The following is a 72,089-nucleotide window of genomic DNA, read 5'->3' as shown; positions in this document are numbered from 1 at the left end:
ATCGTATCTTTGTGGGATACTGAAGGTTGAACAATGCCATTTCAAGAGTGCAATTCTCAATCTTCTTTTCTTCATTATTTCTAACATGCTGCCAAGTCGTAACTGTGACCTTCTTGCAGTAGGTGTTCTGTAAACATTTGCACAGTTCTCTCCCAAAGAACTTGTAATTTAACACAAGTCAAGGCAAGATTAAAGGAAAAACTCACAAGCAAATCATTTGGATGGAATTGGTATACATTATGTTATATGGTACCAGCTATTTTCTGAGGTGTTCTCAGTTCCTTTTCTAAATCAAAGTTCTTCCTGCTACCATTTCAATGGTTAAACACACAACATATATTCATGTCTCATATATATTCTTGTATTTTTCTGTTATTCACCCCCACAAAAAACATTGACAGAAGTTTGTGGCTACCACTAACTTCACCCTGAGACAGATAGCATGGATAACTTCTTGTAAAGGGGGTTCCAAATGACATCTTGTCAGGAGGTTCGTTCCGTTGCATCGGCACATATTATCAGGATAGTCATTACTGACTTTACCGGCATCYAACCTACAAACATTTCTTGTCATATGACAAAACACTTATTCTATCCAAACCTGTGTTMTTCCTGTTCGTCTCCAACAGAACACGACAGATTCCCAGCCAGTCAAGTGAGATGTTTACCATGATGCAGAGGTAAGTGACACAAGTAGTTTTTTAGCCTTTCTCAAAGATGATACTATGGGATTTGAGATGAAGAGAAAGCAGAAGCTGATTGGGTATGTAGAAAGCAACCTGGTGGTATTAAAGTTATATCTTTATACTTTAATACCTGCTGGTTGCAGATCTCAAATATGGGAAACAGTCCCTCGATTTCTTCCTCCTGCTTTCTGGTTCTCAGCTTCGCTCTTTCCTAGCCCTTAGCTTGGAAGAAGAGGTGGATAAATATATTTATTTATATTGATTATTATGATTATGACAGTCATGAGAGCTTTGCAGTATATATTTGAAAATATGTCAGATATAGGAAAGATACATTTTGACTTCTCATATTTGAGAAAAAAGACTTGGGCTGTTTCCTTTTCCTGCACTCTTAGGACAAGAGAATCTCTAATGGTTTTGCTCTATCACCTCATAAGCATTAACTCATTCTCCAGAAATGTGATAGAAAAAATTCAAACCCAGTCCAGTGAGRGTGATAAATAAAGTTTTCAATCAAGCCACGGCTATTCTGATCCAAATAAGACTGAATAGAGAAGCAAATAGACGGATAGATGATAATTTAAGAGTGACACATTCACCAGTACTCCTAGAAATACAAGACAAATAACATGCTATAAGTGTACTGTTAAAAATGCAGAAAGTTCTGCTCATTTCTTGACACCATATGTCTGTTTCTTTTATTAAAGGGTTCGGAAACGTTGTTTATGGACATTGCATGACCATGAATGCCAAATATAATAATCCTATTAAACTTAGTCCAAATAGCATGTAATGAGATTCAAAATGATATGTTAAATACACATTCTAATAATGAAACTCAAATTGCTTTACAAATAGCATCGGGAGAACATTAGCCTATTTTGATTCTAATAATTACYTGCATCCTGTGTTCTAAATCTATTCAATATGCTTTTTGTAAGAACAAATATTTGTTCTGCTAATTGTTCTGCTATTCTCCTGGTTATTTTTAAAAGGCTAAAGGGCTACACAAGACCAGCAGTTGTCTGTTAGAATAAGATCTGATTGTTTTTTTACTTTAATCATCTTACAGTATTTGAAGAAATTAGGTTCTCTAATACCTCTGTCTTTTGTCCAGATTTCAGTTGTCTGTGTTTTGTATACTATCATTAAACCACTTTTCAAGTGAATCTTTGCCAAATTAAACATAATCTTTCTTCATAGGACGTTCTATCCAAACCCCATGCAACCACCGTAGGCCCTTTCTGGATTGTCCTAAGATGTGGATTCCTGCTTTTCAGGCTAGGTATGATTCCTAGTTTATATATTAATTCCTATCCATCAGCTAATAAGAAGCTATCGATACATTTTTGACTGCAAAAAATGTAAACTGTCTATGGAGAAACCATATGGTTTAAATGTTTTAAAATAGTGTTTTTAAATAGAGACATAAAGAATTAGGAAAGGCGCTCGGCTTTGGCTTACTTCTGGCTTTACATTGAAACAGCCAGGGATCTCGGTGGGTATTAAAAATAGACCAGAATTGTCTAAATGCCACTTTATCCATCCCTTGAAATATTTATTCAGGTTTCTCTCCTTAAGCCTTCTACAGATGTGAAGTCAATTAGTCTTCAGTCTTTCTGCCACAATCTCAAAGCCCCAGTGTGTGGCCTCCAACACATGGAAAGATGACCAATGTGTAAGATGCACAGGGGACTTTTCAGATCTGAAGCCAATAGTCTGAAAAATAAAGTACCTGGAGTAWAAGTTTCTTCTTTCCACTGACAGTGAAATCAGGTTCAAGAAGTTAAACATGTGAGTCAGATAACTAGACAAAAGCTAGGCAGCCTGAACCTCATTATCTTCGTTTTCCACTACATGATATTTGTATTTCAGTTTTTTAAAAAGTATATTCATTTCACTTTGGCCCACACAAATAGAGTTTTTCTGAAGATCAGCATAAATGGGCATAACTTTTTAATAACTCCATCCCTTTCTAATTTCCTTACATCCTGCTTAAAAGAAGGAGGRGAGAAAAAGTTAGATGGCAAAAATGCCTATAGCAATATCCTGGCCTTAAAAATATCTTATGTTTGAATGCTGATTCCTTTTTTTCTTAGCTGAACTGTGTGTAATTCTTTTCACATATATGGAATAGTCCTGGGTATCCAGTACAGCTGGGATTTCTGAATACAAATACAACCTGACTGCATACCACTGAGAGAGAACTCAGTTGCTTAGAGAGTCTATTGGCGAATTCCTTAAGTCTCATTAATCACTTACGTGGTGACACTGGAGGGGGCTCTTTACTTTTTTATTTCTCATTTGTCTGTGATATTCCCTGTTTATTACAAAATCCCTTCCTTTGCTGGAGTTATAATGTAGCTATTTTCCAATACAGTTGTATCTTTTCACTCCCAAGTGGAGCCACCCATGTGTGAGAGCTGGGAACCCAGAGCTTTTTTATGAATATCCTCATTGGGCACAGAGCAAAGAGACCATGACAAACCTCGGAGGTGCTTGATGGCACGACCCACCAGAGGGATGACAATTACAGATGGACCTTGCTCATGATGCTCGCACAAACTGATGCCAGTTCCACTACAGCGGGATGTGTCTGTTCCTCTTCTCTTCTTCTCTAAGAAATTCATCATTCCTCATCAGATATATGCATAAATATAATTGGGAAATTTATGAATTCATCAGTTGGTCTCTGGACCACAGAGCACAGGTTCTGTCATCCTGTGTTGACACCTAGATTAAAATTTGCAGAGATTTGTAGGCACTTAAGCATGTTTGAGGGTTAGGGTCCTCCCATACTATGGTCACTATAGTTGAAATTTCTGTAACTGCTATGACCAGTGATGCTTAGCATGCGTATGCCCTGATGCTGKGCACTTTTTCTGATTGTGCTAAATTCTTGTGATTTTCAAGTACCAGCTATTGCTCTGAACCTTTTTATCCCTGCCTGTGTGGAACTTTGTTACCTTTACTGAGCTGCTGTACTGGCATCTTAGCATGTAGTAATCCAGGCAGATTTTGCTCAAAGTGATGTACAAGGTATGTGGGATCTGTTGAAGGATTTTACCATGCATTTGTACTGTGGTAGTTGATGCTGCTTCATAGTTCTGCAGTTTGTGCATATTGGCACTGTGCACYTAAAATACTGATAATCCATTTGATTAGATAAGCAGGGGACAAATTTTGACATGTATGTGAAAATACCTCATTCTTTTGGGGGTCTCTGAAGTCCATATTTCATTTGCCCGTAGAGATGAGGGCTGAATTTGAAAACGTCATATATATTGGAAGGCCCTTAAGGTTCCTTCGCTAAGCACATAGCAAATACACCCTACTTGGAAAAATATCTAATTTCAGAAGAAAAACTGTGGGGGATGTAGGTACCAAGTCAAACTTGCAGATACACAAAAACATATCTCATCTTGGAAAAAAAAGAAAGACTACACAAATGGGTAAGTTCTATTTTAAAACATGCACTGATATATATAGAGCATATATAGTGCCAGAGTATAAAATGTATGCATTTGCAGTGCCCGATATAAAATCAACAGCACTAATACATTTGTAATGGAATTTGTGGAGACTGACACTTTTTTTTCTCATTCCAGATGATGCTTAGACGGTGTTTCTCTTCTTCATTTGATGTAACTAATTCCCTGTTAGGTTTCTTGGTAGGAATTTGGCATAAAAYAGAGTGTCACTGCTGTGATTCCTACTAATTATCATGTTAAGTAACTTGACACTAAGAGCTAGCATAGGTGTTAACAAAAAATTGCTTCCAGAACATAAATATGTGTTGCCAGCAGAATTTAACCTCAGGCTGTAATAGTAATGCTGAGACATGATGAGGTTGAAGTGGAGTTCTGCCAAATTTTCCTGAGCAGATTCTGCAGGTGTTTCCCTAAAAAGGAAGAGTCGCTAATAGATATGATGGCAATTTTGTTGCTCCAAAAGATAGTATGAACAAGTAGACTTTTGGCATGAGTTTTTGATCAGGAAACAATTTGTGATATCCTTAGTATTATTTAAATACAGCCCTATAGGAAGCATAAGGATGTAAATGTTAAAATATAGCATGTGTCAAAAACTCTGTATTTGATAAATGAAAAATGTTGGTGGCTATTCCCATAATGCTTTTTGAATTAAAAACATGAGGAGAAATCAAGAAAATGGAAAAAAAGAAGTACTTTGAAAGGAAAACACTTGAAATAYAGACGTTTTCATTTTTTTTAATCAGCTCTACTCGGCAATTTCACGATTTTGCAAAAAACCTAACCTGCTGACTCGGCAGTCTTGGAAGGGAGATTATATTCCACCTTCTTAGTATCAGTATCCCCAGTATCAGTCCAAATAGCTAAAGATTAGTCCCACTGTGTCCTTAGTTACAGCAGTTTCATCTGCAAAGACATCAACTGGAGTCACACCTTGGTATACCAGAACAGAATTATATCCCTCAGGGTGGCTTCTCCTCTCACTTGTAATGGTATAAATCAGTTGAAGTTAATGGAGTTATGTGAGTTTGAGATGGGAATAAATGAGAGAAAGAAGGGTCTTTTGTCTGTAAATCTTCTGGGCGTTATGTGCAGTCGCTTAAATCAGGACTAATTCCACTGTCTTTAACAGTGTTACACTAGTGGAAGTGCCAAGCRAAATCTATGGACCAGAAAGTGTCTAACTTCTGTTCAACCTTTGGCATTTCATTTGCAATGGCTAACCTCTATGTATCAGAYGTGGAGTGAACTGCTATGCTGTATGAAGTCACAGATTTATTTCTGTAGGAACATGGCTGTGAAGTGCCTGCCAGTCTTTTTTGGTTTTGGGCTGACTCAGGCTCTGAGTGAATAAAGAAATATCTGCTGTGATAATCACTATCATTTCCCCTTATCTCCCAAAGATTTTGGATTGACTGTAGTACTTCAGATCTGAGCAGGAATACACAGCAAGAAGTCTAGCTGGCTAAAGAATAGAAGATATTAAGTAAAAAAAAAAGGGGGGGGGATAAATATTGACAGGTGGGGACTGTGCTATTCTGGCATAAATCCTGACAGAGTGTGTGTGTGTGTGTGTGTGTGTGTGTGTGTGTGTGTGTGTGTGTGTGTATGTTTAGGTTAGGTATTTCTTCTTTTGGCCAGAATTTGGCACAGGTTGTCTTATGGGAATCCTCACTAAACCACAGACACAAGCCCCATGTAATAGTGAATAAAAATATATAGCAGTTCATCCACAAAGGGGAAATTAAACAGGTAAGTTTATTGGAGAGAAAGAAAAAAATGAGAGAGAGAAGGGAAATATTTTCATATAGGAGTGATTAATCCTTTCGCTTCACCCAAAGTACATATCCACCATTTAAGTCCTTTTGTTAGGTAGAAAGGATTACTATTATCAGCTCCGTAGCTGATCTTCTCCCCCAGTCCCTTCCTACCATCACATCCACACCCTGTTGTCACTGTCAGGCCTCCGTGCTGGCCTCCAGGCAAGGGAGCTTCTCCTGGGGCCACCACTCACTCCGCTCTGGTGGGCAGCCGCTGGAAGCTGCCAACCTCATCCTCCCCGCCGGGCCCTGAACCTCCCTCTGTCTGTGGATAGCGTATTCTCCCTTGCTGCATCACGGTCAGTTCTTGCTCCTGCATAGCAAAAAAGATATGCGAAAAACTGAATGGGTTTCAGAAATGGGTAATGAATATTTAAGTTAAAGTATCAGAATGAAAGAGACTGAAAAGTCTGAAAATTTGCAGTTTGGGGGATAAAAAAAATGGCAGGATATTATACTGCTATGCAAAATAGTGAACAATAAGTGAAAGRAAGGCATGGGTACCTTTTAATGCTGGCAATATAAAACTTACTATATCTTCACYGAGGGAAGGAAAYGTTTAGAAGATTATTTACACAACTCATAATTAGCCTGTGAAACTCATTGTTCTAAGGGACAAAAGCTAATGAACTTTAACAGGAAAAAAGTGAAAATTTCTCTAGTTCTGGCAGTATGCTCTGGGGATAACTCCTTCTTGAATATGAATCTCATAGTTAATGAAACCATACAGGAAAACATACTTTACCAGGCATAAACTTAAAAGAAATCATCTTACCTCTAAGATTAACTTGAGGAATGGATTTGTATGCCCCTTACTGTGTTAGGGGGTTACAGAGAGAGGGTTAGTGGCCTGCTCTTCAGTGATTTGAGACTCTCACCAAGCATGTCAGGGTGGAAGYGGCCCCTGTAGCACCTGCTGTAAGGAGAAGCAGGCGGCTGCCTGGCCCTCCACCACCCACTGCTCCAAGCTGCCTCACAAGATGAGGCTCATCCCCCAGGTCACACACGTTTGAGCACAGCTAATTTACCCAGATTTAGCCCCCTCCCTCCACTCCCCAAAATATAACTGGCTGGTTTTTCTTACATCACAAGTATTGTCCAAAATGCACCATAATTTAACCCTCTGAAAAGTGGCAATTCCCTCTTCCATCCTTGCCCCTTTCTCTCCCCTAGATGCCCATGCAGCTCTTCTTTCTGCTGTTTAGCAAAGCTGAAATCAAGCCTAGTCTCTTCTTATATCTCATTGAATGGGAGGTGAGTAAATAGCAGTCTTGGAAGGTGAAAGCAAGTCCCTGAATTTTTAGTTCTTTCTCTTTTCTCTTTACATAAAATTAGATCAATCAGTATCTCAACAAATAAGTCGTCTGTTGAAATTAACTCAGAAGATAAGTCCTGTGAACAAGTCACAAATCAGATTGGATTCTTTTTTTTCTCCTTCACTGCTCTTTCATTCCCTTTTATTATTATTATTATTTCTAATGGTAAGTCCAAGCAGCAGAGTATTGCCAAGGTGCTTATGATAAAAATGATAGACAATTCATCTGTAGAAAGGAAAAAATGAAAAAAAAAAAAAAAAAAACAAGCTAATAATTAAGTCTCCAATGGCCTAGTATAATAAGATTGAAAAGCAGGAGAGTCCTGCTGGCTGGAAATGAACATGCAGAATGCAGGAGCAGTCAAATATGAGGTCTGAGATACATTTGGTAAAAGTCTTCTATCCAGAGACTACTCTGAGATCTGAACTCTGTAGTTGAAACATGCTGTAACAGAGGTAACAGAGGCAGGGTTTGCAGAGAGCTAATACTTGGTATTAATCCCAGAGAAACAGTAGAAAAAACACCAAACCCCTGAGCTCCCCAAATCTGCAGTTCGCTATTGGTTGTCTTTTGGAATAGCATCCTTGAACTCATTAAGAATGTATATTATTCATGGTGCTCATCATGACAGAGCCAGACAACTCAAAGCTGTCAAATCAGTTGCTGAAGATTTCAGCAAAACGAGCACGTAGTACTTTGCTTCAACAACTCGAGCATGGAGAGGCAAAGCAATAGGGTGATATCTGAGAGCAGGACAAGGTGTCAAGGCTGATAGCTGCATGACCCATGTAAGCCTGGAAATTGTCCTGACTGAAGTTAAATCCCATTCCGTGTCCACCCTCCCAGCCACTTCACTGTGGGCAGCCATGGTAGACACAGCAGACATCTGCATCCACTCAAGTCAAGCTGTTGTTAATGAAGAAAGCAGAATGTAGTTCAAAACCTGCTGAAATCAGTCAGGAGGGTCCCATATATTTGCTTGATATAAGATTTGGAATAGAGAAAAGATCTGCTYTGGGAGATGTCATTATTGCATGAATGCATCCTGGAGTGAACCAGCTTGGGGAAAACAGTCTCACAGCTGTGAAGACTGAGTGGCATCTTCCTCTTCACATGCCCAACCTTTCCCCACCCTCTTTATGTACTGTAACTCAGAATTGGAATCAGTGTGGAAAGCTTAGAAATACTGTGAGAAACATTATTCTTGGAAGTGCACATGTGTGTTGAAGGATGAGAGGGAACGTGTGCCAGTGCGAGGTAGTTAAGGGGGCTTCAACCACGTTTAGACTGAGGCCAGATTTAGGCTCAGTCCTCCAACTTGGATGTATATTTGCTTCCTCTTTTCCAAAGCTGTAATCTAAAGCTGAGGACACCTGACTGAGAAAAGGGGAAGAAGCAGGCTTACCATGACAATCTATGGGGAGTGTGAGTGAAACAGGTTAAAAAATGGTGAGGCTTTATTAGGAAAAATATACTTTGAATAGTTCCCAATATTTGCTATAAATGCAATGACAGTTTCATAGAATTCAGTAAAACCTTTCCACATCATCTGGCATGTACCCATTTCACTGAAAAACTGCTTTAGGCATATGTTAAGGAGAAGATTTAAAATTTTGCTTATAAAACTAGCATGCCTTTCTTCTATATAAAATCTGAGAAAGAGAAGAAGAGTAACTGGTAAGTAGAGCTGTAAATTCTTTCCCCTATTCTTGAATTCAAATTTTAGTTTTAATAAAGCACTTTTTCTAATTTCTTTCCTTAAAATATAAAAGAAATTCTATGAATTTAAGATGACTTTTTCACTGAAAAATGGAAAACAAGGATAAAAAGTTTTAATAATATTATTCATAATTGACATTATTTTTAGAAAGGTAAAATAAATGTCTTAAAAAGCCCAAAAGGATTTTTGAACAATGTCATTTTTAAATGGCAAATATTTTTAATGTGGAAATGTGGGTCAACTCTAATAATGCAATTTTTGAAAAAGTACTTTTTAGCGAAAACAGTGCCAATAGAGATAATAAAGCAATCGCTAATACTCCAGGCAGCTTCATGGCTTCCAGTAAGGTGGCATAAGGAAGCGGACTATTAAAATTCAATTGATATTCTAGAACTGTTCCTGTGTCTAATCTCCAAGTGCTGTAKAAAAGGAGAGCTTTTTTACTGTTAAGACACATTTGGTTGGAACAGAATCAAGTTAGGTACCTGGAGGAACTAAAAAACAAATCTCTTGAGCTCTGCTGAAATAATTTTTCTCCATTTTCCTCCACAAAAGAAAGAACAAAATATTGTGGAGTCGAGAATTTTAGACATGCACAAGTTCAGTGAAAAGATACTTTTCAGCTATACGAACCAGCTTGTTGCCAATTTCCGTCAAAATAATTCCTCAGGTTAAATCCTGGTGCTATTGAAGTCATTGTCCAAATGCTCATTGGCTGTGAGGGGAGACCAGGATTTGTCCCGTTCAATTCATTAGTGATGGTATGAACCCCAAGTAGTATTATGCTTCCTTTAAAGAAAGAGAAGCTCCTACTTACTGTTTATATACTAACGTTATTTCTCACACGTTTATTGTGTTACTCTCCTTAATTTGGTGCCATGCTGGGTCCCTGTGGGATGCCACTCAAACATTATGTCAATGATCTCAAAATTGAACTCCAGCGCTTTATTTTACAAATGGCTTCTAGCAGATGTGTGGCACACTTTATTAACTTAAGTACCCATTAGTTGAAAATTTCATTAGTTTGGGGGAAAGGGATCAGTTTCGTCAATAGATCTGGTATGGGTGGACCCTTTGTGTCAACCTGACCCATATCAAAATGGATTATTGTTGTAAGTGAGACAAGTGACCTAATGTTCTGCCTATTATGCACACATGATCTATAACCTTTTAAAATACTAGTGTGGGAAAAGAGCACACTTCACTGCATCCCCAAACCATGGATTCTTAACAGGTGGCAGTCTCTCTCTTAGCAACATTTGTTATAGGCTGTCTGTGCGAGTGTATGAATTATCAGGGGGTACAGTTTCCAACCAGGTAACCAGGGGAAAGTCAGGATTGAGAATGAAACCAGAATAATGAACGGCCTAATAGACATTTTAATGAGCGCAGAACAGTGCTGGTGGAGCTGTGTCTGTAGTGCCATCATCTGACTGACCAGCGCATTTCAGCCAAGATGTTTTACATGCTGTCTAGATCTTTTGCACTAGTAAAGCTGCAGAGGTAAAGCTGGATATGGTTATGGCAGTAACATATGGTACATTTATTCCACAGTTTTAATGTTTTGATGCTGTTCACTCCCTGAATGATGGCAGAAGTAGTTTCCAAAATATTAATTTGTCCTTATTTTGGAAACCATTTTAGGGCCAACATGAATGCTTCATGCAAAGATATTTGGTGGTACCACCCACTAAAAGGTGCAGTATATAACTTGCCCTCTGGTTAGTTTGTACAGCAGCTCTCACACCTGYGCTAAACTCCTTCACCTTTTGAAGAGGGAAAAGTAAACCTGTAGAAGTTAYGAATCATTTTACACAGTAAAGAACAATCCTCATTATCAAGTTATTACTTTATGTTTCTCTTCACCTTGTATTCAGCACTATAATGCTGGGATGTGAGCAATGATATTGCAGTTAGTGGCACCTTATTTCCAGAGAGAAATTGATGGCAAATGCAGGCCCTTCAGAAAGCTACAAAAAACTGTGATGCATCCCGCAGCCTACGCCTCAAGTTGTGTGCTGCATGCACAGTGGGATGAGAACACAAAACAGATTTCAGATAGTCTGATAAGTAGAGAGATATAAAATGGTGTTGAAACTACAGAGGCTAATGGCTAATGCTCCAGACTGCAAAAGCACTTCCATGCTGTAGGGCACTGGTGCCTAAAGCTCTTGTTCTGGTGGCTCCACTGACTCCACTGGAAGTACTTAGAGATGACCCACTTCCATCTCTTTGTCATCATGCAGCTACAGATATGTTCACATGTGCAATGAAGCTGAAGTTGATTTGAGTTTGTGTAGTTAACCCAGTCTAACTGGGATATATTGACTACATATGAACTGTGTATGTAGTATCATACAGGTGTATGAAGTATAATGCACACACCTTCCTACTAGGTAAAAGTATGCCAGTGCCTAGGAAATCCCTGAAAACAGGATGTTGTTGCAAGGAAAATCCAGACAGCTCACCTGCTCTGAGCTCTATGCATGGGTAGGAAGCAGAGTGTAGGCAGGGTGAATTGCTCTGGCTGGGGCAGCTCACTTCAGTTGCCATATTTATGGGGGCTTATTAGCCCTTCGCCTGCCCTGTGTTGGATACCAGCATTTCAGTGCTGTGCTATGAGGTATGAGATAGGAGGAAGATACCAGGTGGGAGTGGATGGATAGCACCAGAGCCATTGACCTGGTTAGCAGCCAGTTCCTTGCAAAATGTTTGAGAAGCACAAAGGAAAAAGGGAGGCTGGGAGCAGTCCATGGGCAACACCAGTCAAATAAGATGAGCATAGCCTAAGGTCATAGCTTGGACATTACTGGAACATAGCCTCTCTAACATAAAAGTAAAAATTGAGTAAAGGCAAAAACAAGTAAATATAATAGTCGGAATGCTCCCTAGATGTTCCAGGAATGCTCCTGGAGCTACTGGAGAGAGTCCAGCGTAGGGCTACAAAGATGATCAGAGGGCTGGAGCACCTGCCTTGTGAGGAACAGCTGCGAGAGCTGGGCCTCTTCAGCCTGGGGAAGAGAAGCCTGAGGGGGGATCTGATCAGTGTGTACAAGTACCTGAAGGGAGGGTGTCAAGGGGATGGGGACAAACTCTTTTCAGTTGCYCCCTGTGACAGGACAAGAGGCAATGGGCAGAAATTGAAGCACAGGAAGTTCTGCTTGACCGTGAGGGGGAATTTCTTCCCTGTGAGAGTGAGGGAGCCCTGGCACAGGTTGCCCAGAGAGGTTGTGGAGTTTCCTTGTCTGGAGATCTTCAAGGCCCGTGTGGATGCAACCCTGTCTGACATGCTCTAGGTGACACTGCTTGAGCAGGGAGGTTGGACTAGCTGATCTCCAGAGGTACCTTCCAACCTCAGCCATTCTGTGATTCTGTGATTCTGTGAAGATAAAATTAGCTTTTGACAAGTAGAAATCAGTTAGTAAGACAGCATGGTTTGGACTGGATTGTTCATTGGCTTGTTCACAGTATGGTGAGCCTGCAGGATTTTGATATAATTGGTAATCAYGTGGTTTTCCTAGTTATGTCTATACTGACAAATTAAATGGAGCCAGAGCAAAAATACGGGCACTGGAACTCAATCTTCTCTAACGTTAMATTTTTAGAATATTCTCTGGCATGTTTTTAGCTTCAGTTAGTGAGCACTCTCCCAGACAATTTCTGGGTACAGTTCTAAAGTCGATGTAGACCAAGGACCATTCCCAATAAGCACTTTAGGGCTGTGACTATCTTATTTTGGAGTTCAAGAGAATCTGATAACATTAATGTAGACAGATGATATCAGCTGCAGGTTAGTCATTTAGCCCTCGCTAAAGTTCCCTAGTTGAGGTGTAACAGCTAAGAAAAGATTGTCTCACGAGGTAGTAGAGAGTTCTGCCTCTAAGCAGCAGCACTGAGCTCAAGTGAGTAAAAACTTTCCATAGTATTGTAGCACCGTGCAAGTTTTCCTTTAAGGAGAAACACTTTGTTGTGATATGTCACTTTTTTTGCAACTGCATATTATTGAATTTGAGACCATCTCTGACCTAGCCATGTCCCTGATTTTAGAAAAAAAGTTTGAGTATGATGTGATGCAAAGAGGTCTGTAGGTGCTTATTGATGGAAAAAATACTATTTTTTTCAGTGTCAGGAGATAAGGAGGGAATGGGAAGGTTGGATTTGCTCAGTATTTGCAGAGAGAGTATCATTTGTGGAGAGATATCACCATCTCTAGTAATAAAGATATGTTTTCCTAGAAGAACATACGTCTCTCTGCCATTAGGAAAGTAAAGGCAAAGCACAGAATCAGTAGGCTCCAAAATGAAACAAGTCAAGAAGGATAAACTGCATTTCCCAGTTTTTTAGTCATGGGGCTTTCTTTCCCTCCTTTCCATCAGCTTTTTCTGTCTCTCATGGAGATAGCCTGATTTTTGAGATAATTGAACCAAGAGAGTCCACCTAGTTTCTAGGAGCTAACAACAATACTATGATTTCCCTGAGAGATGCATTTRAGTGTTGAAAAATGGGCTCAGGAAACTGAAAGTAAAAGTATGTGCCTTGGACCACATACTCCCAGTTGAGTTTCTCAGCTTCTGAGTAGTTCTGGGTCACTTAATTCATTTTCATCTGTTCATATCTGAGTTTTCTACCTCTAAATTTAAACTCTATATGTCTCCTTCATAAAGTGTCTTGAGATGGATGGAAGAAAACATTATGTGTCATTTCTTATTAGAGGGTGTCACATCATCAGAAATAGTGTCATCAAGTTAGTCTGTGTTAGTATCTGATACCATCCTTAATCTTCTGTCTAGCACTGAATATCCAAAGAATTTATGAAGATTCAATTCTAGCCTTTGCTGATGCTGAGAAGCTAAGGACCTCCCTTTCCTAAACTGGTAGGGAAACATAGACTCCTGTTGCTTTTTCAGCTCAGGTTCATTGCAGCAGTTTCAGTATATTTTGTWGGAAAGTGCTTTCGCACAGCCAGCTGTCCCATGATACCACTATGGATTGTATACTATATTCTTCCCTGCTTCCTAGATCTTAATATATCCTTTGCAGCACTTTCGGCTCTAAATAAAGTGTATGACCTAAAGTCTATAGAATAACATGAATCACTGGACAATATTTATAAGGTCACCTCATAATGACTATTGAGTATAACATAACCCTGTTTCTTGGAAAGTAGGTAGGAAGAAAGTTGTATTTAAAAACTTTCTTGTTCATCCAAGCCAACATTGTTCTGAAGAGATTTAATGAAAACACATTAAAAATCATCATTGTCAAAACGAGTGGGAAGAAAATTTTTGAAAATGGTAGAATCTTTCTGCTCCTGGAGCTTGTATACAGGAARGTTGGGGAGCCATTGCTCACTTGTGGCTTTTCTATAAAAGGTGATTTATTTTCATATATAAAGAACTGAGATCTGTTCAGGGATCTGTAAATAAGAATGAACTGGACAGATGATAACAAAACACGTTGTATGTTGAAGTTCCATAAAAACATGTTGTATTTGGAAAGAAAGCAGGTTAAAGAAAAGAAGAAGCCAACAATATAAAGGGAGAAAGTTATGCTTTGGGCCTGTTCTGTAGATTCTCAGGTTTCCACAATTATTGCCCTTAAGTTAGAAGCCCGTTGCCCTTCTTGAACCATAGAATCAGCAGTGTTGTAAAAGCGGTGGTCAGACCASTGCTGGTTTTGTTAGTAAATGTAAAAATCTTTCAGCAAAACATTTCTTTTTGTATTATTTTGATTATTTGGCAAACTTTAAGGATTTGAGGATGATTTTTTTTTTTTTTTTGTGATCATACGTAACTTTCAGATCCGCCAAGATCTCTGTGGAGCCCTGAAAAGACCTAATCCTAGTATTTGTTCCATCAGTACTCCTGGTGTTCAGGCTGGGAAGGAGGAATTTTGGTAATTTTTCCAGAGCTCAGGAGCCTCTACAGCATGCAATCCAAACTGTCCCCCTCCCACCCTACATCCAGCTCAAAGCTCCTAGTTCTGTTAATTGCTGGTAAAGAGGAACATGGACATGCCACTGGCTGGGGCAGGGAGCGTAAGAAACATGCTGGGCGTGGGAGAAGATGTGAGCACCTCTTGCCATTTTTGCCTGGGCCACAGCTGCAGTTACAGTAGGGGCTGYGGTGACTCTGACTCTGCTATTAGAGCACTACAGCAGCAGGCTGAAATGTCTGACTGGTGTTTGAGTAGGACTGTGCAACCTACTCGGGGAACACATTTTAGGAGATCTCTAAGAATGACTCTGCATGCAGGCCAGCTGAAGAAAAGACCTCACTTTTACAGGAGAGGTGCGGTTCAAGTCTGTCTTTGGCATGTGTTTGTGGGAGCAGAACTACAGATATCATCACTGAATTCTACTAAGAATTGATGAGTTAAAAGCACCAAGATATTACTTCACATCAGAGTAGCAACCACAGTGGAATGTCAACTGAACAAAATCAAAGCCTAGGCAACAATTATAGTAAGTCTCGTGCTTCAGAAGCCCAATTCGTTGCTCTTCTTGTATTCAGGCTTTCCTTACACCATTGCACATTCCAGATGTACATTCCAGACTACTCAATTTCTAAAAGTATGCTTGGCTTGACCAAAGACGGGGAGTTTTATTCCAAGTAGAGATGTACTCATTTGCATTCATCAAAAAATGTATATTTATGGAGGAAAGCTTGGGTGCAACATGCCAACATACTGACTAGGAGTGCACATACTGAAGAGGTACTGTCAGGCTACATATGTTTTACATATCTAAATTGAGAGACCCAAATATGTAGGGACACAGATTAGCAGCACATTCAGAAAATTATGGGTACATCTATCCTAGTAAATTAAACAGTGTCAAGGCATGGGCACAGGCACTGGAACTTATTCGTCCACAGTACTCAATTGTTAGAACAGTTCTTGGAGTGGTTTTGGCTCAAATCAACTAGTAATCTCCCAAACAATTCCTAGGTATCATTTGTGAGTTAGTACAGGCCAGGGATCATTGCCAGTAGGCAACATGCAGGCGATTTCCCTGTTGTAGAGGTTAAGAGAGTTTAATATTATGGATGTGATCAGATTGTTCCAGATGGTTTGATGGCCCTAACACTGTTTAGTTTACTAATATACATGTAACCTTTACAGTTTTTTATACTCATCCACTTGGACCTGTGACTCGCACACGCCAAACAAGCAGCTGCAGTGATTTAAGATGTTATTGCACCTGAGCTCTTTGTTACTGGCTCTTGCTGGAGGTTGCTGACCCCACTGTAGAGCTGCCAAACGCAATGTACTTCAARTATTTTAGACCAGTGAAGGTCAAGCCATGATGTGAGGTCTGTGCATTTCCTGAATGTGGGGAAAAGATAGGTTTAAGAAACTGCTTCCTTCTTCCATTCCATTCATACATTCATAAGGCCTTAGCTAAGGCTAGAGCATTCACTGGAGTCATAGCTATCTCTTTCTTTGGCACAAAATGCCTTTGATGGTGAGCGACTTTTTGAATAATGCTCCTTTCTCAAAGCTACTATTTGGCTTTCATGGGCTAGATTGACTTTTCTTTATCTGTGCTTTTATGACTATCTGTATTCCATAAGAATTTTGCACTCTAAAATCTATAAAATGCTGATAATTTCTCCAGCTGCAGTCACAGTGGCTTTCAGACACAAGACAGCTTTAAACAGTTCAATGTCTTTCACTTATGCCAGGCAGATTTATTGCTTAAATAGCCTTAAATATATAAGACAATTCTATAGCTCTTTAGTTGCCTAAGTGCCAAATTTAACTATCATAGAGACTTTTTTAAAAAAATTAAAAACTTCTGCTCAAATGTTGTTTAATGATAGAAGGCATGAAGTCTTAGCAGTATGTCAGATTCTACTGATAGCTTGCCAACATGCCTAATTTTAAGTTCTTATTCATATTATCTATGAACTTAGACCATCTATGAATCTAAATTTCACCAGGTTTCAGTAGATTTCTAAGTCACTCCTGACCGGTCTGAATATTTTAGCCAATTTGGGATATTTATTTTAAAACTATCTTTTTTGTCCAAAACTTTTTGCTGTAGAAACCTACTAGGAACATTGAAGATGTTAAAAAAGTAACTTCTTTTTCTTAACAGCCAAAAGTTGGATATGCAGACTAAAGTTTGTTCCAGCTGATAAAGCAAAGTAGACTGCCTCTCTGTTTGTAGCTCTCCCATTGACCATTGTGCAAAACAGAAGTTATTTCCTCAATCTCTTTCTCTTCCTGTCTCATTGTCATCCCCAGGTAAAGTTTTGGTGCAGGGTTCACGGTCAGGCTCCAGTACAGAATGAGCTATTCTTTCTAAACGTTGAGTTGTGTGCACCCCTTATAGTGGACCTTTCTAGTGATAGAAAACCTGTCAAGTGTCATACATAATGTATGAAATGTGCATTTTTTTAACCTGCACCTAATGCCCTCTCTCCCTCGCTTGGGAGCTTTGTGCAATAGGTACAGCCAGCTGGTATCTTTGCAGGGGGGTTTATGGGTCTGGGAGGGAGACTGCTGAGAAAGAAGTACGCTTAGAAACACTATGGAAACAACTTAGTGTCAAAAGCCTTCTTCTCAGTGGGATAAACCTCCACTTTGAGGTGCCTAATTTTTGAAGTTGACTGACAATAGCTGTGATATGACAAGGGCTGATAGTTTATGAAAGGAGGATGTAAGACACAGAGATTGTCTAGCATTAGGGATATATGGTGGAACTCTAGAAACAAAGTGGAACAAAGGACATTGTTTTATACATATATATGTGTGTGTGTGTGTGTATGTGTGCGTGTATATATACATATATATATATATATATATATATGACCTCTGATAAGAAGGAATGAGAAAAGAAGTCTTAAAAAGAGGAGCTTGCCATAATATCAGCCTATAAAATCAAACATGCATCTCCTAATTGCATCCAACCCAGAGTCACCTAGCAGGGCAGCAAAGTTACATGCCAGAAAGAAGAGATGAGACCTGTGAAAACAAAAACAAAAGAAAAAAAACCCACAGCATTTAGAAGAACACACTTCGAGCAAGTATTTAATAAACAAATGCTTGGTTGGACAATCACTCACTGCACCTTTTGGCAGCCAGATCAGTGGCTTAGAGGCAAAGGGTAGAAGATGGCAAAGCTCCCGCTGGCTTTGTAACAGAGACTTCAAGGGCAGCGTCAGGAGGACTGTGAAAAGGACACAGCCAGATTCAAATGCAAAAGATTCCCAAGCAGTGGTATGCATATTGCAGCAGAGGTGCATAGTGCAGTGCTACAGACACTCCTTGAAAAAAGTGCAGAAATRCATGAATGCCCTCTTACTATGTTTTTTTTTTTCTCTTTTTTTCTCCAAAGGGCACTATCCAAAGCAAACTTTCTTTCATACCTTGGTCTTAGAAGACAAGCTTACAGATGAAATTAATTGGACCATTTATCTTGCTCAGAGTTTCTTTGCTTTCTTACAGTGCCTGTTTGCTTGGAGAAACGCAGAGCAGTAAATGTAATTTCAAAGGCATCCTCAACATTTCCAGCCTCCTTAGCATCACAGCACATGCCATTCTTGTCCTTCAATATATGTGGGGAAAGTGTGGTCATCACAGACAGAGCAAAGACAGCTGCTGGTTAATGGTTCTGCTAATGACAAGTACATTCTAACAACAAACAAATTCTACTACTTCTTATTTTACGCCAAGTTTATGTGTTTATTTTAAGAACAAAGGCTCAATTGCATAAAGTATCAGTGTTACTCTAGCCAAAAATATGTAGACATCCCACCCCTCCCTCCTCCAAAAGAGAAAAAGATGCCTTATCTGGTTGACTGCAAGAGCAACATTCTTAGATTAATCTCAAAAAGCCRTTTAATGAGTAAGAGGAATGCATTACGTCAAAACAAAAGATCACAGTTATTGGCCTATCTTTTCCTGAAAACAGTTTTTACATGTGTTGAAGATAAACGACAGCAGCAAAGCAGCAGTCTATGACCATGAAATGTCATGTAAGATCATTTTCTGGAACTTCCAAGGTGAGTGGGAACACACTAGCTTCCTCCACTTATGCTGTGCTAAATAGTTTTAGGTGCACAGACAGTAATGAAGGTAGGTTACATACAGATTTGTGTTGCATGGTCGATTACAAGTTCCRCTAGAAGATTTTTACGTATCTGGGGCATTCATATGCTTTCCTTTGGGGAATTTCTTGCATTAAGTAAGTGTGAACTCAGAGCATTTCACTTTTTTGAGGGGTGGTTACTGGGTCTAGGTCTTATCACAGAATCAAGAAATTTAGGGAGGAAGGACCTCTGGACATCATCTGGTCCAGCCATGTACTCAAAGTAGGGTTGACTTTGAAATCAAATTCTGCTCTGAAGTTAGATCAGGTTCCTCAGGCCTTGTCTGCTTGGGTTCAGAATATCTCCAAGGAGGGACATTCTACAAGCTCTCTGGGCTCCCATCCCAGTGTTTGACCACCCACATGGTGATTTTTTTTCGTAATACTGAATTTCTACAACTTTTATCTTATACTTCTTGTCTTTTCACCAGCAACCTCTGAGAAGAGTTTGTCTCTGTCATCTCTCTAACYGCTGAGTTTGTAGCGGATGAGAGCAATAATATCTCCCATTAGTCTTCCCTTCTTGAGATTGAACAGACGCATTTCCTTCTTGTTCGTACACCCTCTTCTCCAGCCCCCTCAGCAGCTTGGTGGCCTCTGCTATGCTCACTCCAGTATGTCCAAACCTCTCTTGTGTCTGAGAGACCCAACCTGGATGCAATAAGCAAGATGTGGTCTCATAAATGCCAAATAGAGGGAAAGGGTCGCTTTGACCTCTAGCCACGACTACTAACACAGCTTCATGTGCAGTTGGTCTTGGGCAAAAGAGGGCACTGCTGACTCATGTTCAACTTCTTGTCTGTCAGAACAACAGAGATAGGTAGATATATAAAAAATATATATTATATTTTGCATACTACATATTGTATGCATGTATAGCCATACTTTCATCTTCCCCAATGGAAAAAGTATTTTTGAAAAAGATCTGATGCAATTTTATACGCAACGCGACAAATGGTGCTATCTGCTAACTACATTATGCAGACATCAGTAATCACTATGGGAGTACTTGACTTCAGAAATACAGACTAGCTGCACACCACATACAAAGCCAAGGTGGAGACAGAGGTGAAGAAGCAGCTGAGCTTAGCATCAGACTTTCCAGTATATAATGATTTTTTGGWTGTCAATCATTGTAGGTTATGCTTTTCCACTTTAAACCTTTCCTGTTGCAAGCATTTTGTTTTTTAATGGAGAAAAGTAATGTAATTTTATTAAATAAATCATCTTCTCCCTGTAATATCTACTAGTTTGCATGCCTTGCTAAATATTAAACCAGATGAAATGGGACTTGGTTACACACAGTTAAGTGGCATGCTTTWTGTGAACTGTAAATGAGATAACTATTTGTTATTTTTAAAACAAATATTCACCCATAAAAAGAAACATCTCTATTAGACAGAAAAGTGACTTCACAAAGGTGCATTATGTGGCAGCCAAAAACTGAAACGGGTGGCAGATTATTTCCAAAGTTAAAAGTTTATGGAGAAACCACGATATAAATTAACTGCTAGCAGCCGTTGAGTCCATTCCTCGGATCATTTATCTGTATGAGAGTGTTATATGTTTGATGCGTAGTATRTATGATGGTTTTGGGGTGGACTAGAGTGTTTCTGAGTGATTTAGCACGTAAAATCTACTCCAAGTTTCTAAAACAATAAACATAATGATGGGAGAAAGAAATCAATACATGTTTCTTGATTTCTTGTTGCCTTTAAAATGGGTCTACCTACTTCATGACCTTCAGCACCACTAGAGTTACTAGATTATCTCCAAGTCATGAATTCATTTTATCCTGACAACTCCATTGAAAAGTAGAGAAGTATAATTCCTGTTTTACTGTTGGGAAACTAACATATGAGAAGTGAAATGACGTGACCAAATCATGCAGTGGATCCAAAGCTGGCCTGAGAACTGAAACCCAGTCCAGAATGTTGGCTAATGAAACTAGATTCTGTCTTGGGTAATATGTTGTAAGGGTAGTCAGAGATGGAGTATGCATTAAGAAGATTTGCAGAAACCAGAAAGATGGTGACATTCAATGGAACCTTAAGAGGAAGGACACAGAGATCCAGATGATACATATACGCATGACCACAAAGAAGTCTCTGGCTCCTGAGATCATTCCCTGCCAGTAAAATATCAATGCTCATTTTAAAACAAAAGTATGTGTCTAAGAGGGTTGGAAACCTTTCATTTCAAATCTTTTGGAGGAGGAACTGGCAAATGTTGAATCAGATCCACCATGCCATTTCAAAAAAACTGTTCATCAAATTCATCAGGTTGTTTGAGCTAAAAGAGGAGAAAAAATAAACTGGTTCACTGTAACATTTTTTAAATGAAATCTTTTTTTTTTTGTTTAAACAAAAATTGAAGTTGACAATCTTGGTGGAACATCATTGATGAAGCTACTGAACTAATGGGAACAGAGTGGGAAGAGTTGTCTGACCTGTCTATCGACAGTCATGTTTGGAAGTCCTGGCTGGTTGAAAGTGCTGAAATGAAGGGGATGACCTAAGAATTAAGGTTTACCTTTAGGCTTTTAACTTGACATTAATGTACACTGCACGCGAGTGTGTGTGTTTGCATGGATGTATACACATACAGACAGATGTGCCTGAGAGAAACACAAGGTGGGGTTTGTACTGCTGTAAAACATTTGATTGCACAGCTCTGTGTAGATGGACTTTGTGTGAGGGATGTGTGTTCTTTCAGATTTGGCTGGTTTTCTGTTCTGCAACCTTAAAACGAAATATTTTTGCATAACTTTCCATACTGTTGGTAAGTAGTCATAAGCCAGTCATTACCATACAGCAAAACAAAAGCTTATTAGAGAAATAAATATAATTAAAACAGAGAAAAATCATTTTGGACAGACAAACAGCCTGTTAACAGTRTGAAATGTCTGAAGTGTCACAGAACACAAACGCGGTAGCTGCTTGTGAGATGATTTTTTTTTAATCTCTTTGCGAACATACAAAGGTAGTGATCCTGAAGTAAATCAGATGCAAGAAAACATATTGACACCCATATTCAGCCTCAGAGACACAGATACCAAGTCACCACTTTTCTTCTTTTTTTATAATGAGAGTGTGAAGTGCAGGGAGCAGTGAGCAYGCATACGAGGAGTAGGAATTTTGGTGGTAAATGGAAAAGCTTGATTCAGTTATCTAAACATAAGGGCCTAATAGCCTCTTGTTACTGGCTTTGGGTTTTAACTGCCTTCCAGGCTGGCTGCCAGCTGAAAAATTAAGAGTATTAAAGGCTTCAGAAGCCTTTAATCAGCCCTCTGATCATCTTCATAGCCCTACRCTGGACTCTCTCCAGTAGCTCCATGTCTCTCTTGKMCTGGGGAGCCCAGAACTGSACACAGKACTYGAGATGAGGCCTCCCCAGGGCTGAGGAGAGGGGCAGGATCACCTCCCTYSACCTGCTGGCAACACTCTTCCCAATGCACCCCAGGAGACCATTGGCCTTCTTGGCCACAAGGGCACATTGCTGGCTCATGGACAACTTGTCATCCACCAGCACTCCCAGGTCCTTCTCTGCAGAGCTGCTCTCCAGAAGGTCAGACCCCAGCTTGTACTGGTGCCTAGGCTTATTTCTCCCCAGGTGCAGGACTCTGCACTTGCCCTTGTTGAACCTCARGAGGTTCCTCTCCGCCCAAATCTCCAGCCTGTCCAGGTCTCTCTGAATGGCAGCACAGCCCTCAGGTRTRTCAGCCACTCCTCCCAGCTTGGGATCATCAGCAAACTTGCTGAGGAGGCGCTCTGTCCCCTCAKCCAGGTCATTGATGAAGAAGTCGAACAGGATGGGACCCAGGACTGAGCCCTGGGGGATGCCACTAGCCACAGGCCTCCAACTGGACTCCACAGCACTGATGACGACACWCTGAGCTCTGCCTTTCAGCCAGTTCTCAATCYACCTCACTGTCCACTCGCCTAMCCCACACTTCCWGAGCTTMTCTASGAGGATGTTATGGGAGACAGGGTCAAAAGCCTTGTTGAACTCAAGGTACACCACATCCACTGCTCTGCCCTCATCTACCCAGCTAGTCATTCCATCACAGAAGGCTATCAGATTGGTTAAGCAGGATTTCCSCTTGGTGAATCCATGCTGGCTACTCCTGATCACCTTCTTCTCCTCCATATGCCTGGAGATGGCATCCAGAATGAGCTGTTCCATCCCCTTTTGAGGGATGGAGGTGAGGCTGACCAGCTTATAGTTGCCTGGGTCCTCCTTCTTGCCCTTCTTGAAGACTGGAGTGACACTGGCTTTCTTCCAGTCCTCAGGCACCTCTCCAGTTCTCCAGGACCKTTCAAAGATGATGGAGAGCAGTCTGGCAACAACATCCACCAGCTCCCTCAGTACCCGTGGGCTCATCCCATTTGGGCCCATGGATTTGTGGATGTCTGGCCTACCCAGAAGGTCTCTAATCCTTTCCTCCTCAACCAAAGGAAAGTYTTCCCTTCTCCAGACTTTCTCCCTCACATCCAGGCTACAGGATTCCTKRSGGCTGCCCTTAGCAGWGAAGACTGAAGCAAAGGCGACATTCAGTAATTCTGTCTTCGTTGTATCCCTTGTCACCAGGACCTCCGCCCCATTCAGGAGCRGGCCCTCATTTTCCCTATTCCTCCTCTTGCTGCTGATGTATTTGAAGAAGYCCTTCYTGTTGTCCTTAGCATCCCTTGCCAGACTCAGTTTCAGCTGGGCCTTAGACTTCCTCACAGCATCTCTACATACTCTKRCTGCATTCCTATAATTCTCCCAAGTAGCCYGTCCCCTCGGCCACATTCTGTGTACTTTCTTCTTCTCTCTGAATTTGGCCAAGAGCTCCTTGCTCACCCATGCAGGTCTCCTGCCCCTTTTGCTGCACTTCTTACTCATAGGGATGCAGCACTCTTGAGCCTGGAGGAAGTGATGTTTGAATACTAGCCAGCTCTCCTGGACCCCCCTTCCCTCCAGGGCCTTAACCAATGAGATTCCTCCAGTTAGGTCTCTGTAGAGCCCAGAGTCTGCTCTCCTGAAGACCAGGGTTGCAGTCCTGCTTGTTGCCTTACTTCTTTCCTGCAGGATCCTGAACCAGTAGAAGCATGGTGGCAGATCCATTAGAACGGTTTACTAYGAATTGAAAAACAGAAGTTCAAGTATTCCTGAAAACCTGAGCTGAAAGTCACCTGCACTTAGTTTAGCCAAGACTGGGTAACAGGTTGTTTGAACTGGAGAAATAAGGAGGAATGGATATGGACTTGTGTGCCTTAATCAWACTCTTCCAATAATCTAGTATTGAAATATGCCTTAATCATACTAGTTCAATAGTCTTCAGAAGTTCAGTTGATTGCTGAATGGGAGCTATAAAGTTATTATCAGCAATACATTCTGAGGTGTATGTGCTGGATGAGGGCAARCAGTGGTATGGAGGTGATGATAGAAAATACTCAGATTGGTGGTAGCATCTGAATGTGGTATTGGGTCCTATGCCTCGCAGTTGCAGTTAGAATGACAATGTCTTTACATACACTGATACGTTACAAATTCTTTCTTTTTTAACTATATACTAGAATCATGCTGAAATCAGTTTTCATAACTCATTTACCAAAGGATGAGTATAGTGTTAAGTTTGGTGCCCCAAAGCCATGCCACTTTACTCACAGAGAATCACAGAGTAATTCAGGTTGGAAGGGACCTCATGCAGTCTCCTGTTCTACTTCCTGCCCAAAGCAGTAGCAACCTCCAACTCAGACCAGGTTGCTCAAGGCTTTGCCCAGTCAGGTCTTGCAAACCTCTAACATACTTACACAGGCTCTTGTTCTACAAAATCCCAGCTTAATTCAGTGCCTTGGATGGATAGTGAAATGAGGGAGAGATGGCGAGAAGAATAAGAATGTTTCTATATTAGAGGCTCATGTCTCAAAACTGGAAAACAAATCTACAAAGCATAAAGTAAGATTCTTCGCTCTGACGCACTTTGTGATACTAGGTAAACTGCATAACAACATGTATGTATATAAAGAGGATCCAGTTACCTTCATGAGGCAACCTTCTTCTGGTACTTCTTAAATTTGTTAGAGATTATTTTTCCAGTCTGTGTTACTTTTTATAACAATATACCTTTCTGCCCTACAGGATCCCAAAGTGCTTCTCAAGTTATACACATAACTGGCCAAAGCCTACTCCTATTGAGGCCAATAGACATTTTGCCACTGATTTCATCCGGGCTATGATTCGTCTGTGTAGAATACAAGCAATTCTGTACGTCCATAGGTCTTTAATGAATTCTGGTTCCCACCTGAGCAATAAATCTGCCAGCAGAGTACAAACTTTGGTGTCACTTACTGAACAACTAAAAGTTTCAATTTAAACTTTATAAGATATCAGTAGGCATAGTGACAGTTGCTTACAAATATCAACAGCATAATTTAGGGTTGGAGATTGATCACGCACTATATGGTGTGTGTGGGTGTGAATGTGCATGTATAATTCAGCTACATACAGCAAATGTATACATACATTTTTAAATCACTTAACAGAAGGTCAGCACTAGTTAGTTGCATAATCTGAAATTCTGGAACATTTTTGCTGTCCTGCATCTGCAAAAGTTTAGGAACACACACGTTTCTTGTCAATGTTATTTCTACAATCACTTAGCTGAGAGCAGGGCATATTGTTCTCTGAATTTCTTGTTAAAATGTTTCATTTAATTAAACTTTTACAACCAGTTCTGCTCTATGTTTGATACTTGTTGTAAATTATAAAGAAAAGCCCCTCTGGCATTTATGAGAATTCAGATGATGAAGAATATAGGAAAAAAAAAATGAAGCAATGTCACTGAGTTCCAGATAGCTCATTCCCTGTTATCTCCCACACAATTCAATTTAATGAAATATATTACTTCTTATTATATAAACTAGACTGAAAAAGAGGCCAAACTTGAACTACCAATATTTTAAATGATTATGTTGCTAAAGTTTCGTAAGTGGAGTGAATTGTACCATAATTTGAATAATTGTGGTTTAGTCTACATTTCTGTAACACATTACATGGACAAAGACGGTTAAAATTTGATGAAATCTTAAAGAAAAATCAGCAAAAAACCACAGAATTTAAAGTTACWCTTAGTTGTACACTCTTGTGGCACACATGTATGGTACATATGCAAAGCACACCCGTTCCTATGTARAAACATTAAAAGAGTTTCTAAAGGGTGCTTGAGATGACATCTTTGTCGTGGAAATTTAACAGCAGTTAAGTTATGGCGAATTTAGTTTTTTGAGAGCAATGTTGTGCTTCCAGGCACTCCCAAACCCAACGTGGAATGACTGCAAAATGGCTGTCACATCGATTACCTAATTGCGAGCTTTAATCCAACTGGCGGCAAAGCTGCTCTGCAGCTTGGAAATCTCCAACCTCAAACYACAGTTCAGCATGTGAACTATTGTGTTCGCTCTTGAGCAGCTTCACTTTCGCCAGGAGGAACCAGTATTTATGCTATTTGGCATATTTATTATTCAGTTAACCCATTTCTTATAGATCCTTTTCAGAATTTATAACYCTCCCAAGAGCTAAGGATGATGGACAGAAATAAATAGCCGTAAGGGGGAAAACAAAAGAAAATAAAACTTTAAATCTCTCTCTCTCTCTCTTCTCCCATATTTTTTTCAATTGTCCTCAGGACTATTTGTCGTGATGGGGAGAAGCAAGAGCTGGACTGTGTCTGAGAAATCTCATTATACTTAAACATTTGTGAAACTCATGGAAAAGAATTGTGCAATCTGACATCAAATAAAGATCAGACGACCCAAAGGTCTGAATCTCCTTGTGAACGAAGGTGAAAGGGCTCTGCAGCCAATATCTTTACTTAGATATTCAGTAGAACATGTAAAAAGGGATTTTTAYATCTCTGGTTTCTGGGCAGGATGACACATGCAGATTAGTTCTATTCAGAATGATCCCCCCCCCCCCTTTTTTTTACAGTTCACAGGGGACTAATCCATCTCTTTATCTGAGAACTATTGCTTTACTGAAAGCCCTGACAACTCTGGATCTAAAGAGATGACTGATGCTACCATACTTCCTGCGAGAYGCCCACTCCCTCCTGACAGCTAGACAGGTGTGGGAATATTACTGTGCTTGACTGGGTTTTAAGGTTAATTTAGCTCATCAGAAAAAAAATCATTCATGGTGGACTTTCTCCAGTAATAATACTATCTGACACTAGGCATGTCAAAGTTGTATAGTCCATCTTGCACCAAGATCTTGCTAGAATCATGCAAGGTAGCTCAGGAATGGCGAGCACTATTGCTACATAAGCTTAAGGCAGCATTGGGGTCTCCTGTTTCCAGGAGCTGAGTTAGCGTCTTTGCATGGTGCTTGAACAGGTATCTGCTCTGTGCTTGAACAGGTATCTGCTCCCACAAAGCTTACTCAGGTATTTGTAAAATGATGCTCCATTGATTCAAGTACTTAGCTAATCATACCATGAGACGAAACCAGACTCTGAAAGATCATGGTTGCACATAAACAGATGAGATAATCATTGTTTTCCTAYTAATGAAAAAGTAAAATCATATTGCAGAGTGAACTGATTGTATCAAAATAAACAAGTACACAAAATTTCTTGTGTTGTTTGTTAAACAGTTTATTGTAAAAGAGGCAACATTATTTCAGCCTCACCAGGCTTTTTTCAAGGAATATCTATATCCAGCAGCTGAAAATAAATGTGAACAGCTCCCCACATTTTCCACTCAAAAGAAGTATTATGTGAGTGAGTTCTGAAACAGTGTTTTAAATTAAGCTTTAAATTTGAGAATTCATTTAAATGAGGTCTAGGCCGTAGTCTAGGGGACTGAAGGGAAAACTCTTTTTGACTCCCATCATATTCAATGATGTTAGTGAAACTTTGACAATTAATAAAACCTATGATAATTAAAAGTTAGACAATTTGATGTGAAACCAGAAATATCACTGGAAGACAGTTGAGAAAATCCTGTATTTCAGAATCATAAATTAGCCAGGAGGAAACAAAGAGTCCATCTGAAGTTCTTGGCACAGTATTCTGAAAACAGATACATACACAGATTCATCTATTTTTAACAGAATAATGTTATTATCTTTAATTTTCCAGGAGTTGGATTTCCATATAGTGATATTCTTTTTCMCTTTTTGATATTATTTCCATAATTCTTTCTTTTTTCTTCCTTATTTTGCATGTTATTCTCCTCTTTTTCTCCCAAACTTATCTATGAACGTACTTCTATCCCAGGAAATAGCTGTGTTTTCAAGTTGTTCTTCACCTGGCTTATGAATATGACCTTTATCTTATAATCTGTTTATACTGTGTATTCCATAGCTTTTGTGACTATTTACAATATGTATTGCACGTTATTCACTTGATCCAACACACAGTGAAATCAATGCAAAGACTTCCATTGACCTTAACAATTGTTGGATTAAGCTGTATGGTCCAAGTAAAACTACCTGGAATAAATGACACAAAAATGTAATAAAGAATTCATTTATTGGCTTATTAAGCTTATTAAAATAACCTACTGTAGATTATTCAGTTTCCATTTACAAATTCAGATTCAACAGTATCTACCTGAAGTTCCAACATGTTGATTGCTGTTGTCTTTAAATATACTGTGGTACAAATTCCTTATTTTTCTTTTTTTGTATGTCCATTCAGGTCTTCAGGTGCTTCTGTATTTTTTCCACAATCTGCTGAACACTCAGCTGCTCAGTGGCAAGTTGTTCATCAATAAATCTTTGCATTTCTTCCCATTTCCTGGAGCCTTGCTCAATGCCTTGCTGAATCAGTGTGCGTGTTAGTTCCAYTTTTTTTCTGAGTTCCTCTTTGCTTTTTTGGGGCAGTTGGTAAATGGACTCCAAATCAAATGGTTTGGGCACATCTATTCTAAGCTCTCCTTGACGAACAGCTATATATGGTTTTATGCTGTTGGCTGTTATTTGCTCAAGCCAGCGAAGAAGCTCTGAAATATATTGCAGGAATGCAGAGTAATTTTCTATAGTTAGATCAATTAATTTTTTAGCCTCACTAATTAGCTTTTCTTGGGTATGACTAAGCTGCTCATAGATCTCCTCAAGTTTTGCTTTGACTTGCCTATTATATTCATCAATTTTCTTTTTAGCAGCAGTAGACCAGTATCGAATTTTTTCCTGGGCAGCAGATGAGAGCTCCATGACCTTCTGTTTTCCTTTTCCTTCAACATCAGAAATAAAGTCATAATATTCCTGACTGTAGTTTTCTACTACTTCTCTTACTTGTTCTGTCAGGCGTGTAAYGGAATCAGCAAGATCTCCAACATACTTCTTGTGCCAATCCACCAGTCTATCTATTAGATTCTTCAGCCATCCTAGTACTTTGTCTTCCACTTCATAATATTTAACTGACCATCCAAGTGTAGTTGGATCAAAATATTCCTCCCGCAATGCCTTTACGTAGAGGAGCAGCTGGTGCAACTTTTCTGAAAGCTCCTGGAATGTCTTCTGGCTAAAAACTTTCAACTGAGAAATGTATTTTTTAACATCTTCGGTCAGTGATCTCAGTTTTTGTGCATAGTCTGAAGCCATTGCRTCTTTGTACAGCTGTTGCGTTTGGACTTTGATGTCTTCAAAATTTTTGGATTGCAAGCTTCTAATCATTTCTTCTGCCTTCTGGAAAATTTGTTGCACTCTTTGCTCCAGTTGCTTAAGCTTTCCTGCAAAGTCAGCTTCCTGGAGAGTAGCAAATGTCTGTCTGATTTTTTCCTGCAGATGTTTCAGCATTTTTTTGATTTGATCAAGTACATTACGGCCTTTGAAAATTGTTTCAGAAGAAGGAACTTTGACTTCCAGCTCATTGATAGCTGCAATCAAAGCATCAAAGTACTCCTGAAGTTTTGAAAGGCATAAATCAGCAGTTTTTGCCACCTTCTCTGTAGTCATAAGATACAATTCTTCACCAGTATACTYTTCAGACAGCCCAGGGACCTGGAATTTTGTGATCTTCAGGAATTCAATGGCTGAGTCTATCAGGTGTTTTATCCTTTTGTGGTATTCTTCTATTATGTCAATTATAGCATCCAAAAGCTTTGTTTTTATTCTTTGATAGTCAAACTGCTCAGCTTGATCTGCTGCTGTTTGATATAACTGTTTAGCTTTGACTTTCATCTCTTGGTATTTGTCAGAGGCCTCATTGGCAGCTGTGCGAAGCTGAGCATCTATTGCATCTATTTGTTTTACAGCAAATTTGTATGCTTTGTCAGCGTTGTTCTGCATGATATCCTTCATCTTTAAGGTGGCAGCACTGATTTCCAGTCCCATATGCTCCTTATGATACCGATTAACACAGCTATACACTGCATTTGTCATTCTAGGTATCTTTTCTTTTAGACCCAAGAGCAAGTCTTTGGCAGCATCCTCTTTCCAGTTGAATTTCATTTGAATCAGGTCTGGTTTCTTGAAGGATATCTCACTTTTTAATATGTCAATATCCTTTTGAGGGGCAGACTGAAAATACAAAATGGGATAATCAAATTCAGCGTTATCTATAATGAATGTATTTCAATATTTGTATTTTGCATCCCTTTAATTTTATTATACCCTCAGACACATATTCTATGAATCATTTTTGTCTACTGTAGATTTGCTCCCATACTGAAATGTTATTTTGGAACAAATGTTATTCTGCCAAGCTGCTTTATGCCTCTCTGAACAGCAGGATCAGTACATAACTTAGTCTGCTCTTTTTTTAKTTGAATGCAAAGATTTTTCTTTCTTTGCCTTAAAGGCCTGTCTAAAAGACAGGCATGTAACGGATGTCTAATAAAGCATGTGAACTACTTGTGAAAATGATCCTTCTCCTTTCATTTTTGAAATTATTTAATGTGAATTTAATTCACATTATTCACATTTCTTAATATAAAAACATTAGAAGATTTCACTTAGCAATCATTTAAATCAGTGAGAATTTAGTGTGAGAGTTACAGTAATTAAGGTTCTTCAAATTAGCATCTATTAACATAAATGAATTTTCAAGTTTTCCGTTGTATACAGTGGATTATGAGTTATTTGTCATACCTAAATTAGTATAGCATCTTGGAAGCTAAGCTTTTAATTTGGAAATTATTGTACTAYGTTATATTAATGGGTCCAAAAAAAGGCACTCTACAGATGGTTTGACCTCTTCCAGTGGCTCGATTCCTATAACGGCCAGTTTTAGAGTAAATGCAATTATTCTGATGGGTGTATACTGGCTTATCTAAAACTAATTTTGTACTGTTGGTTCACTTACAGTGTGTGTGTTTTCTTTATCTTTAGGAGGGGGCAAAATTAATTCTGTGGAGAAGACGAAATAGYCTCTTCACAGAGATGCTTCTTTTAGTACTGGCAAGACCAGTTTAGGAAATAAAACCTGCAATTACTCATCATATATTTTTCCTTTAGACAACAGATGCTTAAATTATTTCATAAGACAAACATACACACATTTTAAAAGGGAAACTATCCTCTGCCCACTCCGAATCTTTTTGYTTTTTATTGCTCATATCAAGCTCACCTGAGTTCGGTAGTAAAATTTCGCCTTCAGAATGTCAGTGTCCATTTCAATGAGGTAGCCCAAGGTCCCAGCAGAGGGTGAAGATACTGAGAAGGATAGTCTGTTGTCAGTGCCTTTACAACGCACGTGAACATCAGTAAATGTTGGGCTGTTGATGTCTAGTGATGCACTGTTTTCCAGAATTCTAAAGTAACAGCAAATAAACAGTTATTAAGGAATGCACAAGGATGGCAAAAGTCCTAAAGAAGTACACAATGAAATATGCACAAATATAACAAAATTTATGCTTTTTAATATATATATGTAAGCAAATAATGCCTTAGACATCAAAAGAAAATGCAGGGTTTTACTGTCCACATTTCTGAAGATTTAGCCTAACACATTCAAAATTTAGGGTCACCCCCGTTTTCCTTTTTTAGTAAAACTATACTGAGATCTGTTGAGAATTTTAATTAAATTAGGATAATAAAACAAAGCCTGTAGCTGCACCATTGTTAGCTATCTACGGATTTCTACAAGCTGATTTCCAATTCTTCCATGGAAGAATTATCTAGAAGTATAGGCAGTAATCTGTATCTGCATTTGCCCTTCCTTTCACTGACTTCCGCCCCTTGGATATGGTAACACAATCCAGGTCAAAACAGTCAGTTAGATGCCCATCTCTGTAACTCTTACTACTGTCATTTGTGGAAAAAAATAAAATATTTCTTAATGACCTGTGTTGATAGAGAGCTCCAGTGAAAACTCTGTTAATGGTCAAACCTAGAAACACTCTGAGTATAAAAATCTTTGTTTATATCTCAGCAGTTTTATGAAATAAGGCTGCTGAGAAAAGTTATGCTGGAAATGCGGAGGGTAAATAGCTTTCCAGCTATGTAGGGGGAGGAAAAGTCCCAGCTAATAATGGCAGGGTAGCTACACTGGGTCTTGTTAATTACAGCAAAGAACTGTAGGGTGTTAGAGTTCAAAGAAACAATACAGTATTTGCAATTTAGTCCAGGATAAATGATATTTTATATCACAGATCTTTATAATCAAAAAAAACTTTACCTAATTCCCCGAGCAGTAAGATCTTCCTTGTAGTTTACACTCATGTCACGATGTGAAAAGCTGCCAACTGTCTTCATGACAAACATGTCTCCTTCATATTTGTAGTTTGAAACAACTATAAAAAAGATTTCAGTTGTGTATATTTACAGAATTTATCAGCAAACAATATTAAATACCTGTCCAGCTTTATGTTAGTTGACCAGTTGTGAGGTGTTTCAATAGTATATGAAATTATGCATCAAGAAACTAGATGCCCATAATGTACAAAATGAAAAGAAATGGAAATATTTGTTCAGACAGTGTATTTTAGTATTCAGTTTTGCACTATATTTAGAATAACATGGATATAACATTTTGCATGCAGACTATAAACTGAGATTCTGATTTCTTGAGAGTCTATACTTGACATATATGGTTTTACTATAATTCTAAAGTCTAAAACTCAACACCATATGCTGCCATGGGACTCCTGAGTTTTCTGTGCTGAAATAATTTTCAGAATGAAACATACTTAGTTTGAAAGGAAAAAAGATGAGTATTTCTTTACCTCTAATCTGAATCTAGTGCCACTCAGTCTGCTTTCTCTCCCTCACATGAATCATCATAAGTAATGAGGGAATACTATGATTTCTGTGCACTTTAAAGAAAGAAACAGGTAGACGGAAAAGGGATTTCTTCATCTTTTCTTAGAGTATGCCATCAACTGCACATATACCTTGCCAGTAACCTTCAGGGTGACTGCCTAAGACTCCGATTGTAGCTTTCAAAACAATGCTGTTGATGATAAAAGAGGTTCAATCTAATGTCAGYGTTAAATAGGGAGCAGCACCGTCATAAGCAAACCAAATCCTAGAAAAAAATTCTGAGCAAAACACTGTATAGTATTTCCTCTAAAACTGTGTCATATAGAATTTAAGTTGTCTTACCATTCAAATCATATTCCAGGAACTGTAATGTTGAGCTGCAGGTAGAGTCAATGGACTGCTCAAAGGAGTCCTTTTTATTCATTAAGTCTGTTCTCCAGGTGGCATTGTACAAAGGTGAATCAACTTTGAAAGACCCAGTTAAGGCACCAAATGATGGGATGTAAATTCCAGCAGGCAAGGACATTTTGAGAGGGGGGATCTCAATTTTCTGTTCAGGAATTGTAATTGTAGGCAGATCAAAATCTGCAATCTTATTAGCAATTTCATCCAGGTTTATATGCAGATTGCCAAGATAAATACTCTTTGGAAGAGTGAGTTGAGACACAGTTATTTGGTATTCAGGCACTGTCACTTCAAAATATGGGATTTTATATTCTTCTACTGTAATGTAATTGGCTCCTACATTCACTTTGGGGAATCTTAGCCCTGGCAGCATGGGTAAATTCACATCAAATGGCATTGTGCTTAAAGTCTGTGGAATTTTTATGTTGTGCAAGTCAATAGTATATGATGGAATCTGGAGAGTGGTGAAAGGTACTCTAAATCCTGGAGTGCTGAGAACAGGACTTAGAGACTTTAGGTTTAACTCAGGAATACTGAAAGAAATGCCATCTGTCAGCTTATTCATAGGTATGGGGATAAAGTAACCATCTTCACTCTTTGTGTACACCAGAGATGCTGAAGTCTTTAAGTACTGTTTTCTGTCAGTGCTGGTAGTGACATCTAACTTCAAGATATCCCATAAGCTCTTCTCAGAAATGGGACACTTCAAGTTTTGGAGGAAGTCTATGTATCCTTCTAAAGATCCAGAAACATCAAACTTTGCTTTTGATTTTTCATTTGATAATTGCATATCATGACTGAGAGATAATGACTGAATTTGGCCTTCACCCTTCCAGCCAACTTTCTGGTTTTCAGTATTGATTTTCATTAAGACAACTTGATTAACTGAAGCTGTGTCCAGGAAGGAATTTGGTTGAGTAGCTTGTATCTGAAGATCTGCTGACATACTCCAAGGAGCCAGTTCTAAGGTTGCTTTGCATTTCTGACTCCCTGTAGTTGTGAAAAGAGGTGTACATCTTGCATAGTTTTTCCCACTGTGCTCCCAGACTGCATAAACACGACGGGTAGATGCTTCAACTGCAAGTATTTCTTTCATTTCATTGTTCCAGAGTCCATCTACTTTGGAGTTGGCCTCAAGCTTGAGAGATGACCGAGCTCCATTAGCATTCAGATAGGTGTTTGCTTCATGATCTACATTTCCAGAAAATGAATTTCCTGTGTAGAATACTCCATCAATATTCCCCTTTGTTGATGTTTCCACTGATATGTAAGATGTAAGGCTTTCTAAAGCGAGTTTGTGAGCAATTCCTCCCTTGGCACTGGTGCCATATTTGGGAGTATTAAAATCATACATTAATTTTAGCCCTGATGAAAGAGTAGGTTTGGACTTAGTATTTCCAGAAAGCTCTTGGCTAAAATTCATTTTTAAAATGGGTGTGTTGATACCTGCGTGTGTTGTCAATGAAGCTTCCATGTTCCTCCTTGTGAGACTAATAGTGCTGTCATGATTTCCTCTTAGAAATTTGTTATTACTCAGGGACAATGCTGTGGCAAGTTTCAAACCCCTTTTTCTTGTCAAAATTGTTGAACCATCCAGCTTAAATTGCAGTGAATCAATGACAGAAGAAGATGAGACACTGAGTCGCCCAGCAATATCTGACTGATTGAACAGTCCAGCATTTGCAGTCAAAGTGATCACACTGGATTTAAATGAGAAGTCATAAGTGATGTTCCCCATTGCAGGAATTAATATGTGATTTGATGGGCTGTTGATTCTGAATCTAGGAAGCTTAAGAGTGCGTAGATCCTGTGGGACATGAAGGACTGGAAGCTCCAGAGATGGTAAGACTAGTGTGTAAGAAGGTACTGAAAAGCCAATAAATGGGACTGTGAATCCTGTTGTGCTTATTTCTTTGGGGAGCATGTAACCAAAGGCTGGCATCTCAGCAGTAAAAGGAGAAACCTCAATATTCACAATGGGAATGGTGTATCCTGGAATTCTGAAGATGCGAGGTAGTTTGTTCAGTGATGTTTGTACTTTGTACTTGTCAAATTTTGTTTTAGCTTCGTTATATGATTTTGTGAGAAAATCTAAAGCAGCATTTCTTCCTTTCTCAAAATGCTTGTTGAAGAAAATTATATATTTATTAAGGACTTCATGCACTGTTGCCAAGGGAAGTGGGATCAAGTGCATGTCTTTGTTTTTTTCATATTGAACATTCAAATTTAAATCGAATGATTGTCTTGTAGTCTTCAATAACTCCTTCAGGCCTACCTGTTCCCACAGGGAATAATCTTTCAGTTGAGGAGTTTTGATTTTAGTATAAGGAACATGAAGCTGAGGAATGCTTAGAGGAATATTTAGGAAGTCCAAGTTGGCATCTCCACTCATTTCAATGTGAGCTTCAATTCTGTCATCATTATTGCCAGCAGACATATTATGGGAATATCTGTATTGATTGAACCTGCCAGTAGCTTGCCAGCTGACCTGCTGAATAGAGGAACTGAGTGCAAGACCATAGTTATTCAGGAAGTCAATTTTACCAGTCAGTTTCATTGGGAAGCTGATTTTCACGTTTCCATCATTGTTTGTTAATAGACGAATTTCAAAAGGGTGGGCCAAGAAGAAAATCTCGTTATTCACAGTTCCAGTAATCCGTCCATTAAGCCGAGCATTGTGAGAGCCTGTTAATTCTACTTTCATGCCTCCAAGCTGTCCTGTGCCTTTTACGTTCAGAACGCTACGTCCCACGGGCTGTGACTCTATTTCAGACTGAATCTGAAATGTTGCATAATTTAGGAAACCACATTCATATTTCATAGCTTGGTTGACTTTCAGATACTTATCATTTATTCTGTTGTCAGCAGAAAATATAATAATGGGGCCCTCAACCCTGAAAGTGGCATGTGAATCATGAGTCCCTTCATCAGAGAAATTAGGATAAGCCCATTTCCAGTTTCCTTTACCAGTGGAGGTAAATGATATGTGTCCGGCTTCTAGCTCTGTTGTCATGTTATTGATCAGATCAGCCTGACTGGAGAAGGCAGCTTGTGGAATATTCAGTCTGTGGGAATATGTCGTTCCACTTTGCATCCAAATTTTTCTTTGCAGCTTAACTGTTAAATTATTCTGTACTTCAATTGAATTTTTTGTTGTATATAAGTTTGCTCTTGTTTCAGCTTCACCTTCTATGGAAGTCCCTAAAAATACCACTTCATTGGTGTGATCAACTTTAAGAAATCTGTGATTGACCTTCATGGAATTTTTTAGATTCAGCTGCTTCATCTCAGGGGCTGAGAGACGTGAATCTGCAATAACACTAAAAACTAGGAAATCTAAATTGGATGTTGTTTGAGCTGAAACAGACGTCACAAATTCTGGACTGTTTGCAGAAGCTGTAGTGTTATGAAATTCAGCTTGTGTAGATAGTGTAAAGAATGGAGAGGTAACTCTGAAAGCACCAGACAATTTGCCAAATGTAGGGAAAGTTGCAGTATGTGGGATACGTGGAAGTTGGAACTCTGGTATCTTCATGTCAGGAATCTGGAGCTCATTTAGATTTAGCTTAGGAACTAATAATTCCGGTATTTCAAACTGAGGCATTTTTAGTTCTGGGAAAGAAATGTCAAGAAAAGGCATATCTCTCATCTTCAGATCTTTAAAATACACATCAGTTGCTGGCAGCTGAAAWTCACCAGACATGAGTTGGTCTATTATTTGCAAAACCTGAAGTTTAATCTTCTGCAGGTCAATTGTATAGGAAGGAACTTCAAAGGTATTCAGAATAGTAAATGTTGGGGTAGTAAATTTCGTTGGGATTTTTATGTCCTTTAGTTTCTTAATGTTGATCTCATAGGAGGGTATATGCAGATCAGTCAGYGGGACAATGAAATCTGGTGTTTGAAATGTTGCTTCCCTCAGAGCTCGCAGACTAACCTCAAAGGCCGGTATAGTGACTATAGCAGTTCTGATTTCAGGGACTTTAAATCCTGATTCAACAAACTGGTTTAAATTTTCAGCCCAATTTTTGATACCATACTCTTCAGCCAAAGTAACAATCTTCTTAAAAGCAATATTCCACTGGTCAGAAATGTATATGACAACAGAATTGTAGAACTGGCTTATCTTCTGAAGATACCACTGGAATTCTTTGGAAATATCCATTTCAGAAATCCTCTCTCGCAGATCTTCCAAGTGTTCATTTATCTTGGCTTTTAGATTAGCAAATGTTGTTGAGTTTATGAGGTCCTTGAGCCAGTTAATTATTGCAGCAAGCTTGGTATCCCTCAGTTGTTCTATGTATTTTGAAATCACAGCACTAACATCTCTGATATACTGTTTCAGTGCTTCAGCTTTCTGTGGAAGTTCTAGATTTCTGAGTTCCTCATTTATTTTCTGAGTCAGTTCTCGGATTTTGTTATTTGTGTCATCAACAAACTGGTTATAGTCAAAAGACTTGAGATTTTTTATAACCATATCAAGGAACTTGTTGATTTCCTTTATCATCATTTCATAATCAAATGTTTGCACTTTCTTAACAGCATCATCAATAAAAGTAACAATCTTCTCAAAGCACGATTTCATATCAATTTTTTTCAGGTAGGAGGTTAGTTTCTGGACAGTCTCTTTTATTTTGTACTGGTTAAGTAGTTCCACCATCCTATCCATTAAAAAATATACTTGCTTATCAATTTCATATTTTACAATCAGTTTGTGCAGGTGACCTCGGAAAGCACTGATCTTCTCAGACACTTCATAATCTTCCATCCAGTTTAGAATAAAGTCTTTGATTTGTTCAAGAACTTCATTCARTTTTTTAATTGGTAATGAACGCTTCAATTTTTCTAAAGCTTCTTTAACATCAATCATTTTAATCTGCTGTTTCAAATTTTCTACACTACGTCTGACATCAATATTCTGAATTTGAATCTTCAGTTGTTCTAGCTTCTCTTGTATCCAAGCTGTGATCTTGTACTTATCATCTACATTTTTAATCCACGCCAGAGTGCTGCTTCCAATTTCACTAGGGTAATACTGGTGAAAAAAATTTTGTAATTTCTGAATTGTATCAACTACAGTTATTCTTATCTTATACTTGTTATCTAGAGCTGTCACTTTTTCAACAATTTGGTCAAGAAGCTGTGCAATAAGYGCTTTAACATCATACTGCTCATAATTATCTTTGATGTATTGCTCAAGTTGTATCAGATAGGCCTGCAATTGAGACAGTATTTCTTGAATATTGACCATGGCTTTTTCCAGTGTAATTTGGAGATCATCAGCTGTTATGCTATAGTCTCTTGTGAAAGCAATCAAATTATTTTTCATGCTGCTAACTCTGCCCTTCATATCCAGTTTGTCCATGTAGTCATTGACATGCTGTGGCAGCTTATCCAAAGTTGCCTTGTACTTTCTAATATGCTGATCTATGTTAATATTTTTCAGGTACCTTTGTATGGCCTGTAGTGTGGATAGAATGGTGCCTCTGATTTGTTCAAAATAAACTGGTAAGTGTTCCAAGAATGGCAGGTTGATAACATGCATGTCTTTATTTTTGTCATACTTCACAGAGCCGGAGATGCTGAATTCCTGAGGCTCTGACAAACTGCCCCTGAGTCCTAACACATCAATTAAATTAATTGCTTCAGATGTGAATGGCATTGTGATTGATGAATCCATTAGAGAGAGATCTGCCAAAGCTCTTCCACTAAGTTCCACACCAGTCTTTTCTGCATTGTTGTAAGCACTGAGATCTTGTGAATATACATTATTGTTCAACTGACTCTTCAGTTTCCAAGCACTTGACTGCTCTGATGGAGTAAAAAGCATATGGACTTTATTATCAAGCAGTGTAGTGTACCTTTCTTTAGACTTCAAGCTATGTACGGTAGATCCTTTGTAATCATGGGAGAAAGTGAAAGCAAGAGGCTCTGCTTTGAACATGAATTTGCTGTAAAGGTCTCCAGTGTGTTCACCCATAGCAATTAACTTTCCATTTCCACTAGTATGTATATCAGCAGTCATAGTAAATGGGGCCATGGTGGAACGTAAAGCATTGCTGAAACGGAGAGATTTGGAATCACAATTTGTGTTGATAGTAATTGAGGAAGCAAGCCCTGCCACATTCAGATTAACTCTGTGACTCACTGCTGTACCTTGAACATTTGCAACCGTATCTGTTTTAAAGTTTGCAGTTAAATCAGCATATGTAATAGTGTAGGTATGCCTTATTTCATCTGCTCCATAGGCTCCTCTCACATTGCCACCCAAATTCAGCTTCAGAGGCTCAAGAAGTAATTCTGCTTTGTTGGTAACTTCAGYTCTAGTGTATTTAATATTATTGCTCAGCTTAGCTGTAAGTGATCTAGGTTGTAGTTGTAGGTCAAAAGCATGCTTGTGGAACTTGTCAGAGCTAAAGCTGTTGTCCAATTTTGAGGCAAATGTTAAGGATAAKCCAGGAATATTCAAGTCATTTGTGTACTCCAGTTTAATTTCTTTGAATGATCCTTGCAAGTTATTTGAAAACTTGAGTCCTTCTGTATTAACTCTGAAGTTTAAAACATGTTTGTTGTCCATACCCAGAATTGTACTCTGATATTCACTTCCCAGTGTTATTTCTACTAAGCTCACTCTTCCACCTAGATTGAATTTTGCATTGTTTTTACCATAGCGTCCAGAAGAGGATAGTGACATGGAACCTCCAGAAGTATCAAGTTTGGCATTCATTTCACTCTGCATTGTCAGTGGACTAAATTGCACATTTGTGGTTGCACTGCTGGCTAGACCATATTGGTTAATATTCAGCGAGGACTTATGGGCAGCTCGATTCTTTTGATCAGTCATAGAAATATCAGTGTTGAAAAYGAGATCCTGGGAATTGAGAGAACCTGCAAATAAGGCATAATATTGGGTTTGCTTGTAAGTGGCTTGGTACTCAGAACGAAGTGCAGCTGTCTTCTTTGACAAAATTAGCTCAAGCTTATTGACACCTGCAAGGTTTCGATACCTCCCATTTGTTTCAGATATCATTTTCAGCTGGCTGTTTTCATATCTCAGTGAAGCTGTGTTCCTTAATAGTCCACTCTGTACATCAGAGACTGAAGTAATGGAAAGTACATCATCACTGTATCTGCCAGATACCTGATTAGTAGCCTGAAGGTAAGAAGAATCCAACTTCAGATTTGATTTCCCTTCTAAAATCCGTCTCTTTTCATTGTATGAGCTTGACAGAGTGTAAATACTTCTTGCAAAGATAGATGCTACTTCCAGTTGGCCTTCCATCTTGACATTATTGATATTCACATTATTTGTCTTCTCAGAAACAATATCAGTGGAAAATGAAAGCTGAGGACCCAGGGTACTGGACGCCATAAGTGATACTGTGCAGTTTGCAGTGGAACTAGGTTCATAACTCTTTGTCCCGGTCAACTTAAAAATTGATGTTAATAGTATGTGTYTCAGGTGATTTTCATAAGCATAGATAAAAGCAATCCTATTATAAGATGCTTCTCCAGAACCTGAAATAGGAAAAAGGAGAMAAGAGGTAAATATATACATTTTGTCTTTAAAACTGGCTGATGCCACTAAGCTTTTATTTTACTGCTTGAATTTTATTAGTGTTACTACACCATTTTGCCTTAAAGGTGAAAAACCTCCTGGTAAATTCAAAATATTTCTGCAAAAACTGTWATCATTTTGATATTTGAGGCTAAACTTTCAAAAAAAATTAAATCTCTACATTTCTGTATTAAGTATAATTATGTGAGATGATGCATTATGCCATTAAATTACAGGATGGATGCTCAAGAATTACCCAAACTAAAGTGTAACTAACATTCCTTTATTTAACTCTTGTTTTTATTATATGTCTTTGTTAACTTCATTTATGGTATGGAGTTTGAAAGAGACTAAATGAGTTTGTTTCTCCTTTCTCATTGCAATTTGAGAGGAGCTACCTTAAAAATACCTACTTTAAGACCTACTCAGTCTGTGTGTGGAATAACTACTATGTTGTTATGGCCATATATAAAGGATAAACAAATATACATTTTTATAGAGAGAGAGAGAGAGAGAAAGAAAGAAGCAAATTGCAGACAGACACGCCTGGTTTTGAAAACACGTGACTTGTCAGGTACACAACTGTTTATAGGATTCGGCCTTCAGTCCTGAAGGACCTTGTCCTCAGCAAGGAGTATCTTGGAATATAAACCTTAAAAGTCTTTATTGAACTATCTGATTCCATCTTTACTGCTTAAATAAATGGATTTACAAACTAACTTCAAAAAAAGGGGGTGATTTCAGATTATAAACTCTGTTCTTTAAATAAGCAATATGAAAATRGATGTGCTGTATCTGATGCATGTAAAATAAAATAGTTGTGCCAGCACTACAATATCAACACATGTTCTTACCTTTTACATTGTAAGAAAGCAGCTCAAAAACTGAATCAGCGTTCATGGTATAAGTAGTTTTTATGCTGGATGCTTTCTCTGTGTTGCTGTTAGCCAAAGTGTATGCTGCTGTCCAGTTGTAATAGTTGCTGTGCACATTAGTAGAGAYCTCTAAAGTGCCAAGCAAAGGCACATGAAGTGGATAGGATTCTGGAACAGTAAATGGAGGGATTCTGTATTCCTGTGATGGTACATTTATTCCCATTGACTCCACTACCAGAGGAGGTGTTTTAACAGTTTGTGGCACCTTTATGTCATAGGATGATCTTCCACCAAAYGGTAATGGAATATTAATTAGAAAACTGTTTTTATTCCAAATGTATCTGATCCGGCCATCACTAGAAAACAAAAGCGACTCCATTGAACAGTCTATATAAAAGTCCATATTACATAAAAGTCCATATTACACACAAAGAAATGCCTGTTATTCCATAAAACTGAACTTATACCARTATCCTTCACAGGCTTATAACAATGTCCTGACTTTAGTTATAGAGAAAAATATAAAGATGATTTATTCTTATCTCAGCACTTTTGAAGCATYTGTCTATCAGAATTTACTGCAAGCACTTTGGATATTGGTGAATACTGTTAACTTTCCCCTTATTTCACAGTCAGGAAGACTGAGAGGGCAAATAATCCAAAAACGGACTATTTAGGTTAGATCTTACATTAGAATTCAAAGTTTCTTGATTCTTTGTCTAGAGTTACTAACAATAACTCATTAGTGGAGGGMGAGTGTCATCATTTTTCTGCAAGGGGCTAAACACAAGACTCATGAATCTTGTGCTTGGTTTTTCTATCCCGAGAATCCAAATTTGCTTTATGAACATTCATGAACAGGTGTATTGGYATGAAAACAGTCCTCTACATTAAGGAAATTAAATGAAAATAGATGACATACAGGAAAGAATAATTCCTCTAAAAGCACTGMCATGATTCTGCAATGTGTTATGCTGAATACCAGAGAAAGGCAAATTTTCTTAATATTAGTAKTAGGATGAAATATTATATGAGGTACATGTAACTTATAAATATGCATACTATAAATATAATATACATTAATAAACATCAATATTTATAAGTGTTGTATTTTTATACAAGTATTCGAAAAGTCTATTAATATTAGATATTGTTGTAAGAACCTAAATTATCAAGAATTTTTCTTTCTGATGATGTATTTCAAAAGTTTCATGCAAATATTCCGTGCTTCATTTATTCTGAATAAAAATAAATAAAAATCTAACCATTCAACCAGAAGCTAGGACTCGTACAAATGGATTGACAGATGAAAAGTTTGTATGGAAAAAGTGTGATTATGAAAAGATAAACAGGAGGAAGCTCTGTCTCAAATTGTGCAAGAACAATATGCTGGCAAGATGCTTTTGTTGTTTGTCTAACTTGTCTTTTATAATACACRTTTTTTTACAAGTAGAGTTACATTTTTAAGAAGAAAATTAAGTAAATAAATTTAAAAATAAATTTTAAAAATCAGTTCCATTCCGGTAGGATGGAGTAGAACAGCAGACATTCTTTTTATTATTATTCTAATGTGCATTGTTTGTCAGGAACACTACAAAAGTAAAGAAGATATGTGTCATTATCATATTGTTTCTTACTACTACAGTGAAAGACAGTACATGGAAAAACAGTGGTAGGAGAGAGAAAATACCAAATTCTTTTCTTTTCTTTTTTTTTTCCCTGTAATCCAGTCTTTAGAAGCTTCTTTACTCCTTTCATTTACATTAATTTCAGTCCTCTAGTCCATGAGAAAACTATACAAATATGTTTCTGTATACTACCATTGTAGCTGTGGGAGCACTCTAAAGATATTACCAAGTAATAATTTTCTTTGAATTCTTATGCATAGGCAGAGCATCAATGTGATAAGAACACTAGTTATCAAGAGCATCAAGTTACGACCAGCAAGGAGAGCAACATCTAGGCAGGTACTAAAGCATTTTAAAGTATAGATYCACTCTGGCTGATTTATAGCTTAATTTCCTAGAGACAGAAGGAATACACTATTTATCTGCCTCTGTCTCTTTTTCCTGGTAAACCTTATTCCTTACAGATTTTTAACATATTGGACGACTTCTATCAAATTTGACAGAMGGGTAAGAGCCTCAAAGGTAATTAGACTCATACAAGTTCTGTGAAACTTTGTAGAGGGTGGAGGAGATTGACTCAAGATAATGCAAGTGTCTGGTCCATACGTGTGCAACTTGTGAGCTAAGCATGGCRTGCATTGCCTCTGACCAAATGACAGCTGGAGAAGGAAGAGAATGGAGTCAAAGTCTGCTGTATTGGTGAAGGTTAACCAGTATTTGTAGAGGAATGGGAAGAACTGTCCAATAGGACTGTACAAGAAAAAGTGGAATAGAGATAGGGTTATGACCCAAAAAAAGGGGGTCTGTATGAATGCAGGACACAAATCTATGTGAAATTTAGGCTTCAGTAGTTCTGTGCCTCATGGAAAGACTGTTGAATGCTGTATTTTTGTCACTTCTCATTGCATCACGCAGTACTYGAAGACACGTTCATATGCTGCAGGAGTGATTGCTGTAAAATCAATTCTGTCTTATTTAGTATCATACATAGTATCTGTCCTACCTAGTATCATTACCACTACATAATTTTTTCTCTCTGGTTTATAAAATAACCTAAAATTGTTGTAAACAATTGCATAAAATTAGAATCATAGTAACGAATTTTAAGAACAAACACAAATAAAATAATACAAAAACATGAACAAATAGCRATTTTCAGTTCCCTGTGCAACTATACTCATTTATCTCCCTACCTTTTCAGGAAAAGTTCTTCGGGAATGGTGATAACAGGTAGGTTCATTTTCTGAATGGTCAATTCCTGTAGTCCACTTAGTTTGTCTTGTAGAGTCTGAGCATAGGGGACATCTTTTGATGCCTTTTGCAGCCAGGTGTTGGTTGCCTGCAATGAAAAAGTAAGTTTTTTCAAAGTAAAGGGACAAATAACAAGCAAATGTTAAATCATAGGTTTTAGGACTTTCCAACAGATTTTAAGTTATATAACAATCATCTGAAAGCAGGTGCAACCATCCATACACACAGCACTAGGCATCTCATAAAGTGGCTGGCTGCATCAAAGTAGAAAATATAAACTGCATTCAATCTCACTGTTTTTACACATTATCCCCATAAAGTTCACTTTGGCATTCTGGAGGGAGAAAAGAATTCATCAGGGCTATGTGGTCAAGCTGTATTATCTACTGTAAGTTGAAACATACCACAACAAATTGTGATACGATATGTCGCAGTGTCATATCTGTGTGAGCTACTTTCCGATCCAGCAGTTCATTGGCGTGCTTCTCTAAAGTTTTGGGGTAGTCTGAAAAATCAGCTGTGAAGCCAGAAGACATTTTTTTCACGGCAGCACTTGTTCCTGAATTCCACTCTAGCTCAACTTTCTCAGAATCTGAAAATCATGAATTTAAAAGAAGAAAATGGTAAATATTAGAGATATTCTTGTTATACTTAAAGATATATTATAAACTAACGTAACAAGCTGTTTAAATTAATAGGTTTTTACACATAGATCATGTTTTTGCCCTTACCATATCTGAAAACAACTCTTCCTGAAACTGAGTTCCCATGAGATGTTGCAGCTGAGTTCATCTGAAGATATCCTTTGGTTGGTGAATAATTAACCAGCGCTTCAGTTCTAAGTTCAGTTTGCAGGCGAGGAATAGAAATGGTGCCTCTTAGCATTGCCTCTTCTATTCCAGCATATCTATGAAAGTGAAAAGTCAGTATGCATACAAAGCATTTCATTTGTGTTTCAGGAGCAATTTCAGCATTTAAATCCAAAGTAAGAGCATAATAGGTGGTGTAAAAAAAACGGAATGAAACAAATTTGTAGGATTCCTTCTGATTCAGTGAATGTTTTCAGATCCTTCTGGTTACTCTGGGAAATCTAAGGTAAATTGTTTAAATGCTGCTGTGCAGAAACACCCCATAATAATCCAATATTAATTCTATAACATTGAAACAGATGGAAATATCTACTTGTCTTGGTACATTTGTACTTGAACCAAATCCTTATCTCCTTRCTTGAGCCACATCCTCTACTAAGAATATGAAGCACAATCATTTATCAAATAGAAACAAAACACTTGACAAAACATATTATGCGATTGGAGCTCATTTTCCTTTATTCGCACTTATTTTATATCTCTGTAATTTTGAGTTGAGCAAAATTCTAATATTATGTTAGTGTAAATGTAAGGCAATTGAGGTCCTTGACATCTGTCCAAAGCTCCCACTGATATCAGAGGCAATTCTGCATGAACAGCAAAGACAAAGACTCCCTGGGGCACCATCGGGATCACAGAATTCCATGGAAGATTGAGGTTTATTAAAGAATGTGATCAGCTCATTTCACCATAGGTTTGTGAGGCAGACAATTTTAGAAACCCTGGAAGGCTGAACATTTTTGTTAGCTCCCCTGTAGATGTTCCCGGAAATATTCCCATCATGAAGCGTGGGAACTTTTACAGGAAGCTCTCAGTTACTTTTCATTTTGTTGTTTATTGAGTGTCACTAGATTTCTTCATGGGGAGACGTAATAACTTTTTTAGAGCTGAATATATCCAATAAAAGATGATACCTCTCTCAACAAACCATGCCTTGTTTATATTCTTGAACTATCACACCTGCAATAACACTACTACAGTGTCATTCTTGCAGTCATCTATGTGCAAACATCGAAGAACTACCTCAGTGATCTTGTAACACAAATTATGTATAGACTGAATTTTTATAGATTACATATATTTACTTTAAAATTAATCATTATATTTTATATATATATTATGTATTCTTAGTGGATTACAAATAGAATGCTTCAAGTGTTTTTGAAAGAGGATTTGAACGATAAGTTTATATATGTATGTATATTATGTAATTTCTCCAAAACAGAATATTATTCCCCTAAATTTTCTACCTTTAAGAAGACCTTCAGCTATCTTATTCAATGGTATATGGAAAAGCTTAAGTGGTTTTCTCAGTTACCTTATTTGGCCAGTAAGAGTAACTTCAGAAATCTTCTTGTTGTTAAAGTCTAAGATTAAGGTATACGCTTTCTTCCCAGAAACAGATTCATCAGTAATTCTGAAGTTTGTGCCAAAGTCAACATCAATATCTGGAATGCGGACATCACTGGTCAAAATTTTCCTGTCTCTGTTGTAGCTGAAGGTCAATGTGGCCTCATGCTTCTTCACACCTGAAAAAAAAATACTTTAGTTATTCACAATTATAGTGGTTTTTCTGACTTTTCTAAAAAGGAAAATTAAAAAAAAAAATCATCCTGAAAATATAAAGTATCATTCTTCCCTCTTGGTACACAGTATAACCATATTTCACCAGAAATACCATTTTTCTCGTGCTTACATAGAATCCCTTATTTTTTTCCTTTTCATTGCTTTCATTCACTGATATTACTGTTTCATTTAAAACATGGATTGGAACTGCATACATGAAATGAGTGAAAGTGTCGGCATATTTGGGTGAAATGGTATTCTATTTTATATTATAAATAATTCTATTATGATTTATTAATTAAAAAAAAATTCCACTTCAATGTAATTCAAAACTGAGCTAAATCATATTGCTTTCAGATTCTTACCTTCTGCCTGGACAGCAAACTTTAAGGTGTCTAACAGGTCATTTCCCTCTCTCTGCAGGTTATAGTTAGCACTTGCAGAGTATTCCTTCACTTCTCCTGTGGAAACTATTTCAACTTCAAATCTAGAGAAGGAGTAAATAAACCTCATGTAAATAATTAATTTGGTTATTACAGACAGGAAAAATCATACAGTTCTCACTAGCTCTCTTTCTGAGTTGCTCCTGCTAGCCTATTATTAGAGAATGCGAGAAGGTACTGTAGCTACTAAGCCTTAAAGGGCTCAGTAGATTTCTTACATAAAATAGACACTGTCAAAGCTCGTATGACTTACCTGGTTTCTCCAGTCAGGGGATAGTACGGAGTTGACTCTGTGGCACTGGCATTAGAGTACAATAMGCTAGTGCAGAAACTTAGACCAGTAATGAAAGGCTTGCAAGAAGTCCATGATTCTCTGTTCTCAATCAGAGGTGGAATCTCTTCAGTTTTTGTTGGAGATACCAAATGTAGCGTGTTGCTGGAACAGGAAAATGAACCTATTATTCCCAGAATAGGTATTTAGATGCTATATGTAAGTTGGTAAGTCCTATTAATGAGGTTACTTTCTGAAAAAGAAACATTTACCCTGATAGGGGCCTAATAAAATAACCTTTAGGGCTTAAATAATCAAACTGTGTATTATTATCATAAGTACCACTATAGATAATTAGAATTCTGTGCATTGAGAMATTCATCCGCTCTGAAATTAATGTAAGCAGTTCATTTAAATTCAATCCAAAATACTTATTGCTATGACAATCGCTTTATGCAAGAGAAAAATATAGATTCAGAAATGGTAAGTGTCTTGATGCAAATTACAAGACTGAATCATAAATTGAAGAATTTGTAAACCCTKACTCTCAGTTGCTACTATCTGGGCCGTCCACTTATCTTACAAAAGAAGCTCTCCCAGTTTTACAATGTCTGGGATTTTTCTGAACTGAAAACCTCTCTATGCCTGCCTCTACCCCCCAGTTCCATCACAATTAGAATCAAGACGAGAAAGGGAGGACAGCAGCTTGGAAGTTCTCATTCAGATCCATTACCTGATACTGAGGAGCTTTGTTGGAGTCTTTGGAGCAGGAATACTGAACTTTAGCTGTCCAGCTTTCATGCTAACATGGGCTTCAATTCCAGACTCATGGAATATATTGGAATTAATCTCCACACCACTTCTAGCAAATTCAGGCATGTTTATTCCCAGGTGTGTTACAAACTCTATTGCTACTGAAGGTTTAGCAATGAATTCTGCTTGCATCTGTTTYGTAAAAACAAAATGATACATTTATTTACCCAATGTATTTCTTATTAATTTTATAAAAAATATAAAAACAGTATTTTTATTCTTGATAACGTAGAGCTGGGTTTTGTACAATTGGTACTGCTAGTCAGTATATTTGATGCTAAGTCACACTATAAACTGAGGGGCACAAAAGTGATAACTCTAATGTAGCAAATACAGTAAACTGATAACCCTGAGAAAACTTACCTACACTATTACAGAAGTACTTCTGCTGCAGATTTTGCACACAGAACTATTTCCATCTATTTTTAAATCTGATGAACTAGTTTTTCATTGTAGAAAAATGATAGTTATTYTCAAAAAGAATGACTGAACTATTTGACAAAATAGAAATAGATCCAAGATTTGAATTTCCCTAAACAGAAAATAACTTATTTTCAACCTTTCGGTTTGGACATTAAAGAAAAAGGGGACACAATGCTAAATTCTGGAAAAGATTCCAAAATAACTAAAAGGTAGCCAGAACTGAATATGAGCGTGCACATGCGCGCACACACACACACACACACACACAAACATATGTGTGTGTGTATGCATATATATATATGTATGTATGTATGTATAGCAGCATATCTGGTGGAAAATAAAAGGTTAAGTCAGCTGAAACTATTGAGAAATTTATGTTAGATTTTGAATAATTAGGTCAAAATAGTCATTAATAATATAAAAATATTTTATTTATAAATGTTCATTTTAACCTGAGAATTCATTTAATTTCACCTAATCTTTAATTTTTTGAATTTTAAAATAAAGATGTTTTATTTCAGATCCCAATTTTTTTCATTTAGTTTCATTTTCAATATTTCTTTTAACTGAAAATTAGTATTTTCATTTTGAGTTGACCACATCAATATTTTTTATTRACTGTTTTGAATGGCAAATTCACATACTATAGTTCACTAGAGAACAGAGAAACAAAGATTATTTTATTATGTAGTCATTAAGGTACATTTATTTCATAAATTTAATAATCTCATACTTAATATATKCATTACTTCTTACTTTAATGTGAATGTCATCCACAGATTATCTGATGATGTCTAATAAGTGTTTTTTTCCATTTCAGGATTATTTCAAAACATTTAAAATTCTGCAAGTGTTACAGTTCTATTCCCAAATAARTTTGTAGATTATTAGCAGGAGGACTATTGAGACTTACACTTTTTTGATGAAGCTTCACAGCTACTTTGGCCCCAGGTGTCATTATTCCAGACAAAGCAAACTTCAGCTGCAAACCTGCTCCAGTTGGGAGCTCAAACTCATTGTCCATGAACATGTAGTGGACAAATAAGTCCCTGTCAGCACCTTTTGAGATGGCTTGTGCAATCTATGAATCAAAAAAGGAACTGGACATTAACAAACCTACATACTGAAATACGTACATTTTGTACTTTAAAATTGATCTAGATACGAAGAATTTTGGGGAAATTTTATTTCAGTTGTAACTGTATAATCCAATAATTAATTTCATACAGGGTATAAAAGCTAATTTCTACGGATTTTTTACTTCAAAACAGGAAAAAAAATCAAGTTAGAGATTGCTTATCAAAATCTCATCATTAAATGAATACTACACTTTATCATCTACCTTGATACAGATATATAATAATACACCAAACTGAATTGGATTGGATGACATGTGACCTTCTGGCTTCCTCAAAGTCACTGGCAAAACACTTTTTGACTTCAGTAGAAGCAGGACTTTTCCAAATGCTCTTAAAATGTACTATGTCTCCTTTTCTTTTTAACATAAATTATTGCTTAATATTAATACACGATATTTTCATATTTTAAATTATAGCAATATAATACACTGACAAACACTGAGATTTTGGGCATTGTTCAAGTAGATATCTCAGTCATGCAATAGGATCCAAACCTTTCCTTTTCCCTTCCCCTCATCCATATTCTGGAAGGATTCCATTTTGATTATGCAACGGTCTTAATGAGTTTCTTAGAGTCCTTCAGACTAAATTTTGATATTTTATTTTAAATAATTTTTATTTTCATATGACCAGCACCATCACCTAATATCTGCTCTTTAAATAGTATATAAGCGCTGCCTATAAGTACAGCCTAAATAAAACAAAATATTCATTGGTACATCAGAAACATACCATTTCTGGAACACCCTGAATAGTTTTAATGCTCTTCAAAATCATGCTTCCCAGCAATTTGAAATCATTGAGTTTCAAGTATCCAAGTTCTTCTCCCAGGATTCTCAGATATGCTCTTCCTTCAGGAACTTCCTTGTTGCTCAATTCTTTTATCAGTTTTTCAAGGTTAAGCATTACTCCTTTCATGATATCCTGAAAATTCAGTCAAAAAGTAGCATAAAATGAAACAGATTTATGAGAAATCATATATCAAGAACTGTTACTTAGTGACCTAAAGCTAATTAACACACGCACTTCTTGTCTTCCTCAAAGGCCCATCATAAATATGGTTACAAGTCATAATTAAATGTAATATTTAATATGTTATAAATATGATAAGAAGTTTTCTTTTAGTTTGCTAGAAGAAGAGAAGGTTCAAGGTTCAGATACTATAAACATTGCAAGTGCTGTAACTAGTGTGTACAGACAATAATGCAGTGCTGTGCAGAGAACATTTTCAAGCCGTACCTGCTCCTGTTTGCCATCTTGGGAATAACCAAAATAGTCAAAAAGTGCCTTGGAAACCTGTTCTGGAACTCTGCCGTCAACCCAGTACAAAGCCATGCTTGTGGTGTCTGGGAAAAATCCCCTCTCTCCAAATAAAGCTTCCAGTGTTGGTTCAAAACCCTTTCCATCCAAGCCAAGCTGAAATGTATAAAGCAATGTCATAACTCAGAGAGCTTCTCCTTCAGGACTTTACAACAAAAAGATTTGCTCTGGAACAAACAATGCATTTCAAGTGTATACTACGCTTCTGTGATTCTTGAGGGAAGATATGCAGCAGAACAGAATGCTAGGTTTTATGATTAATTTTATCTCTGTGGAGAGGTCCAACATAAAAGCTAAGTATAGGCTGGATCTCACTTAAAATCTACTATGAGTGCTTCAGTAGTACCAGTAATTCATGAGCATGAAGTCGATTTGTTACAGGTGGGTTCAGCCCTACCCTAGCTGAGGTCTTTAGTGACTCCAGCAAGGTGGTACATCCATCCAGCAGCAACTGACATCACATAATGGATGGCTTGCTCTAAATCCCACTGAGGATCAAATCAAAGTCTCCTTGAAAGCATAATGATCACTAGATTTTTCTCCAAAGCTTGTAGAAATAATACATCATTCAAAATAAATGTTGTTATAAGTGAACAGAAATGAAAAAGGCAAAAGTTGAATAATAGCGAAAGTTTTTGTTATACCTCAAAGATATCACTTGGGTGAAATCCATACACATTCAGGGTGGTTTTTAGCAGAGTCTCTTTAGGAACATAAGTGTTTGGATCAAATATCACATTTCCTTCTACTTTTGCAGAGACAGGATCAAGTCCAGGTACAGAAACTCTTTTGGAAATCTGGTAATTTTGTGAGAATTTTCTGAAATCTTTGGCTGTTGGAACCTGGTTTCCTTTCAGTGCTTCCTCTACTCTGCTTTTCAGACTACAAAAGAGGGCGGTAAAGCAAATACAGTTAGTACACATTCAAAAAAACATTTAGCACTAGTTCTGAGACACCTTGTGTCACTTRTAGTTATTCATACAATTGATACAATTGCAAACGGCTAGCTCTGTACACATCCTAACAGTAAAAATAAGACTAAAGGCAAGATTGTAAGCAGTCACTGCTCTGACAAAGCCACAGATTTACCCAGCTGATGTTCTATTCTTTAGTCAGGTTACTGCTGTTAATTTGTTTAAAGAATGAAAATAAACATGGAAGTAAACATAAAAAATGCATTACTAGACAAAAAAAAAGCACACTACCACTGCAGTTAGGATTGGAACTTTGTTCTTCCTATGTGATCAGTATCTCATCTAATTTTACTTACTCTTCAATGCCTATTTCTTCAGAGTCTAGGATGTTGGCAATGTGAGAGGCAACAAAGCTTTTCACTTGCTCATTCTTCTCCTTTGTGAGGACTCTTAYAATCTTAGTGAGATCACTTTGAGAAGGATCTTTCATCAGTATGAGATAAGCTGCCAGACGTCTGTCAGCAGGTGCATCCCCTTCATTGAACACTTTTATAAGTGCTGAGCGGTCCTATGTTAAACAGAGGAAAATATATTTTGCACTAAGGAGCTGGCTAGTAGATGATATTGCTAAAATCTTTTTGGACTATATTGGGTCAAATAATTTCCAGAATTCATGCAATTCATACAATTTTTTCAGGACTGCAAAATCACAAAGGACTTTATTTCTGTAAATGACTAAAACTGTTTTCATAGAAAACATTTTCATTTTCATAGAATTTTCACAGAAATTATGGTTTTATTGAAATTAATTTTTTCATCCTATATCTAGTAGCTTTTTCTTTCGTTTGTTTAAAAAGCTGAATGTTGGGAATAAGAAGTGTTCTCATTGGCAGAAAAATTCTCAGATTTTGGAAAAAATAAGATCATTCACTTTACGGAAATAAGTAGATCAAAATTTTCTGAATAAAAATGAAAAACAAGTTGAAAATGATTGAATATTTAATTTAAAAATGCTTCGAATGAAACTGAGTCTGATGACCTCAACTCCAAGTATTTGAAGGCTCCCAGGTTCCCCAAGTCTTTCTCACCTGGTCTTTTATAGTAGGAATTTGTTGATGTTGAAACTGCTATTTACTATACTAAGCTAAAATGTTCTGTGTAATGATACCCATTTTCTAGAAGATGCTTTTATGTTACTCTAATGTAAACCTAAATCTAAGTAGTGCAATAATGACAATCAATTGCCAATCTAAAATGGGGAACTGGAGTAATTCCTTAGCTAAAAATTCCTTAGCTAAAACCACCTCTAAATGGGCACAACTCCATTTAAGATACTCTTTGACAAGAACTGATCCAAACTTCCCATTTAAACTGAAGCTATGTAAAGCAGCTACATCTCAAAGGAGCAATATCCACTAAGTCACAAGCCTGTAGAACTTCTCAGATGCATGGATGCAAATTAAGTGAACTCATTAAAGGTATTCCAGAAAAGCTGAGGATAGCTAAACAGGAGATAGCAAAAAGACGAATTAATGGGAACATTTTGTTTCATTCAGTTATTTAGGTGAATAGTTAATTCAAAGTGAATTGTAAACAGTTTCTGCCAATTTTTTGTGATCCAAATTACCTCTTCAGTAATAGTCATTTTCCTGAATGCCTGGATGGCTGCTTTCTGAACTGAAGGTGATGCAGCTTCACTTCTGATACACATCTTAAGGAAAGATTTCAGGTTGGGTTTAGCTTTCTCCATTACTGTGCCCATGTTTCCAATAGCCTGTCAGAGATGAAAACACAGAAAGATGATAAACATTTTTTGTCCATCAACAGAAAAACAGTAATATATGAGCAATAATCTATAATAATAGCATGCGTAAGGAAAGAAACAAATAAAAATACCCTAAGTGTGAGGTATGTCAGCTCATCATCCCCAGAACAATCAGTGCCAAGCAGTGATACCATGAAGTCTGCAACATCTGTTATTTCCTCTGTCACTGTTACCTTCTCATTGTAGAATCTAAGCAAAGAGAGAAACACATTGGAAACCAAGTGCTTTGGAAACAAAAACGCTTTTGTATTTTTTAATTCCAAAGGAGCAAACTCATAAGAATGTCAAAAAAATCTCCAAAAAGTAACTACTCTTAGTGTTTACTCTAGGGATTTTAATGCCTTGTTGAGATTATTTCATAAAATTAGGGACTCTCTTTACTCACTTAGTAACGGAATGACTCAAGCCATAAAAAGAAGCTCTACTTGGCCGATACTGGGCCATGTTCAGAATTTCCCGCACTCTTTCAGCAGTTGGAGAAGGCAGTAGTCCAAGGGTATATGTGACCAGATCGACCACGAAGGGATTCACATCTCCAGTTCTCAGTATCTGAAGGACTGCACTATAGCACTCTGGAGTCCCGCACTGAGTCAGGGCCTGGACTGTGAGGGAACTGAAAGGAAAAGAGATGGCTTAGATCACTTCCCTGTTTGCGGTTATCTGTACGTTTGAAAGAAGCTGAATGTTTGAAAGAAGTATTCAATACATTTATTAAGGTGTGTTAATGTAAGCGATGCATGCTTATCTGTGCTTGGAAGTAAATCACACAACTGTTTATCAAAAAGAAGCTTCTTAGTTTTACAAGTTATGCTAATAACATGACTAGCTATGGAGAAGAAGAAAGTATTAACAACACACTACACAGACAACGTCACTACAAAGATATCTTTTTTCTCCAAAGATCTCACGCTTTCCTACACCCTTAACTATTCTAATCTAATGAACTAGATCGAGGCTTTAGWGTCTCTACTGACTGAGGACAGAAATTCTGTGTAAACTGAATTAAGCTCCGATAGCAGAGGAACAGCAAGGGTTGGGAGGTGGAGGATGAGGGAAGATGAAAGAAATATATCCTTCCATATCTTCAAAAATCTCACTTTCAGTGAGACTTATTCTTCAGTATAAGTCAGACTTGGAGTTCAGAATTAACATCATTTCCCTTCAACAAAACTGGATGACTTTTCTGCAGGTATTTGGTTGTATTAACATCTTTTCAGGATTGTGTCAGGCATACACCCTCCGTTGGGGAAGGGGAAGAAAAATCCACTGTTGTATTGGATTTTMAGCCTATGCTATATTCAACTGCATTTACTTTTATTGTTCATCTTCTCCAATTAGATAGAAAAATTTGAGCAGCTAATGATCAAAAAAGACAAGCTCTTTATGGAAGTCTAGAATTTTCAGACCAATTTAAATTCTTTTATTATTTACACCTATTTAATGCTCATGTTGTTATTACCATCYGAGTACTTCTCATGGAAAAATATTAAATTCAAAGTTTTTTTTCTTGTCCTTTCCTTGTTTCTTTTTAGAAAATTAATATGATATTTATCTTTCTGAAAAACCTATGTTTACATCTCATTACCCTATATTTTAAAACCATTTGTAGCAAGTCATCAACTTCAGAAYTGATTTGCTATGAGATGGACATACTGGATTGGCACAATGCACTGTTGTAGCGTACCTTGAAGTTTCCATCATCTTCGGCACAAGAGAGCCGAGAGTGGCATTGTGTAAACTTCTAAGTCCAGAAACAAATTTGTAAAAGAGTCTTGCTCTCTGCTGGTTCTGCTGGGAGGCTGAGAGTTTTTGCAATTCCTGAAGARTTTTGAGAACAGCATCCTCCTGCTTGGGAAATTTTGCATCTGTACTCTCCAGCGCAAGTCCTTTCTCTTCCAGTTCATCTAGCAATTAGAAAAATTACATTTGATATGTCTTTATCAAGGAGGTATGCTCATGTTTACCTTCTGACATACACTTAATATAAATATAAGCTCTCTTATATGTTAATTGTTGAAGTTTAACAGCTGAACAGTTTCTAAAAATAATAGAACAGAATTTAAATGTAATTCTCCCAAAAGTAGAATAATGATACCTATTTGCATAAATTTTAAATTGTCACAAAGATGTTTCCCTGATACTTTTTAAAATATCTGGGTTTGATTTTGTAATTTTGAATGAGCATATCTTATGAGAAACGTATGCTATTACTAGGAGTAACATCTGCTCCACGAAGAAAGTTGTTTCAGAACCAAAGGTGTAGTAATCATGGATCATCTAGATTTGGTAGCTGAAGATAAAAAATGCAGAAAAGAATTACAGCTAACTAAAAAAGTATTGTTAAACCCATTTCAAAAGATTAATTTTCAAGATATATTAAATATGTTAATTATAAATATTAAATTAAAAATTAATATGAAAAGACTAATTTAATTTAAAGTAATTTAAAACTTTTTTCCCCAATTTCCTCCCAATATTTTCTGACTATATTTGTCAAATTYCAGTAAAACTGAATTGTTTTGCYCCCCTCAAATGCATTTTTAATGGATTAATTGTTCACAAATGTTGTCTCTGTATTTTTATTTGACATTTATTCAGAACTGCAGATTTACCTCTATCAAAATTTCTATTGTTGATCTTAGGAGTATCTTCAAGTTTCAGTGTCTGGTTGACTTCTGTCATCACTCCATAGCGATTTCTAATAAACAAAGAAAAGTACAGTGCTTTAGTTGAGCCAAAATAGTTTTTAGGGATCTTGTCATGTCTGCTGTCTCCTTAAGAACAAAGGGAATATTTGGGAACTAAGTCAGAATTTGATGTGTTTCTATTCAAAATGAATTTATACAAAGAAAGTGTAATGATAAGTAGCATGCAACCTACTTGTATGAGGAAGGCAAGAACAGATGCTTTTCACTGCAGATGGCATCTCTTATATGTCTTTTCTTTGCATCAATATTGTAATGACAGAACTGAGTGCTCCTTAGAAGGGTAGATAGTGGGATGTTCTATAAAATAAATAGTTTGGCAGTCATTTTGCTGAGTATTTGAAACAAATATTTTTAAAGGCTGTCGTATTTGTCATAGTCTTCCTCTAATATTAACAATTATAACATGTAGAAAATGATGGTGCATAACTAGAATCATTCTCATAYCCAAAAAGAAAATTGTGCCAGTATCAATCTTTATTCTTAACTCTCTTCAGAGGCAAAAATCCCACTGAAATTTTCCCTCAGTCTTCGGTGAGGTGTTTGCCTTAGTGRTTACTTCATGATTGAGCCCCTGCTGTCTACAGGAAAGAACTCATTCAGTTAAACTAATCYGTAATTTTTAGTAGTCCAGGTCCCTCATAATAGCTGATGTTCTCTATATTTTCACTCTCATTACAGACATTCTAAAGATTTCCACAACAAGCTGTAAAAGCAGCAGGAATTACAAAGTGCGTTTTGTGATTCACTGAGTTTGAACTGGGGTAAGCTAAGCYTGCAGTTCGTGCTTCTCTCTTACTCAGTATTAGAGATCCACATGGAAGATGTGCATGCCTTAACTGTGGCAAAAGCGTCATTTAAAAACTACATTTTACTAGATGCCAGAGCTCTATTGACCCATGCAATCAAGGATCTTTCTGAGTTCTTTGGAGTCCAATAAAAGCGAAGCACATTGCCTCAGCTCTCCATTTATCTGCCTAGTTCATAAAACTTGTATCAAATATATCGGAAGCTTCTAGAAATGTGGCTGAAAAAGCCCTGTGCATGCAAAAGTTGCAGAGCGCAGGTGAATTTCACGTGTGCCACTCACAACAGCCCACCTACTGGCATGGGCGCAGCATGATTTAAAATCTCGATTTACTTTTTTTCAGGAAAAACACTCAAAAGCGCAAGTGATCATGATACCAGTAACAAATCTACAAACATTCACGTAAACAACTGCATATGATTAGTATAGATACACAAGCAGCCTGAACATGCCTCAGAAACTGGGACTTGTCAAACCATTTAGAGCCCCTTCCTGTACATCGCATACATATCAGGGTTCTGGTGGACTATATGGTTTACTTAAAATGRGAATGTTTAAAATTTTGACCCACAAAACAAAAAATTGGTATGTGATCTAATACAGTATTGCACAAGCAATAGTACCAATTCTGATATAGAAAACTGCCTATGAAAAGCTCTCCTCCAAAAAGAACTTGTCAAAATTCATAAGAATATGAAAGAAGGTCAACATACTCTTTTTTTCYGCATCTGTTTTTCTCTGTTGACTGGCACCAAAACTACATTCTGCTCTTACAAAAGAGTACAAAAAATCTACTGAAGCTTTTACAAGATAAATGCAAAATTAGTAATTTTTTATCATTTTAATTGGATGCTGTAAAGAATGTTATATCATAGAATTTTTACAGGTATACTTACTAGTCCCTTTATAATGGCGATGGGGCTGACATAATTTCTGATGGGACTGAAGTCATCACAGGCTCTCAGGTCCCTGTTAATTGAAATATCCTCAGCAATATTTCCTTTTCTAGATTTGAATTCAACTTCACTATCGCACTTTCCATACACAGTGTCCTGGAAAGAAGGAAGAAATTAGTATCTTTGTTCATGCTGTCAGGCATTTTCTGATCTAGCTGAAATGTGCCCTCTCTCATTTGAATTTCTAAGTCTTTTGAATATGATGTTTGGGAGTAAGTCTGCTAGGTGAGGTTTGTTCCATTTGTTAACGAAAGAAGGTGAATATTTTTAAAATCACTTACCATGGATATTGTTTTTACATTTTCTACTGTTTCTGTTGGCACAAGGAGAGCTGAAATGATCCCTCTCTTGAGATTCAGGACATTCAGAGGTTCATCCTTCTCGGGATACAGCTTGACTTTGGTTCCATCCTGAATGCTAAATTTTAGTTCATGCCTAAAAAAAAGCTCCAGCATTAGTATGAAACCATGTTAAATTCATCAGTGAAGAATTCATCATTAATAAACTGCTGGGCTATAGCTAAAGCATCACATTTATCTTGGTTTGTCATTACTTACTATTCACTGTTATTACTATTATTAAGTATCATTACTATAAAGTAGGAATTTCCCTGCAAAATCCTAGCCAAGGACATTCTGATACCACCCAGCTATGTCATCTAGGGCAAGTAAATATCAAGAGCAATGGCTGGAAGTTGGAGTTGCACAAATTTAGAGATGAGATAAGTAAATTTTTAGAATGAGATAATTATTAACTACTGCAATAGACTACAAAAGAATGAGAAGATTCTTGTCTGGTTGAAATCTTTAAATAAAACATTTTTATAAAACATATTTTAACACTGTCTCAAATTATTCTGAGATTTTATGGCTTGTTAACCCCAAAGGGAGTGGATAGGGAGGCACTGAAACRAGTATAAAGGTGCATGAGTAAATCACGCATAGACAAGGTGGAGAACTATCTGGGYGGACGGAGTAGCAGCAGTAAGTTACGAAAGCAGATAAGTAAGGAAAAGATAAGTTGTATAGGTCATTAAAGATCATGATCTGGACTTCAGTCTCAAATGCCTTTCTATTGCACAGTCTTTGTATCATGTCAGCAGTGGAAAATAATCTTAAAATGGATCCAGAGAGTCATTTGAGAATTTGCTTACACGAAGGAACATTCCATATGCAATAGTCTTTCAGGGGACTGTATAACAGTCTCCTGATATAAAAGATATAAATAAAAAAGAAATTACAGGGGAAAAGTCTGGATGGAAAGAAATCCAGAGCAGTGACATGTCAGGACTAAATTATATTAGAGACAGTTTGGACTGGAACCAGCTTATAAACCTGTTATGTTAACATCAAATGTGCTCTAARTCTGGGACAACATAGGCATGAAAGACTGTAACATTACAACCCGCTTAAAGTTAAGGCTACAAGTACTGAAGAAGGCTGTTTTGCTTACTTGGACATGGCATTTGCAAAGTCCTCAGAATTCTTTGACTTTTTTAGCAGGGCCCTGCCCTCAGTGTCAACACCAAATGTCTCCCTCAGGGAGCAATGCATAGTCCTCAGGATGAAGTGGCATAGCTGCGGTACCTCCAGTTCAACCTGAAAACAGAAATATTATGTGTTTATCCTYTTCTTGTTATCATTTTTCTAGGATCATTCAGTCCTTGTCTTAAAAAGTCTTCCTGGAGTTCATCAAGCGTCAGAGCCATGCTGACACCAGCTCTTGGGAAAGATTCCAAAGTTCTCTAAGCAGTTTAAGGTAACTTGAGGGAGATGGCAGGAAAACAGTTATTTGTTTGGCTAAAGGTATGCCGTATACTACATACATTGCAAATAAGCAGCCTAGGTTCTGGAGCTTCATAGTGCTACAAACCCTGTTTGAAAATTTGAGTAATTATGCTGATTGATGTTTAGATTCTGTCAGAATACTGTGTGCTAAAAAAGAAAAAAAATCCCCAGTTACTCCATTTCAGAAAAAAAAAATGTGAAAGGAAAGTTTTGGGGAAGATGYAAGGAGATTGTGATAGGCACACAATAGATAACCCCGATCCTGTCTTGACTGTCATCACCAACAGGCTATCAAGTGGTCTTCATGGAATCAATGAGCTGTCTCAGTTCAATCACTAGAATTGTTTGATGTGCACTGCTATTTGGTAGACTCAGCCTGGGAGCCAAGTGAAGCTGAAACACCAGATCTTGCCTCTTTCTCCCCTAAAAACCAAATAAGTATTAAATGCATTAATTCATATAGTGGTATGAAGGACTTCTGCCATCTTCAGTGCCATCTCCTGTTTACAAAAGGAAGCACTTAGACTTCAGGCTTCAAAAAATTCCAGAGAATGGCCCTGTTGGGGAAAACATTGAAGAACACTCCCCACTTGTCAGCTCCAACATTCTTAGGTAAACAGCCYCAACGGGTTGTATTTACTCCTGTCTTCTTACCTTGCAGGTGATCTTTGAACCACTTCTAGAATCTGCTGTTCCAGTGATCCCATTTGATGTTTCTGCTTCATATGAGTAAATATATTTCTTGAGGTGTTTAAATCTGGTTGCATCTTCTGTGATTAGAAAAACAAATATATTTTAATGACTTCTGTAGGATATGCCTATGTAGATCTCCGCAAGGCATACTTAGCTACTGACATGTGTGTAAATTGAAATGAATGAAATATGGAATGAATGAAATAAATGAAGTATGAGGACTACCCAACTGTTTTTTTTTTCATATTTGCTATAAGAGTTTTCAGACAAAGAAATAATGTCTTCATGTCAGCTGGATACTTTCTGAAGTGTAAATTAGAGCTCAGACAGAAATTGTGGGCTGAAACAGAAATTTCTGGGTTCAGTGCTCTGTATTAGTGAAGATCTGACAATAAGACTCCATCTGGCCTTAAAATCATGCCTCATTAAAATCAATGACAAAAATATAAACGAATAAACATAAGATGTGGATAGTTAGCAGAATTGTTTTCAAAATGACCACATTGCTTCTCAAGTAAGCCAAGCAAATAGTAGTTTTAAAATTGCAAATAAAATGATTCACTTCAGCTCAGACTACTGCATCATAATTTWAAAAAAATGCAAGCAGCTGATTTATCTAAGTCACATGGCTAAATTTGAAAGCAAAAAAGCACAGAAAAGGATGGAGCATCAAAACCAGCATTCCTCTTTACCATTTCACTCAAATCTACAGAATATCAACCTGCTCCTGAYTTTTCTGAAATATCATCTACTCTAATGAATTCACTCATTACATCAGTGAATTTCACTAGAGCTGACTTTTTAGTGGAGAGAACTTTTTCATATATAGAGGGAGCAATCAGAACAAAGCAAAATCACTAGGTTCTAGAGTAAGAATTTGTGTCTCTGTTAAGATTAAAGGAAGCCTAAAAACCTAAAATGGCTGTTCTCAAAGGGATTTATGTTTAATCCGTTTTTGTTGCTTTCAGAGGCAATTCAGCTACAACAGTAAATTATACGAGCATGAATGAATGTGGTAACAGAGACATAAAGAAAAGAATATTTTGGCTCAATATCAAATACAAATAAGATCTTTTGGTGTCTGAAACATATAATGTAGGGCAAATAATGCTCTCAGGTGCATTTCACTCCCATTATATTTGCAGGCATCATTTTAAACTAAAAACAAGATCAGGCATTTTAAGTGATGGTGTTAGAGTAGTTTAGCTGATTTGCGACTAGAAGTTACTACCCTCTCTGTCGAGACTGGGCAACTCTCTGGGACCGTGATGCTACTGTGATGCTGAGTGAACAGCYGCTTTCTCAAGTTGCACCAAGGAAGTTATTTGTGACTGTTAGAACGTATTTGAATCCTGATCTACTTTTACAGAAAACAAAGGTAAAATTATCTTGGTGTAAACTCACCTGGCTACCACCAAATCAAATAGTTTTGCTTGCCTATGCCTGCCATGAATGTACTTATCCTTACTCATCCTCTTAACTCTGTACTTACTCATCCTCTTAACTTTCTGCTATCCTGGACTATACCATTATTTAACAAACATTCTCAGAAACTTTTGCAACACTAATATCTAAATATACTAAAACTAAAAGATTAATTATTGCTTGATTTCCTGCTTTGTAGCAGAAATCAAAGGAAAAGGAATAGGGAAATAGTAAAATTAGAAATGCAAATACCAAAGAATTTATCATATTAAAACTACACAAGAAATTGGCAGAGAAGCCCAGAAAAGTCTTCTGAGTTGGTTCAAACAGTTGAAATAAACTTGATTGCCTGGAGATGGTGCTAAAGTATCCAACAAGGAAAAAAAAAACTTGAAGATCATAAGGGCCAAAGAACAAAACAACTCATTCAATACTTTGACCCTATGGTAGAACATTATGTGTCTAACCAAGCAAGTCAGGGTCAGCTTATTATACAGACAGGGTATAATGTCAGCATTTTCTGAGTCTCGACTTGTTTTAATAAATTGCTGTTGAGTTGATCATTTATTCTACAGATATTTAGATATCCAACTGCAATTCTGTGTGTTTAGCAGCAACTATGAAGGTTAAAACAAAAGTGAGACGCAGCCCAAGGTAAAGTGAAATGTACATAACCTCATTGCTCAAGCTTTGTAACTGATAAGTAGCGATTTCCACAGTAAGGAATTTGCACCTGAGAGRGCACATAAAGAAATCAATAAAAGAATAAAATGCAAAGTTTATTAAAGAGAGCTTTTGAGAAGTTACCAACACAATCTAAACTTTTCAAACCTGAAGAAGTTCCTGAAATTCTGGGCCATGCCTTATGGATTACTAAATTCCTAAAATAAAGGAATACTGCCATCACTTTTGTTTCCGCTATTTTAGAGGGAGAGATTTATGGAACAGGAAAATTCAAGCTGTGAAACATATACAATATAACCATAGATAACAAAAGCATATGCAAYAAATCACTTACTTGAACAGCCTAGATTTCCACTTTCAGGTGTTTCTTCTTCTGTAAAGAATAAAAACAAGAATTAAAAACTGGATAAGCAGTTTATAGCTATAAAGCAAGGACTATGGAAATACAAATGTGAATACTACATTTTCAGTGTAATATCTTGTCAGTTCCCACTAGCTTTTGATGTAGTTTGGCACACTGATATAAATCACAAAGCCCCTATTAATATTGATGGTACAGAGTGAAGACTAAAGAGAGTTACTGTAATTACCTTGATATTGTGAACTAATAGCTCAGAATAGGATCCTGAGATTATGGAATTAAACTATTTTGAATCAAACTGAGAAGGATCAGATTCTGGGTTAACAAATATTTTTAAAAGCCCTGTGATATGTGAAMTAGAAAGTTTATAAATAATGGGCACAAAGGTATACAGATAGACTACACTGCACTACAAAACTGTCTTACTGAAAAGTTTTAGTCTATTTGAAGACACAGAAATACTGCATAATGGATAAATGGCTGTATTTTGCTTTCTGTGCATTGGTAAAATGACGACTTTGATGAGTAATAAGGCTGTTCTCTGGTATTAAATCTTATTTGAGTTTTTTTTCAGGCAGACAAAATAGAAGAAATGGGAATTGCCAAGAGACAGACAAAAAATATGCAACAATATTGATGATCAAGACAAATATTTATTTGTTGAATCTTTTGTTTAGAATAATCAATATGTTATTTCTGAAAATCAGTTTGAATATTGAGAGTTTATACTTCTGAGGAAAAGAACACTGTTTGGAAGCTCATTCCAGTTAGGAGGAAACATTTGCTCCAACAGGTCTTAGGTTCCATGTGATTGTCTATTTTAAATAAAATATAATAATAATATAGTCAATATATTGCGCTCATTTGATGGTAAGTCTTTCCTTGGAATATTACACATCAATGCCAGCACTTTTCAGACTGTTCCCTGCAGACTTTCTAAGTTTCTAAGGCTGACTACTCAATGTAACAACACTAATAATAATGGTTGGAAATAAATGCATCCCATAAAATTGTGTAATGTCAGTTCACTCAATAAAAGTACATTAATCCAACAAAAGTGTATTTATGATGGATTTGATTTGCATATAAAACTAGACAACCTGCCTATTTGRCCCCAGAGCACATTCACCCCTTAAGGTTCCTTACATAACACTGCAATGTTGTATTCTGAAAAGACACTTCCTGGGAAGCAAGAAGATAGCTTACAATCCACTAAATCGTACTGATCCAGGCTACGTCTCTTCTGGTCTTTTTTTTTTAAAAAAAAGCTCTACTGGCATACTACTTCTGCTGCTACTGATGACTATCTCACTTTAATACACAATTGTATTTCAAATGTCAGTACCACCTGCCAAATAAATTTTATTTTACCAGTCCCATTTTTTTTAAAGTTGCCACAAAAGAGATTAGCAATAGCTGAGGTAAGTCTGAACTGTAAGCCACAGTATCTTCATGGAGGTGAAAAGGATAACATTATGAAAAAACAATTAGGCAAAAATAAGGTACAAGAATGCTTTATAAATTCCAAAATATATCAAATCTAATCCAAAGACACCAGACAACACTTGCAACTTTTCCTGCATTGGGATCCTCCTATGATTGCCCAGTCCTATAGAAAGATGACATCTTTCTCACACTTTTCCTCTCTGATTGTATAGTCCATTGTCCTGCTCATTTTTGCATTCTTACTATTTCAACAGGTTCAGTAAACCAAGCATCTAAAAGTACCGACATAAAAATTGGTACTTACGTGTGAGAACACCACTGCTGAGCAACAGAAAGAGCAGCAAGAGCTGCACAGGGCCCATGATGAGCCCTGAACCCTCTTGCTCTCCCCTCCTCTGCTTTTCCTTCCCTCCCCTCTTCACCTCTTTGCTAATGCCTCAGAGGTAGAGTGAGCCTTCCGACTTGGACCTCCTTTTATATAGTCTATAGCAAGCAGCTGAGGCAAACGGTTTAGAAAGCTCAGAGCAAATTGCCAAAGGTCCAAAGGTGAGAGTCCCGGATCCTCACTATGTTCCAGACTGTGCTCTGCTTTGGTTGCTGGGAGTCTCTGAAGGCAAAAGACTGAACATATACCAAAGATAAGTTATTCTTCCAGTTCACGTTTTTTTAAATTAACAGAGTTTTTAAAACAAAATGCCTCAGTTAGAGTCTAACAATCTATTCAAATAAATTTCCCATGCTTCCATAGGAAAATTTACAATGTATAAATTATAAATTACGGCTGTAAGAATTTATCACTGCAGCATATTGTTAGTTTAGAGGTTGAGAGGTTTGAAGGGTACATGATATTTTTAGACTCCTTTTTCTTGCTTGTTAATAACAGCAAAAATATGAAAGTGAGATGATAAAGTTTATCTGCAGAAATGAAGGCTAACCTAATGAACAAATGAAAAATCTTTTTATGAATATGTTAATTAGTAAAAAAGACTGATTTTATACCATGAAAAATTCTAGTAGTTTGAATTCTCTCTCAACTCATATCTATCAATGGTAACTGCAGTAAAAGCATCGACTATGGAAATAGTTAAGAACTTTTTTCTCAATAAATTTAATTTTCACATATCTGATCAAAATGAAGTGTTATGACATTCCCAAATCAAAGCATTTCTGCTTAACTTGTTGAACTAAACATTAAATTTTGGCTTAGCTAAGCAGTAATTTGTATTCCTTTGAGATGTCACCATGCATCCTTGGAGCTATCTTTAAAGTATATTATTTCTTCATTAGCATTTCTCTCTTGGACTTCATGGCCAGGTAACACTTCCCAGGATGCACTAAGACCATGTAACTTCTAAGCAGTACAGCATCAGTTCAGCCAAATGGAAAGCACTGATGTAGCATGGGACATACATTCCAATAAGGGACATATCTCCTTTATTGTAGATAAGATCTTGTCTGATGGCATTGATAAGAGTATTCCACTTTAGAGAGATTTCTTACAGAAATTTTTTCTCTTTTCTGGATGCACCAACATTGAGGGCACTGTGAAAAAAAAGAATTTCTTACATTTTTCCATTTCTGTTTCTGTCCTTGGTTGATACCAATCACAGATATGATAAAACAATTAATAGACTATTATTTTTACTTTCAAAAAGTAATATAGTTTTTAACATTTGTGTCCACAATTGCCTCAGTAYGTACTGTGATATGTAACAGTGATATTACTTCATAATGTGATTCTACTCAATAAGAGACCGTACAATAAAGTCCTATTTTGCTCACGGCATTTGATCCCTCTCTGCACTCAGATATCAAGAGGTTACCCAGTCAAGGGCCAGTGGTTTTCTTCTCAACAGGTGCCACAAAATGCCACACACTGCTTTATCTATTCAACCACCAAGGAATTCCCATTCTCTCAGTTAACTGGAACAAGTTATGTGTCACATGGACCTAGACAATAAAAAGTCTGTATTTCACCTATTTCTGTGAAATTGTCAGTACTGGCCTCAGAACGAAATTCATCTTCCAGATCAGTATATTTTAAATTATATCCCTGTGTCATTCTTTGTATTTCTCCACTTACTTTCTGGCCAACTCACACCCTCCTCTAGGATCATCTTTTCCAAATGAAACAAGAGCTTGGCAGTGGAGCCATTCTGAAAGCTGGTGACTGGGTGTCATATCTTGGGATCTTCTTTTTCTCTAATTGCATCTTTTGTACTATCTGACAAAGAGAAGCAGATGGATATTCATGCAGATCTGAAAATAAAAAGGATGACAGATACATCAAACTTAACAAAACAGAGTTTGATGACAATACAGATGTTACTTCATCCCCCAAATGGAAACCTGGTGCCCTACATTGAGATTAGCTCCAATTTTGAATAAATGCTGTCTGTATAGATATACTCTATACAGATCTGATATAAAATCCATTTACCACAATGGGATTTCTCCAATTGCCTTTGGATCAAGCCATCTGAAGTGAGTTTTGTACTCACTGATTCTTTTAAGAAAATATCTTTTTTTCTTCAGTCCACAAGACTTGGAAAGAGGGCCAGTCTGGGCCTTGGTGCCCACTACAGTAAGTTAGCATTACTGAAGCACTAGGTACTTCTAGATACCAGTAGGTTTGTTCATCATTCCCTTCAAAAAGCATTAATTATTAATATTAAAAAGATCAAAAATAATGATAAGATTATATTTAGAAAGGAAATTATCCTGTACATTTCTCTTCTTTTTCTTATGAGATCCTAACAAGGGGAGAATTCCCTAAAGGAGGTTATAAAGTCGTCAGTATCTGGTAATTAACCATTATTGAAATGAAGTTTCATGGCACACCGTGGAACACGAGGGACACTTATTAATGCTGATGAAATAAGAAAGAAATCCAATTAGTGCTTTCTGGAGCTTTCATACACATCATGCCTTTTCATAGCTGTCAGCTTTTTTTCTTGAAAATCTTGCCATCAGTTTGGGATGTTCTACATGTCAATACTTTGGGACGATCTAAAAATGCAAGATATAGGACACTCACAGATTCCTTTTTTTTGTACATAGAGTAGGTCATATACCACAAAGAAACACTGATAAACAGAAGATGTCAGATGTACATGCACAGATCAGGTACTCACAGGGTCCAGTACTTCTTGCACACATCAGAAATATTGTGTATGGATTGAAACAATGGTCTTATGAAATGCAGAAAGTATGAGAATGCTTCAGATATGCTATATTAATTTTATGTGAGTAGATAATTTGGGTATAAGTGTAGTGAATATTGAAAATCCTTGACATTATGTGGAAGCCTAAGCAATCACAGAATCATAGAAACATAGAATAATTTAGATTAGAAGGGACCTCCAAAAATCATCTTATCCAAACCCGTGTTCAAAACAGATCTAATCAGATCAGGTTACTCAGGGCCTTGTCCAGTGGAGTCCAACCAAATGCTGAAGGCACAAGCCTTTTATGTTCTGTCCTTCATGGACTTCACTCTAGCTRCAGTATTAAGAGCCTACAGCCTCCTCACACATGCAAGAACAGAAATTTTAAGTCCTATTCCATAATATTGGTTATTATGTTTGACATGGCCTGTATTTTTGGTATTATACCTGATGGTCTCCACAGTATTACTACTCATTGATCTCTTTTTCTTTTCAGTATAAATCTCCTCTATGTACCTTAGTAATGTTTTTTGTTGTATTTAGGAATAGAGAATGGTAGGAATGGTCATTTGAGTACCTTTAAATAGAAAAGCCACCTAACACTGAAACTGATAAAAGGATTTGGGCTTGGAATTTGTTTGTTAGCCATATTGTTCATTAACACAACATTTTTTTTTGTATCCTTAACAGTCTTTCTGGCTTTCATAGTCTAGGAATAAGTTATTTTATCAATTTGTAATCTGTCTTCAGACTTTACTTCACTCTACTTTTGTCCAGTGCAATACTAAATCACACACTTGAAACTGAACCCTCTCCTTCCTACACTGTTCACTTCCAGGGAGGGAACTGGTTTTATTGGGCCTGTTTTGGCAATGCCAACAATGACTTATACTCAGTTTTGTTAATGCTGATACAAATATATATAAAAAAATCATTAAGCTTTCTTTAATTATGTGTTAATACTATGGCCTTTGATGATATTGACATTTCCTTTTTCCGCCACGTGAGACTGGTCAAATGTTTCCACAGTACCGTTAAGAGAGGGATATGGTAACACTTCCACTGAATACATCTACCAGCAATTTAGTCTGGCACTTATTGTTGCACTGCTTCAAGACAACAGCCTCTTCAATTAACTCTTCCAGATTCTTTATCAAATTTTGCATCTCCTTTTCACTCCATGTCTTTTGCCAGGTAGCAATACAGACTGCTTATGAAAGCAATTAGACTAGGTACTGAATTTCCTATATTCCAAAGAATCCTTGAGGACCTTCATTTACACTCCTCCCTTTTCTCCCTCTCTTTTTTCTTTCCTTTCTTTACTTTGTGTCTCTCTTTCTCCTCCCTTGCCTTGCCTTGCCTTGCTTTCCTCTTCTTTTTTTCCAGAGCAAATATGCTGGTAGTTGTCTCACTCTTACTGAGATCTTTCTGTGTACTTCTATTTGAAAATTTCTTTTTTGAGAAGTACCCACTATATGGCGTTCACTTTTTTCTTTTTCTTTTCTTTTTTCTTTTCTTTCTTTCTTTTTCTTTCTTTTTTCTTTTTTTCTTTTTCTTTTTTTTTTTTAATTCATTCAGGTCAAGGCCAGTACTTCTGGTTCTTTGGGAGCTCCTTGGAAACATTGGCCTTACTCTTCTACTGTATTTCCCAAATCACAGTGTCATCTGTTCAGGTCTTAGCATGTCCCTCATCAGAGAAAAATGGTTGTATTTTCTGGCATAACACCTATGGTGCTAACTATAACCCAATGGCAATTGGAGGAAACTGTGTCTCCCAAAGGAGGTGTTGGAGGTGCATAAACATCTACTCTGTTTGTCTAAGAATAGCTGCCAGAAGCCTGCTGAGGCATCAAGAGTAGAAAAATATTTGGCCTAAGCCACCTCCTCCAGAATTTCTCTCCTTGTAGGTAGTGGAAAATGTTTCCGTTTTACATATTTATTTAGTCCTTTTGAGTATATTCCTCAGCAAAGGGTCTGTCTTCTTTTTGCACTAAAACAAGAAAATGTACCATTCTGTTGAACCTCTTATTCACACTTTCTTTTTAAATTATTAAAGTTCCCAGTTTCTTTCTTTCTTTTTTTTTTCCATAGGGAAAGAAATATACCTTTGAACTGTGGGTTGGTTTGGCTCTCTAAATTCAGTTATGAATTCTGCTGACAGATGCCTTGAAAGATGTTGCAAACCTCTACTTTGTTTCATCTCACCAACAAGATGACATGATAAAGTGCTTAATGTATTTCTAAAATAGTATTCTTTTCCCACAGTTTCAATGTTTTTTCAAATTTTCTCTCTATCTATAATTTCCATTCAAATGTTTCCTTCCAATCTCACCAATGGAAGTCTGAACTACCGTATATTTTAGTATTAATAGTGTTTCTGGTAAAACTTGTCAGTGTATCTGCAAAAAAGTTGAAAATAGGAAATAACTGATTTTCTTTTAGTGTGACACAATTCAGGGACCTCCTGCAGCAAAATTGCATACTGGTATTGTAATAACTTCTTTCAACCAGTGGCACTATTTTCTCCTTTTTGTCCAGGTTATAATATTCCAATATTACCAACTCTGCCAAAATGTCATATGCCACTGCTGTGTCATGACATGTGGTTCAGTCAACCAGGGTTTTCTGAGAACTCCAACTTGAAGTACCTTTTTGCTTCATCTCTCTCATTGTCTCAATCCTCCATCATGTTCATACCATCAGAGTTTATGCTGTCTCCACAGACTTTTATGTACACAGGATGATGTCTCTGCAAAATTCTGTTTTCCCAAAATAAATTCACGCCGTCACAGCGTCTTCTATGAAGCTTTTTCTCCACTCTTCATCCACTCTTCATCTCAGAGACTCAATTTGTTTTCCAGAATTACAAGTTAAGTTAATCAACATAAAAACAGCTCCTTTACTTTTTTTATTCTTTCTTTCAAATATTTGTCACTTATGTCCATTTTACACAGAGTATCATGCACCTCAAATATGCACTCTATAGTTTAATGCTTAGCCTTCTGCACTTGAATTAAATGAATGTTTTCAAAGGTAAAAAGATATTGGTTATAGAGGTATTGCCTCACTGTTTTTTTTCATTGGCTTCTATTGCTCACAAATACACTGAGGAGTAATGTTTAAATCTTCTCCCGTTGTCTTACACATTTCCAGGGAGTTTCGTCTCTCTCAGGAGTTCATTTTTCCATCACTCTGAGTGGTTCACTTTTCTCTATGCTCTGTGAGCAGTTCAATAATCACTCAAAGTCAAACACTCTGACAGTCTAGCTTCATTTAGTGTCTGAGCTGATACATCACTTTGGCGGTTTTAACTGATTGGARTTGTGCAACATGAATTTCTACAAAACACCATGGTTAATTTAACCGAGATTGTTCCAGAATCTTTTCAAGGGACTGTATGTAAAAAATTCTCTTTTCACATTGTAGTTGGGAAATAGA

At 37.2% G+C, this 72,089-nt stretch overlaps 1 protein-coding gene across 1 annotated transcript; it reads right to left on the bottom strand.

Moving 5' to 3' along the window:
- Positions 1–28,810: 28,810 nt before the first annotated feature.
- APOB (apolipoprotein B) lies at positions 28,811–65,846 on the bottom strand. The gene is made up of 29 exons (XM_085320325.1): positions 65,789–65,846; positions 64,012–64,050; positions 61,530–61,645; positions 60,541–60,686; positions 59,370–59,523; positions 59,029–59,184; positions 57,500–57,624; positions 57,232–57,317; positions 56,304–56,523; positions 55,005–55,232; positions 54,691–54,808; positions 54,422–54,568; positions 53,151–53,362; positions 52,525–52,762; positions 51,800–51,976; positions 51,293–51,484; positions 50,335–50,502; positions 48,919–49,130; positions 48,168–48,350; positions 47,837–47,958; positions 47,224–47,434; positions 45,768–45,943; positions 45,441–45,628; positions 44,979–45,124; positions 42,137–42,513; positions 33,662–41,242; positions 32,736–32,850; positions 31,686–31,869; positions 28,811–30,637 (listed from the first exon to the last, which is right to left on the bottom strand). Exons 1-29 carry the CDS (start codon positions 65,844–65,846, stop codon positions 28,811–28,813), a joined length of 13,902 nt encoding a protein of 4,633 aa, XP_085176451.1.
- Positions 65,847–72,089: the final 6,243 nt, after the last annotated feature.

Source organism: Rhea americana, unplaced genomic scaffold, assembly GCF_003343005.1.
Source record: "Rhea americana isolate MKP2758 unplaced genomic scaffold, rheAme1 scaffold_63, whole genome shotgun sequence".
Classification (NCBI taxonomy): domain Eukaryota; kingdom Metazoa; phylum Chordata; class Aves; order Rheiformes; family Rheidae; genus Rhea; species Rhea americana.
This window is presented reverse-complemented; position numbering and strand designations above follow the sequence as displayed.